This window comes from Triticum aestivum, chromosome 3A, assembly GCF_018294505.1.
Source record: "Triticum aestivum cultivar Chinese Spring chromosome 3A, IWGSC CS RefSeq v2.1, whole genome shotgun sequence".
In the NCBI taxonomy this organism is placed as follows: Eukaryota; Viridiplantae; Streptophyta; class Magnoliopsida; order Poales; family Poaceae; genus Triticum; species Triticum aestivum.
The window spans coordinates 501,565,837-501,637,925 of NC_057800.1; the positions used below are offsets into that span (position 1 = coordinate 501,565,837).

At 44.9% G+C, this 72,089-nt stretch overlaps 1 protein-coding gene and 1 non-coding gene across 2 annotated transcripts; one reads left to right on the forward strand and one right to left on the reverse strand.

Annotated features, from left to right (window-relative positions):
* The first annotated feature begins 35,818 nt into the window (after nt 1-35,818).
* TRNAD-GUC (transfer RNA aspartic acid (anticodon GUC)) lies at nt 35,819-35,890 on the forward strand. Its single transcript has one exon. It is a non-coding gene; the product is annotated as a tRNA-Asp (tRNA).
* A 414-nt stretch (nt 35,891-36,304) lies between these two features.
* LOC123061859 (katanin p60 ATPase-containing subunit A1) lies at nt 36,305-41,735 on the reverse strand. The gene is made up of 7 exons (XM_044485140.1): nt 41,402-41,735; nt 40,187-40,661; nt 39,210-39,407; nt 38,604-38,848; nt 38,143-38,301; nt 37,109-37,196; nt 36,305-36,940 (listed from the first exon to the last, which is right to left on the reverse strand). Exons 1-7 carry the CDS (start codon nt 41,518-41,520, stop codon nt 36,659-36,661), a joined length of 1,566 nt encoding a protein of 521 aa, XP_044341075.1. The 5' UTR covers nt 41,521-41,735; the 3' UTR covers nt 36,305-36,658.
* Nucleotides 41,736-72,089: the final 30,354 nt, after the last annotated feature.

The following is a 72,089-nucleotide window of genomic DNA, read 5'->3' on the forward strand; positions in this document are numbered from 1 at the left end:
GTTTTGAGATATGGAAATGGTGATATTAGAGTCATGCTAGTTGACTAGTTGTGAATTTGAGAAATAATTGTGTTGAAGTTTGTGATTCCCGTAGCATGCACGTATGGTGAACTGTTATGTGATGAAGTCGGAGCATGATTTATTTATTGATTGTCTTCTTTATGAGTGGTGGTCGGGGACGAGCGATGGTCTTTTCCTACCAATCTATCCCCCTAGGAGCATGCGTGTAATACTTTGTTTCGATAACTAATAGATTTTTGCAACAAGTATGTGAGTTCTTTATGACTAATGTTGAGTACATGGATTATACGCACTCTCACCCTTCCACCATTGCTAGCCTCTCTAGTATCCCGCAACTTTCGCCGGTACCATAAACCCACCATATACCTTCCTCAAAACAGCCACCATACCTACCTATTATGGCATTTCCATAGCCATTCCGAGATATATTGCCATGCAACTTTCCACTGTTCTGTTATTATGACATGCTTCATCATTGCCATATTGCTTGCATGATCATGTAGTTCACATCGTATTTGTGGCAAGGCCACCATTCATAATTCTTCATACATGTCACTCATGCATCATTGCACATCCCGGTACACCGCCGGAGGCATTCACATAGAGTCATATTTTGTTCTAAGTATTGAGTTGTAAATAAATAAAGTGTGATGATCATCATTATTAGAGCATTGTCCCAAGTGAGGAAAGGATGATGGAGACCATGATTCCCCCACAAGTCGGGATGAGACTCCGGATGAAAAAAAAAGAGAAAGGCCATAAAAAAGAAGAAATAAGGCCCAAAAAATGAGAGAAAAAAAGAGAAGGGACAATGCTACTATCTTTTTTCCACACTTGTGCTTCAAAGTAGCACCATGTTCTTCATATAGAGAGTCTCCTATGATATCACTTTCATATACTAGTGGGAATTTTTCATTATAGAACTTGCCTTGTATATTCCAATGATGGGCTTCCTCAAAATGCCCTAGGTCTTCATGAGCAAGCAAGTTGGATGCACACCCACTTAGTTTATTTTCTTGAGCTTTCATATACTTATAGCTCTAGTGCATCCGTTGCATGGCAATCCCTACTCACTCACATTGATATCTATTGATGGGCATCTCCATAACCCGTTGATACGCCTAGTTGATGTGAGACTATCTTCTCCTTTTTGTCTTCTCCACAACCACCATTCTATTCCACCATAGTGCTATATCCATGGCTCACGCTCATATATTGCGTGAAGATTGAAAAAGTTTGAGAACATCAAAAGTATGAAACAATTGCTTGGCTTGTCATCGGGGTTGTGCATGATTTAAATATTCTGTGTGGTGAAGATAGAGCATAGCTAGACTATATGATTTTGTAGGGATAACTTTCTTTGGCCATGTTATTTTGAGAAGACATGATTGCTTAGTTAGTATGCTTGAAGTATTATTATTGTTATGTCAATATTAAACTTTTATCTTGAATCTTTCGGATATGAACATTCATGCCACAATAAAGAAAAATTACATTGAGAAATATATTAGAAAGCATTCCACATCAAATATTCTTCTTTTATCATTTACCTACTTGAGGACGAGCAGGAATTAAGCTTGGGGATGCTTGATACGTCTCCAACGTATCTATAATTTTTTATTGCTCCATGCTATTATATTACCTATTTTGGATGTCAATGGACTTTATTTTACACTTTTATATCATTTTGGGACTAACGTACTAACCGGAGGCCCAACCCAAATTGCTGTTTTTTTTGTCTATTTTAGGGTTTCGCCAAAAAAGGAATATCAAACGGAGTCCAAAGGAAATGAAACCTTCGGGAACGTGATTTTCTCAACAAACGTGATCCAGGAGACTTGGAGTGGGCATCAAGAAACGATCGAGGAGGGCACGAGGCAGGGGGCGCGCCTACCCCCTAGGCGTGCCCTCCACCCTCGTGGGCCCCTCGTTGCTCCACCGACGAACTTCTTCCTCCTATATATATCCACGTACCCCCAAACATCCAGGAGCACCACGAAAACCTAATTCCACCGCCGCAACCTTCTGTACCTGAGAGATCCCATCTCGAGGCCTTTTCCGGAGCTCCGCTGGAGGGGGCATTGATCACGGAGGGCCTCTACATCAACTCCATGGCCTCTTCGGTGATGTGTGAGTAGTTTACTTCAGACCTACGGGTCCATAGTTCTTAGCTAGATGGCTTCTTCTCTCTCTTTGGATCTCAATACAAAGTTCTCCTCGATCTTCTTCGAGATCTATTTGATGTAATCTTCTTTTGCGGTGTGTTTGTCGAGATCGAATGAATTGTGGGTTTATGATCAAGTTTATCTATGAATAATATTTGAATCTCCTCTGAAATCTTTTATGTATGATTGGTTTATCTTTGCAAGTCTCTTCGAATTATCAGTTTGGTTTGCCCTACTAGATTGATATTTCTTGCAATGAGAGAAGTGCTTAGCTTTGGGTTCAATCTTGCGGTGCTCGATCCCAGTGACAGAAAGGGAAACGACACGTATTGTATTGTTGCCATCGAGGATAAAAAGATGGGGTTTATATCATATTGCATGAGTTTATCCCTCTACATCATGTCATCTTCCTTAAAGCATTACTCTGTTCTTATGAACTTAATACTCTAGATGCATGTTGGATAGCGGTCGATGTGTGGAGTAATAGTAGTAGATGCAGAATCATTTCGGTCTATTTGTCGCGGACGTGATGCCTATATACATGATCATACCTAGATATTCTCATAACTATGCTCAATTCTATCAATTGCTCGACAGTAATTTGTTTACCCACCGTAATACTTATGCTCTTGAGAGAAGCCACTAGTGAAACCTATGGCCCCCGGGTCTATCTTCCATCATATTAATCTTCCAACACTTAGTTATTTCTATTGTCATTTATTTTACTTTGCATCTTTATTTCTCTTTATCATAAAAATACCAAAAATATTATCTTATCATATCTATCAGATCTCACTCTCGTAAGTGACCGTGAAGGGCTAGACAACCCCTTTATCGCGTTGGTTGTGAGGTTCTTATTTGTTTGTGTAGCTGTGTGGGACTTGAGCGCGATCTCCTACTGGATTGATACCTTGGTTCTCAAAAACTGAGGGAAATACTTACGCTACTTTGCTGCATCACCCTTTCCTCTTCAAGGGAAAACCAACGCAGTTCTCAAGAGGTAGCATATCGCCAACACTTATCTGACACGAAGTCTTCAAGGCTAGCATTTTGTACGTACGCATCAAATTCCTCCTTGAAACTGGCATGAACCATGAATTGATCCAGCAGCCATTTGCAAGGCCATAACGGAGCTTCCCTTGGTGTTTCAAGGTCCGACTCACGTATCGCAAGCCTTGGGGCTTGCTTCCTCGAGTAACCACCTTGGTATATCTTCCTAAACATTTTTTTTCTCTAAAAAATTTCCGAAATTTTTAATGACTCAAAATAAAAGTGAAGAGAACTCAATAAAACTGATATCAACTACTCCCACAAGTGTCTAGAGGCTATATCATGCAACAAAACTACTTTGGAGCATATAAATTTGACATGCAAGCTCAAGAACAAGGTCACCATAGCAACAAAAATTTGCAATATATAAAGTACTAGAACAAAAACTAACTGGCCCATTGGAGGAGTCACATACCGATGAACAATTCCCCAATACAGTTTTGCAAATGGAGCTATGCACGAGGAGATAGAAAATGGCAGGAAGATGAGCTAGAATACGGGTTTGAGCTACGGGATGATTTTTTTTGGAGGAAGACAAAGTGGATGGGTGCTGGAATAAGTAAGGGGGGCCCACATGGGACCCACTAGCCACCCACACACGCCCAGGGGGTGGGCACGCCCTGTGGGCCTATGGCCCACTGGTGTTGCCCCCTGGTGTGTTCTCAGTGCCAAAAATTCTAAAATATTCCATAAAAAATTCATACTAAATTTTCACGGCATTTGGAGAACTTTTGTTTTTGGGTCATTTTTTATTGCACGGATAATTCAGAAAACAGAAAAATAATAGTATTTTTTCTTTACTTATTCTAAGTAACAAAAAGTAAAAAGTAGGTACAAAAAGTTGTGCTTTCTAAATTCATCCATCTCATGCCCATCAAAAGGAATCCATTAACAAGGTTGATCAAGTCTTATTAACAAACTTCTTTCGAATGACATGAAACCGGAGAATTTTTGAATAACACTAGGTTACCTCAACGGGAATATGCATGTCCCCAACAATAAGAATGTCATATTTCTTCTTTATAGTAGGAAGATGGAATTTAAAACCTCCAATAGCAATTGTTGGAATTTCTCCAATAGAGTTGACACTATTCACTTGAGGTTGTTTCTTTAGAAAGTGTACCATATGATCATTATCGTTAACATGAAAAGTGGCATTGCCCTTGTTGCAATCAATAACAGCTCCTGCGGTATTCAAGAAGGGTCTACCAAGGATGATCGACATATTGTCGTCCTCAGGTATATCAAGAATAACAAGGTCCGTCAGAATAGTAACATTTGCAACTACGGCAGGTACATCCTCACAAATGCCGATGGGTATAGCAGTTGATTTATCAGCCATTTGCAAAGAGATTTCAATAGGTGTCAACTTATTCAAATCAAGTCTATGATATAAAGATAAAGGCATAACACTAACACCGGCTCCCAAATCACATAAATCAGTTTTAACATAGTTTCTTTTAATGGAGCATGGTATAGTTGCTATTCTTGGATCTCCTAGTTTCTTTGGTATTCCACTGTTAAATGTGTAATTAGCAAGCATGGTGGGAATTTCAGCTTCCGGTATCTTTCTTTTATTTGTCACAATATCTTTCATATACTTAGCATAAGGAGACATTTTCAGAATATCTGTCAAACGCATACGCAAAAAGACAGCTCTAAGCATTTCAACAAAGCGCTCAGAATCCTCATCATCCTTTTTCTTGGATGGTTTAGGAGGGACGGGAATGGGTTTATGAACCCATAGTTTTCTTTCTTTACCATGCTTCCTGGCAACGAAGTATCTCTTATCATATCTTTTATTCTTAGGTTCTGGGTTATCAAGATCAACAGCAGGTTCAATCTCCATATCATTATCATTACTAGGTTGAGCATCAACTTGAACATCATCATTATCATTATCACTAGGTTCATGTTCATCACCAGATTGTATTTCAGCATCAGAAATAGAAATATCATTTGGATTCTCAGGTGTGTCTATAGTAGGTTCACTAGAAGCATGCAAAGTCCTATCAGTTTTCTTTTTCTTTTTATTACTAGATGGTCTAGTAGGTGCATTAGTGTTAATTCTCTGAGAATCTTGCTCAACTCTCTTAGGATGACCCTCAGGATACAAAGGTTCATGAGTCATTTTACCATCTCTAGTCATAACTCTAACAGCATGATCATTGTTTTTATTGTTCATCTCGTTGAGCAAATCATTTTGTGCCTTAAGTACTTGTTCTACTTGATTTTTTACCATAGAAGCATGTTTACTAATAAGCTTAAGATCATTAATAGTTCACATATAATCACCCAAGCGTTCAAGCATATAAGCATTACGTTTCAACCGTCTACTAACATATGCATTGAAGTTTTCTCGTTTAACAATAAAGTAATTGTCTACTAACATTATGTTTCATCCAAGCATTGACTAGCAGACTTATTGACGGTGTCCTGGACTAGGGGGTACTCACCACGTCATCTCCCGATCTATTAGATTGGGCCGAGGCCCCCATGGCCGTATACTCATGGGCCAGTTTGGACAGCTGCTGCATACAAGGAAGATTTCATAAAGACTTGGCGATCAAGACAAGGACTTCTCCCACCGGTGTATTCGGCTAGGACTCTTGTTAACCTAGGCCTCTGGTGCATTATATAAACCAGGGCCAGGCTAGTCGATAGAATATACAACATACACATCAACAATCATACCATAGGCTAGCTTCTAGGGTTTAGCCTCTCTGATCTCATGGTATATCTACTCTTGTACTACCCATATCATCAATATTAATCAAGCAGGACGTAGGGTTTTACCTCCATCAAGAGGGCCTGAACCTGGGTAAAACATCGTGTTCCTTGCCTCCTGTTACCATCCGGCCTAGACGCACAGTTCGGGACCCCCTACCCGAGATCCGACGGTTTTGACACCGACATTGGTGCTTTCATTGAGAGTTCCGCTGTGTGATCGACAAAAGGATCGATGGCTCGCCTGCAGATCAACTGCGACTTCGGCGTCTTCGTCACCAGTTCGACTGGTCACTTTGGTTCGACCAAGAATTGCGCCCCGTGTTCGGATCACCATGTTCGGACGTGGGCCTTCATCAAACATCAAATCCGATCTCTATCAAGATCACGGAGGAATTATCTATGGAGCTCGGGGGCTCAACGTCAACATTGCGATCGAGCGACCGTGCTGATTTTTTGGACAGCGAACTCGTATCTGCCTCCACCACCTCCTCGAGTATCGCTTTGACGATCGCTTTGGTCGAATTATGCGGAATTGGGTTTATAACAACCCTGGAAAATTTCGTCGAGTTCCGATGGAGGAATCTCTGGCAATCCACGATATACCGAAGCCCTGTCAAATCTGGATGGGAATTTGGATGAGTTTAGGGCATGGTGTCCAGCTTCTAGCTCTAACGTCCTTTGGAAGATCCAACCGTTGATCGGCTGCGGAATTCCTATATCTACCACCTCTCAGAATTTCAGCTTGATCCGACCGTCCAAACTCCGGGAACCTTCCGATTAGTGCATCACTTTTTGGATCTATTTTCTGCGCGAAAACGAATCCGACTCGAGTTCATCTTTTTTATGAACGGGATTTCGGACATCCCTTTTGAAGGAAGTTTTGTATGGGGTATTGTGTTTTGTTCCCGAACACACTCCACTAACTTTAAGATCTTTTGAACATGATCTTCAACATCATGCTAGTGTCAAACCAGTCCGGCAATATTACTCCACGGCTGTCGACCTGCGCTAGACACATCGTCACTTTAGCCGAGCTCAACTTCTTCGGATCATCATCTCAGCAAGCCGAACAAGAGTCCGGCATCGCGAAGGATAAATCATCATCAACATCGCCGCCCTATGGATTACACGGAGCGGGCATACCGGCATCGCCGCACGGTCGCTTCATCAAGTCGGCATCGACCACGTCATGACCTGCATCGACAGGGCCGCACTATTGCTTCTTCAAGCTAGTGTTCATCACGCCGACCTACTTCGACTCATCGGCTGACATCGAGGCTTCGACATCTCGGCTGGACCGGGGGCTTCGCCATCTCTTCATCAACCTACTCCAGACGCTTCGGCATCACTAGCCGACCAGCTCCGTCACGTTAGCTGGGCCGAGGGCTTTGCCTCGGTGAGTCAACCTTTACCAGCATTGCCATGCCGTCGTTTTATCGCCCATCAGGCAATGGATGTGCGGAGTGAGTCCCAATTTTGGGAATCATCTTCCTTCGGATTGCTACAACAAATAATCCAGATGCTATTAATCCCAGTATTTTTTGCTTGTTTGGGTTCATTTTTCCCAAGGAATTATTACTCTGGTTTGTCCATGATATGTACACAGGTCTATCAAATGGTGACCGCATTAACGATGGTCGCGTGGTGGTTCGATCAGTTTCCGTACATAGTCCGGCGAACGCCGCATCCGGAGCTCGGACTGACCTGTGAATTCAGGCTTTGCCACGCCTTTACTACATCACGCCGACGCCCTGCATCGACATTGACTTCGGCGCCAGGCCATATTTCTTTTATTCCTCACTTTGCATAAATTTTTTATTATGCAACATTTTTTTTAATTATCATTATTACTATTATCTCCGGTTTGCACTATTTTTTGTGCACAGGAAAATGATCTGGGGACTTCGGCGTCACTCTGCCGGTCTGCATTGACCGTGTTATGTCACCACTCCGGCGTGTCGAGCTCTCCGCTCCGCCACCTCGGGACCGGCTTGGGGGATGGAACCTTGCCCCGCATCAAGCTCGGACCGCGTCATCAGTACCGAACACATTAACTAGCTAAGTCGCTTTCATGCTCAAAGCTTTAATTTCTAACTTGTGTTCGGTTCGACCAAGAATTATACTTTTTTGGAAAAAAGTTGCTTGTAACAAATTTCCTTGTCCAAACTTTGCTTGTGACGCATAAATTCAAATACCCCGTTTACTTGGGGGGCTTCCTTTATGAAGCTTTTCCTCTTGCATATGATTATACTTGTACGGCTTCGTTCCTTGTTCGTGTATTACGCCACAATATGCACCATATTGACTTAAGCGATTTGCAAGCTGGGTTGCCTCGCTCCTGTGTTTACCCCTACGTTCCCGATTGTTCGGCTAGGGAGTAAAGGGAGCACCTCTGCGATTGTCACGATCGGGTCACCCGAGCCGAACCTCAGACTGGGTGAAGTCGAAAGCTAGCGCTCTTATTGTTTTCAATGATGGTCGGCACACAACGGAACTCATGAGTACAAAAAATCTATTGCACAAGTCTCATAATAATAATGAGCGCCGAAGAAAGGTATCGGTGGGGGTACTATTTTCTTCGAAGATGCTTCTTACACTTTGCAGTAATATAGCATAAGTTCCTTGAGCGCGCTTTGTCTGTTACAGCCTTATGGCCTGATTGCCTGGTTATTGGAAACACCGTCGATATTCTCGACAGATGGAGTACATAACACTTTTCGGTCCTTGACCGAAGAGGGAGAAGTCGACGGTCGGTTAAGACGCGTTTAAAGTTCGGTTGAACATAGATATGATATAAGTACTTCGGCACATGGAATCATTCTTTTACTCAAGTCACTTGGGGGCTCTTAAGTTTATTTGAGCCGTTTTATAATAAGTGTTCTTCTTCTTAGTCGTTGCAAAGTTTTATTATTATTATTTATCACTCCTTTTTTCGACGCGAGTGTGCGGTCACTAGCCGGGGAGCCTAATTTCTCTCTCAAAGCCGCTAGAGTTTAGTTTGCTAAACTGGCCTAATGAGAAGTACTCCACCCTCGGGATAGGAGGTTGAAGCCGTAGGCTGACCCGCTCGAAGTCTTGAGATAGGATGTATCATGTTAAAGCACGACAGAAGCACTTCTTTTTTCTAAGACCAATTTTCGGATTGGCACCGAACACTTGATCTTGTTCGGACGTCATGTTTTTACTGGCGTTTCTTGGTTTTCCAAGCTTTTTGGCACTTTTAAACTATTTGTGCTTTCCAGCATTAGTCTCGTAGTGCAACGCCGGACACCTTTAGGGATTCAGCAAAAACATTCTCAGATATTGGTATATATGCATCGGTTTCGAATTGTGTCTTCGGTCAATAGTTGGGTTGCCCGGCTCCTGCACTTGCTTCCTACGTTCGGTTTTGTTCGGCTAGGCGTGCAAAGGGAGAACCACTGCGATTGTGCTTCCAGCTCACATGGTTAAGCACCTCAGTGGAGAAAGCCGAAAACTGACTGTCACAATAAGCGTAAACTGGTCAGCGATCCGATGACTATGTTAAATGACGGGTCGTTCATAACATTGGCCGAAGTGTTTATGGCTTGACCCCGACTGTCGCCAAACACTACCGGGGGCTATTAACTGGCCTCCCAAACTAAATCCTCGATATTTTGCTCTTACATTAGAGCTGAGGTTTAATGATCATGCTTAGCATGACAACCCAAAGAAAGGAACTGATAGCGGGACTATTTTCTTTGGAAGACATTTCTTCTGTTAAACAGTAATATAACTCTCTGCGTACCTTTGTTTATAAAACCATATGGCCATATTGCCTTGTTTGTTGTAAATCTTTGCCCTCATAAAGGCTTTATAAAGTAGGACAAACACTCCTCGGCTACTGGCCGAGGAGGTGGAAGCCGATGGTCGGTCAACAAAGTTTTGTACAATGCGGATCCGAGCATTAATGACGTAAAGTACTTGGATACATAGAGTCATTACACATAATTTGTGATTTTACTATGGATATTGATCCTTAATTCGGCCACCCGTGCCCGCATTAAGGCTCGGGGGCTACTGGGCTTCGGGCTTATTATTTACAAATATTAAAGGGGCACATCGATCCCCTGATCTGGTGTTGCCACCCGACCAGTGTCTCGGGGGCTACTGCATTGCTTGTCCAATGTAGAAAATTTTATGTGCAATATAGTTTCCGAGGAGATTTTGATCCTCAGGTTGGTTGGCCGCACCCAACCTGAGTCTCGAGGACTGAGCACGCCGCTTTTAGTGTCCCGAAGTATTATGCCGAGCTTGGACTTGATCCTCAGGCCGATTTTGCAAATCAACCTGAGTCTCAGCGACTACTGGGATCAGCGGTCTTACGTCATCCTTCAGGTGCATCTCGGGTTTTAGACCGATACACACCTTGAGGGCTACTGGCTATATATCTCGGCAGAGAATAAATTGCACCAACAAAAAATATTCACAAAAATCGGCCCACATTCGGGGTGGTGCACCACCTCGGAAGCAGTCCGGCATAAAGCTCGGGAGCTAGTGGCTGGCTCCGTAGAGGGCATTTCCGGCGTTAAGCTCGGCTAAACTCCTTCAAACTTTTTTGAACCATGGTGATATGACACCTCGGATATAGTCCGGCGTTGGAGCTCGGATACATTCCGGCGTTAGAGCTGGGAAGCGGTCCGGCATTGGTGCTCGGCTGCAAAAGATACCTCGAATACAGTCCGGCGTTAGAGCTCGGACGCAAGAGGACACTACCTCTCGGGAACAACTTCAAACCTGAGGTGTGGCATAAAAATAATAAGGCATTGATAAAGGCCAAAAACTTAAAGGGGCTCCTTGGATACCCGGCGTATAAACTCGTCGAATGCATTTCGGCGATCCTCAAGATCGAAGATGAGAAGATTTATTGAACCAGTTTTCAAGACCGACGACCGAAGATGAAGAACAGTTCGGAAGAATCGAGGAGCGTCCCTAACTTGAAGACCGGTTTAGGGGGCTACTGACGGTGTCCTGGACTAGGGGGTACTCACCATGTCGTCTCCCGATCTATTAGATTGGGCCGAGGCCCTCATGGCCGTATACTCATGGGCCAGTTCGGACAGCTACCGCATACAAGGAAGATTCCACAAAGACTTGGCGATCAAGACAAGGACTTCTCCCACCGGCGTATTCGGCTAGGACTCTTGTTAACCTAGGCCTCTGGTGCATTATATAAACCAGGGCCAGGCTAGTCAATAGAATATACAACATACACATCAACAATCATACCATAGGCTAGCTTCTAGGGTTTAGCCTCTCTGATCTCGTGGTAGATCTACTCTTGTACTACCCATATCATCAATATTAATCAAGCAGGACGTAGGGTTTTACCTCCATCAAGAGGGCCCGAACCTGGGTAAAACATCGTGTACTTGCCTCCTGTTACCATCCGGCCTAGACGCACAGTTCGGGACCCCCTATCCGAGATCCGCCGGTTTTGACACCGACACTTATTATGAGGAATATCACCTTCATCAAATCTATAGAGAGAATTTACCTCTACTACCTGTGATGGAGTATTAAGACCATGTATTTATTCAATAGGTGGTAAATTCTTAACATCTTCAGCTTGAATACCTTTTTCTTTCATAGATTTCTTTGCCACTTGCATATATTCAGGACTAAGAAATAGAATACCTCTTTTCTTTGGAGTTGGCTTAGGAGGTGGTTCGGGAAGAGTCCAATCATTATCATTACTCAATATATTATTCAATAACACTTCAGCTTGTTCAACGGTTCTTTCCTTGAAAACACAACCAGCACAACTATCTAGGTGGTCCCTAGAAGCATCGATTAGTCCATTATAAAAGATATCAAGTATTTCATTTTTCTTGAGAGGATGATCAGGCAAAGCATTAAGTAATTGGAGAAGCCTCCCCTGAGCTTGTGGGAGACTCTCTTCTTCAATTTGCACAAAGTTAAATATTTCTTGTAAGCAGCTTGTTTCTTATGAGCAGGGAAATATTTTTCAGATAAGTAATAGATCATATCCTAGGGACTACACACACAACTAGGAGTAAGAGAATTAAACCATATCTTAGCATCGCCCTTTAACGAGAAAGGAAACAATTTAAGAATATAGTAATAGCGATTTTTTTCCTCATGAGAAAATAGGGTGGCTATGTCATTCAATTTACACCACAACAGTTTCAGTTTCATAACCATGAAAAGGACCAGATTCAACCAAGGTAATTAACTCAGGATCGACAGAGAATTCATAATACTTATCAATAACAAAGATAGGTGAAGTAGCAAACTTAGGGTCATATTGCATTCTAGCATTCAAAGATTTTCTTTCAGCTTAGCTATCAGTTTCTTAAGATCATCTCTATTATTGCAAGCAAAAAAGTCTATAGTAGTTTCTTCATCCATAATATAACCCTCAGGTACCTGAGGAAATTCATATCTAGGGGGAGAATCATAATCTCCAGTTTCAATAATTTCATCAGTTTTAGTAATTTCATTCTTTCTAACCCTAGCAAGTTCTTCATCAAGAAAATCACCTAGTGGCACGTTATTATCAAGCAAAGTAGTAGTATCATCATAAGCATCATGCATAGCAGAAGTAGCATCATTAGTTACTTGCGACATATAAGAATTACTAGCAGGTGGTGGTGTTGCAAGCTTACTCAAAACAGAAGTTGAATCAAGTGCAGAGCTAGATGGCAGTTCCTTACCTCCCCTCGTAGTAGAGGGATAAATCTTGGTTTTGGTATCTTTCAAATTCTTCATAGTGATCAACAGATATAAATCCCAAGTGACTCATAGAATAGATCTATGCTCCTCGACAATGGCGCCAGAAAAAGGTTTTGATAACCCACAAGTATAGGGGATCGCAACAGTTTTTGAGGGTAGAGTATTCAACCCAATTTATTGATTCGACACAAGGGGAGTCAAAGAATATTCCCAAGTATTAGCAGCTGAGTTGTCAATTCAACCACACCTGAAAGACTTAATATCTGCAGCAAAGTTTTTAGTAGCAAAGTAGTATGGAAGTAACGGTAACGGGGGAAAAAGTAACAGTAGCAGTTTTGTAGTGATTGTAATAGGGGCAACGCGGAAGTAACTAAGCAAAGATCAATATGTCAAAAGCTCGTAGGCAATAGATCAGTGATGGTGATGGCATTCATCATGCAACATTTATAACCTAGGGTGACACAGAACTAGCTCCAATTCATCAATATAATGTAGGCATGTATTCTGTATATAGTCATACGTGCTGATGGAAAAGAACTTGCATGACATCTTTTGTCCTACCCTCCCGTGGCAGCGGGGTCCTAATGGAAACTAAGGGATATTAAGGCCTCCTTTTAATAGAGAACTAGAACAAAGCATCAGCACTTAGTGAATACATAAAGTCCTCAAACTATGGTAATCACCGGAAAGAATCCCAATTATTGTCACCTTGGGGTATGCGGATCATAACTCGTAATAGGTGTCTACAACTTGCAAGATAGGATCAAGAACACAAATATATTCATGAAAAGATAATAGGTTCAGATCTGAAATCATTGCACTTGGGCCCTAGTGATAAGCATTATGCATAGCAAAGTCATAGCAACATCAATCTCAGAACATAGTGGATACTTGGGATCAAACGCTAACAAAACTAACTCGATTACATGATAAATCTCATCCAACCCATCACCGTCCAGCAAGCCTACGATGGAATTACTCACGCGCGGCGATGAGCATCATGAAATTGGTGATGGAGGAAGGTTGGTGATGATGATGGCAATGAATCCCCTTATCCGGAGCCCCGAACAAACTCTAGATCAGCCCTGCCGATGAAGAACAGGAGGCGACAACAACTTTGTATCGTAAAACACGATGAATCCTTCTCTCTGATTTTTTTTCTCTCCGGATGTGAATATATAGCATTGGAATTAGGGTCGGAGGAGGTCCAGGGGGCCCACAAGCCACCTAGGCGCGCCCTAGGGGTGGCCCCCACGCTTGTGGCCAATGGGTGGACCCCCTCTGGTTGATTCTTTCACCAATATTTTTATATATTCCAAAAATATTTTCTGTAAATTTTCAGGTTAATCTGAGAACCTTTATTTCTGCACAAAAATAACATCATGGCAATTATGCTAAAAACAGCGTCAGTCCGTGTTAGTTTCATTCAAATCATGCAAGTTAGAGTCCAAAATAAGGGCAGAAGAGTTTGGAAAAGTAGATACGATGGAGACGTATCATTATATTATCATTCTTGGATGTTTTATATTGATTTTTTAGCAACTTTATATCATTTGTGGGGACTAACCTATTGACATGGTGCCTAGTGCGAGTTGCTGTTTTTTGCTTGTTTTTTACTTTGCAGAATATCAGTACCAAACGGAGTCCAAACATAGCAAAAAGTTTTGGAGATTTTTTTGGGACCAGAAGACACCCAGTGGGCCAAGAAAGTACTAAAGGGGAGGACGGTGAGGAGCACAACCCACCAGGGCGCGCCCAGGGGGGTTGTGCCCCCCACGGAGCCCCCTGCACCGCCTCTTTACCCTATAAATTCCCAAATATTCCAGAAACCCTGGGGAGTCGATGAAACATAATTCCAGCCGCCGCAAGTTCTAGAACCACGATTGGTGCCTCTCTGATGATGCGTGAGTAGTCCACCATAGACCTAAGGGTCCGTAGGTGATGACCCACAAGTATAGGGGATCTATCATAGTCCTTTCGATAATTAAGAGTGTCGAACCCAACGAAGAGCAGAAGGAAATGACAAGAGGTTTTCAGCAAGGTATTCTCTGCAAGCACTGAAATTATCAGTAACAGATAGTTGTGTGATAAGATAATTTGTAACAGGTAACAAGTAACAAAAGTAACTAAGGTGCAACAAGGTGGCCCAATCTTGTTTGTAGCAAAGGACAAGCCTGGGTGAACTCTTATATAAAGCAAAGTGCTCCTGAGGACACATGGGAATTACTGTCAAGCTAGTTTTCATCATGCTCATATGATTCGCGTTCGTTACTTTGATAATTTGATATGTGGATGGACCGGTGCTTGGGTGTCGCTCTTCCCTGGACAAGCCTCCCACTTATGATTAATCCCTCTCGCAAGCATCCGCAACTACGAAAGAAGAATTAGGATAAATCTAACCATAGCATGAAACATATGGATCCAAATCAGCCCCTTACAAAGTAGCGCATAAACTAGGGTTTAAGCTTATGTCACTCTAGCAACCCATCATCTACTTATTACCTCCCAATGTCTTGCCCCGGGCCCAAGCAATGGTGAAGTGTCATGTAGTCGACATTCACATTACACCACTAGAGGAAAGACAACATACATATCATCAAAATATCGAACGAGTACATAATTCACATGATTACTTATAACAAGACTTCTCCCATGTCCTCAGGAACAAATGTAAATACTCACAAAGCATATTCATGTTCATAATCAAAGGAGTATTAATTATCATTAAGGATCTAAACATATGATCTTCCACCGAATAAACCAACTAGCATCAACTACAAGGAGTAATCAACACTACTAGCAACCCACATGTACCAATCTGAGGTTTTGAGACAAAGATCGGATACAAGAGATGAACTAGGGTTTGAGAGGAGATGGTGCTGGTGAATATGTTGATAGAGATTGACCCCCTCTCGATGAAAGGATCGTTGGTAGTGACGATGGCTTCGATTTCCCCCTCCCAGAGGGAAGTTTCCCCGGCAGAACAGCTCCGTCGGAGCCCTATATTGGTTCTGCCCAGGTTCCGCCTTGAGACGGTGGCGCTTCGTCCCGAAAGCTTCCTTCTGATTTTTTTCCAGGTCAAAACACACCATTTAGTAGAAGATGGGCATCGGGGGCCTGCCAGGTGTCCCACAAGGCAGGGGGCGCACCCCCACCCTTGTGGATGGTAGGTGGCCCCACTCTGATTCTTTCTTCACCCAGTATTTTTTATATATTCCAAAACAATTCTCCGTGAAGTTCCAGGACTTTTGGAGTAGTGCAGAATAGGTCTCTAATATTTGCTCCTTTTCGGTCCAGAATTCCAGCTGCCGGCATTCTCCCTTTTTCATGTAAGCCTTATAAAATAAGAGAGAAAAGGCATAAGTATTGTGACATAATGTGTAATAACAGCCCATAATGCAATAAATATAGATATAAAAGCATGATGCAAAATGGATGTATATCAGTAAGCAGTAGCTAGATGGCTTCCTCTCTCTCTCTCTCTTTTGATTCTCAATACAACGGTCTCTTGGAGATCTATTTGATGTAACTCTTTTTGTTGTGTGTTTGTTGGGATCCGATGAACTTTGAGTTTATGATCATATCTATATCCATGAATATTATTTGAGTCTTCTTTGATCTCTGGTATGCATGATTATTTATAGCCTCGTATTTCTTCTTTGAATCTTTCATTTGGTTAGGCCAACTAGATCGATTTTTCTGGTCATGGGAAGAGGTGCTTTGTGATGGGTTCGATCTTGCGGTGTTCTTTCCCAGTGACAGAAGGGGCAGCAAGACACACATGTATCGTTGCTATTAAGGATAACAAGATGGGGGCTATTCCTACATGAATAGATCTCGTCTACATCATGTCATCGTTCTTGTTACTTTACTTCGTTTCTCCATGAACTTAATACACTAGATGCATGCTGGATAGCGATTGATGTGTGGAGTAATAGTAGTAGATGCAGGCAGGAGTCGATCTACTAATCATGGACGTGATGCCTATATAATGATCATTACCTTGGATATCGTCATAATTATTCGGTCTTCTATCAATTGCCCAACAGTCATTTGTTTACCCATCGTGTGCTATTTCTTGAGAGAAGTCACTAGTGAAATCTACGGCCCCCGAGTACATTCTTTATCATATTTGCTTTGAGATCTATTTTTATTCGCTTTTATTTTCAGATCTATTATTCCAAAAACCCAAAAATACCTTGCTGCACTTTTCTATTATTTATTTTATTTTGTGTTATTGCGAGATCTATTTATCCAAAATCATACAAACCAATCTATCTTTTGCCCGAGGAGGGATTGACAACCCCGCTTACGCGTCGGGTTGTAAGAATTTGTTCTTTGTGTGCAGGTACCGTTTACATAGTGTTGCTTGGTTCTCCAACTGGATTGATAACCTTGGTTTCATAACTAAGGGAAATACCTACCGTTGTTGTACTACATCATCTCGTCCTCTTTGGGGAAATACCGATGCAGTCTCAAGTGACATCAAAAGGAATTTTTGGCGCTGTTGCCAGGGAGACATCATCAACATCTATCAGGTTCCTAATAAAAAATCTCATCTCCTTGCAATTTACATTATTTGCCATTTTTCTCTCGTTTTTATCTCCCCCACTTCACAAAAATTTGCCACTTTATTCGCTCTCTTTATCGTTCGCCTTTTTCTCATCAGATATATCTTGTTGTTTGCAAACTTGCTTGCCTACTTTGTCGTTATGGCTAGTTCTTCCTCTGTTGCGTGTACCCCCGAGAATGAAGTTCTTAATTTTAAACAAAGGGGGAGGAGAATCTACAAGATGCTTGGTATAGAATTCGCAATGCTCATAATAGATCTGTTTGTAAGCAATCTACCGTTATTCTCCTTCGCAGTTTTTATGTGGGCATCACCACTTGGTATAGATTTGTCCTTGATACGATTATCGGTGGTAATTTCTTGATGTGTCCATCTTTGGATGCTTTTAGTGCCATGAGAGATCTATTGGGTGCACCACCTATCATTATTAATGAAACGATCCTAACTCTTGAGCATGTTATGCAAATATTAGATGCTATTGAAAAAAAGATGGTCACCTTAGAGAAAATTTAAAACTTGGATACAAAGATGCAGAATTTTGCTAATAAATTTGGGTCAGAAGCGGGCGATGTTTTCAGACTACTAAGGGAAAGGGAAACCATAATTAACGAAAGAACTAGAGAGAGTCCTTCTCGGATTGATAAGCTGGAAGAATTTTTTAGTAATTTAAGCTCGCCTTTTTCTTCTGCTAAAACTATTGAATAAACTCCCGTAAAAATTGGCAAGACTATCCGTACTACACTTGTATCACCATCTCTTCGCCGAACCAGTGCACCTATACAATTTACGATTGTATTGGGTGTGTTGGGGACACAAGAGATTTCTTGTATTTAATTGTAGGGGTGTTTGAGATAGACCATATTCATCCTACGCCTCCCATGGATTGGTAAACCTTAGGTCATCCACTTGAGGGAAATTGTTGTTGTCCTACAAAACTCTGTGCTTGGAGGCCCAACAAAGTGTACAAGAATAAAAGTTGCATAGTAGACATCAAGAGTGTCCACCATATACGGTCGGAATATCAGTGAGGGAGAATTCCGATTGTTGTCATGGGGTCGCTTCTCCTTCTTTCCTGTGTGCTAAACCTTTTGGTAATGCACTCGGGAAAGAAGCGAGGAGCGACTATCGAGGGAGTGCCCACCATATACAACACCAGAGATGAGAGTTTTTCAAGGGAGACTCGACAGACCGAAAGTCAACACGTGCTGACTAGTGATCTGTGTGTTGAGTTCATGGTGTTTGTCGTCGATTTTTAATATTTGAATTATGAACACATGAAATGTCTGACAACGACAGGATCCACGAGCACCTTGACTGCACCGACGATGGGGGTATGCGTGATAGGCCTCACTTGGAAAACGATAGATGCTTCTCCCTCACGCTCTTATGTATGTAACTTCAACGACACATTTATCTTCTTAATTAAACAAGGATTAAGATTTTTTTTGCTTTAACGTATAATTTGCGGTTTTTATAATTCAACTAGTGCATACCCTGCAATGCAAGACCTTATGTCCTAGAGAAGCTCTCTTTCGAAGAGATGTACAAGGTGGACACGAAGAAAGCTCACCTTAAAATGAAGTAGGTCATACACATTTTGGATGTTCAAATGGGAAGGATTATGCAAGGCCTACAAATTTAGGAGGATATGGAAATAACCTTCAATATTGGCATTCCACAAGATAAAGGCATTTGGGTGGATCTGGACATGATGCTGATTCTACCTCTGTGTGAGTTTGTTAAAGAAATTTGTTAAATAATCTATGTTGCTTATCTAAAAATAGTTGTTATTCATCCCTACTAAACTTTTTTTAATAATTGACAACTTATTTCCTTTCTTCCAAAGATACATGACAGATTATAGACGAGACCTACTACAGTTATGGCTCAGAGCTAACTTGGGAGGAGAAGAATTCTCTTGTCTCCTTTGTTAATGATGTTCTGGAATTTAAGATCATTTATGGAGTTGGCCAAAATTATAGTGGATACATGCCACTAGTCCACGAGTTGACCGATGGTAACATTCGTGCAAATATCATGTTAATATCTTTTTACTATTGTGTTACTAGTCCATCATTTTCATAGGTTCTTTTGAAGTAAACCACATTGCTAACTACTTTGCTATTATGTTCTCCAACAGAAGCTTCGAACGATGTTGTGCCTATGTTGATGTATGTCGAATGTGAGATGAGAATTGTTAGCGTACATCCATGGACAGAGACTGTCAAATGTGCATACTCGGCTACTAAAATAGATGAAGGTCTCACAATCAAAGGATGGAGAAAAATAGTGAACGAGCGCAGCCCACAAATAGAAGATCGGTGGATCTCCATGCTTCACAACGGAGAAGGAGGTTTTTTCTGTTTTATTATATTTTACCTAAGAGAGAGGAGTAGGTCCTGCTAGTACCTGTCATGTGCTAGGAAGTTATTTACCTAGGATGATAACACTTAGCTAGTAGTGATTAACTTGCGATGATCATAATCATGAGGTTGTTATATGACTACGATGATGATGAGTTTCTATATGACCACGATGATGATTACTTGTTATATGACCACGATGATGATGTGTTGTTATATCGTTGCTACTATGTAAAAAAATTATATAAGGGTGTATAAATACAGTATAAATATAATGAATGAAATATACAGTAATAGTAATGACGCGGGGTAACAATCAGTGTTGCTGCTATTTATCAGTAGGGCGGGTCCTACCCCACGCTACTACTAATACTAGCAGTTGTAGCGTTGGGTCAGGCCCACACTACTACTAAAAGTTAGCAGTAGCGCGCTAGCAGTAGCGCGGCCCCCGTGCTACTGCTAGTCCATTACCCCGCCCTACTACTAGGATTTTCTCTAGTAGTGTTTGACTTTGCACAGTAGCTTCGGAGCCTTTAAATTTTAGAACACAATGTAAAAATAGTTTTAAGAGCCCTCTTTAGGAGAATCTGCTAGAGTTGCTTGAACTAAATAGGTGACCTGATCGGCCTATTTTTATCAACATGCAAATGCTGTCACCTTTAATATGCAATCATGAATAGGAAAAGGTCGACCCAACATGCAACCATTCATAAGAAAATGTTCACTCAACATGCAACCATGCATAAAATATTGTACTATGGTACTTATATTTAATAAACTTCTTACAACTATGCAATAATCAACTATAATGAATCATATGAATTTTTTGTTTCAATTTTCATAATATTAGTTCCAAATAATTAAGTTCATACAACTAAATTTCATTCAAAAACCCAATTAATAGAAGAATGTGAAGCGTATTGTCCATATTTAATAAAATAAATTGACAGCAATTTATCACGCTACAAATTTCAAATACAAGGTATACCTAGACATTGCGAGGTATATTTACATGTTAAAAATCGCTTTTATCCAGGTCGCTAAATGTATAAAAGAAAACATTACAGTACCTCAACTGATTAGTACTACTACTAGTAAGACTAGCCATAGTGGGGGTAACTTAGGTAGTAACTTAACACATGCCAAAACAATTTTGCTTATGTGGCAAGTATTTAATGAGAAGAGAGGTGCTTGGAGTAACATAATATGTTACTGTAACATAGCGCTTCCCGAGATAAAATGAGTCTATATGGCAATAAATGAAACAAACTATGACACTACTACTAAGATACTTTGCACTACGGGGTAGTAACTTAGACTAATGTCATGCATATGATACTAGTCACTATGACCAGCCTAAGCCACCAAAAGAATTGCACAAGTTAGGCAACACATGCATAATGAAACTTTTTAGTTTTTTTTTTTGCTGAGCCCAATGTGCACCGTAGTCCGTGTAGGTGCGGTTCCGCGTTTTCCCAGGAACATGCCTCACATCTCCCTTTGTTTAATGCGAAGCCAATCACTATTCGTCCCTGGGCAAACTCAGAGCAACATTCCAAAACGTTGCTCGATTACCATGAATGCATGACCGAGCAATGCAAAGCTTAACCAAGCAAAATATTCTGCCTTAACCAAAACATTCCAAAACGTTGCTCGATTACCATGAATTCATGACCGAGCAATGCAAAGCTTAACCGAGTAAGCATTTTACTGAACTTACCGCTCCTACATTACCAGCGGCGTACAGCTCATGTGAGGAAGATGTCCCTGCCCTCTGGCACTGCGTATGGACCAAGACAAGACCATAATGGACATAGCCTGAGCATGTAGGCATGTACTGTGCCATGGTACCGGTGGTACAATGCCACAATGAATGAATTTTGCAATGGCCCGTAAAGGTGTGGACTTTGTCAGCCTCTCCCTCCCTCTCCCACTCTTCTAGCAATGTGTGTATATATAAACACCACTAATCCTTTTTTCTCTAGCATCTTCTTCTCGCCCTCACACTTGAATAGTAATCTCCTCCTCTCAAGAAAATGCCCCATCTTCCTCCTACCCCAGCAATGGAGCTCCTCGGTGCCTCTGCAGCAGCAGCAGCAGCCGGTGCGACCTGGCCAGCATTTGGAGACCCGAGAGCGGAGGAGTCCGACGGCGGCAAGCCTTGCGGATAGGAGATGGCGGGCGGGCGCGCGAGCTAGCGGCTCGCATTGAGCTCTCACTGCGTCGTCCTCCTCTGCTCCACGACTAGGAGCATGCATGAGGCGTCCGGTGCGAGCGTGCGGTGGGGAATTGAGGCGTTATGGTCCGAGATATATGTATATCTCTCTTTCTCTCTCTCTCTCTCTCTTTTCTAGGCATCTTTTAACTAGTTACTGTTCCTCCTCCGAGAATATCCTCCCTTCCTCTTGTTTCGTCTGTGGTTCTTCCTTCTTCTTCCGTTTGTATCCAGAGGCTGTAAGCGACGCATTCTTGGCGTGGAGGAGCTCGTTTGTGATGTTAGGCACCTCAATGTGCTTGGTGAATGTCTTGTTGAGCCTGGAATGCATCGGTTACACTTTGTAATGCTTGTAATCTGTCTGTTTTTAGTACTAATGTTTTTGCTCTTGTTCCTGTCTGTGTTTCTTGTTACTAGACCGTCATTTTCGTGCGCCATTGTGTGCACTGCAACCAAGGTGTCTGAGACTGAAAATCACTCTCTTTTTCTGCGGGTAACTGAAAATTACTCACACTGGTAGTAGCACAATGTTGCAATGCATATGTCCAGGCAATTGATGTTTCTTGTGTCGCTCCTTAATTCCCAAACACCAGGTGAACACATCTTCCAAATTTGACACACTGCCCTTAATAGAAGAAACAATCTTTCAAATTAGTAAGTTCAGTACTACCTCCGCCCGGGTTTATTAGGTCCCTTTGTATTTTGAGTCCAAGTTTGATTGTGTATATAATTAAAAAAAATATAAAGTATATTCTACCCAAATTACATTGTTGGATTTGTATTTGAAAGAGGTTTTTCTATACTATAGTTTTTGTGACATATAATTTACATTTTATTAGTTAAATTCATGGTTAAATTTGGACTCAAAATGAAAGCGGGTCTAATAAACCGGGACGGAGGTGTACCTGCCAAATTCCCCATCCCCACAAGCGCATGCACATCCGGAGTGTAGGCTCTGGTCAGGTGTGCACACTGCACGCTCGTGTTTAATGCTTCTGTTTGCATATCAATCAATTAGCATTAGGGACATTCTCCACTTCTAGGTCAGCACGGCAGGAATAAGATAGAGAGGAGGACGCGGTGGTGGTGGTACCACCAGGGCATGAGTGCCAAACAAACAAGATGTACTAGCATGAGACGATCGGATTGCATCTATGACATCTCCGCTAGCTGCAAGTGGATGGATGAGACGAGCTGTGTGCCACCTCTCTCTCTCTCTCTCTCTCTCTCTCTCTCTCTCTCTCTCTCTCTCTCTCTCTGGGCTGATTGGTCATACTTGGTGCTGCAGTAGTGCTAGGGCCTTGTGGTGTGTGGTCTTTGTTACTAGTCGCGTGGCAGCAGAATGGGGGTGGCTGGCTGCACAGGCGCATCACAGTGTTGCCGAGATGAGATGCAGCACCATTCAAACTCTGGGCGCTGCTGTTAATGCTTGGGGGCCGGGGCAGGGGAATATTCAGCGGCTGTGCAGGGGTCTAATGCATGCAAGCACTGTGCCTGTGCACCCTTTATACCTTTGCTTTTAATTGGCGTGGCAGCGCTCACTGTGCTCTACTATAGTACTGCTGGGCCATGGAAACAAGAGGTGCATACGCATGGCAATGGCATAGCAATGCATACTACTACTGCCACTGCTACCATGTCCACGTGGTTGTGAATGTGATATCTCCCCTCCCATCTTTGTAAACATGTTTTGCCTAGCTCGTTTGGACTCGTGCCGTGCTGCTCAGATCATTTGAGCGTGGGAGGGAACGTGGCCCTGACAGAGAGCCATTTGTAAGGGAAAGAAGGGGTTATGGCAAGAAAAGGCTTTGAAGATGTTATGCGCACGACCTGTAGTGTTGCTCTTGACAGTACTGGATTGTAGATCTCTCTTAAAAGCCATTCCTGCCAGCCAGTAGAGCAGTAGTAATTAGGCATGTGGTGTAAGCGAGTCCACGGCCCTTTTGTTGTTTGTGCATTGTCCATTTCTTCGTCGACCAGTGAGTAGTAGGCTGTGATGCCCACAGGAGCCACACTGTAAATTTAAAAAGGCATCTTCCACATTAGAAAATGGCTAGGCGCCGGTCGGCCGGGGCTAGCTTTGGGCTGGTCACGTGTTAGCCCCACGATTCTATTACGCACAACCTCTTCTAATGTAGCACCAAAATCTGTCAACGGGGGAAGCAAAAACCAGCGGTTGCAACAAAAAAGCCACTCACCATCTTGTATCTAGCAAAAAAGTCGCCTGTTCCACCACAAAGCGTTGCCGGTTCCAGGAAAAAAAAAGAATCACCGCTTGTAGCATTGGTTACGCCCCTGGACGCAAAAAAAGCAACGGCAACTCCTCTACCACAGCCAACGATCATGAACACACCCGCTCGCAGCTGGTTTTAGCTTCTCCGTGGCCGTTTGCAACTCCGTATGATGACGGTTGTAGCAGAAATAGCTGCTGGCTCCCAGCTCTGCTCTCGGTTGCAACAAAACGAGATGCTGGTTTCAGCTCCTGCTTCGCCAGTTGCAGCAAAACTAGTTGCTGGTTCCAGCATCGCCGTCCGCTCATCGGGTTGCAGCCGCAGTCATGGTCACCCCCCATCGCCGTCCGTCACAGCACGGGCACGCAGTCTCAGCACCTCTGTCGCGGGGGTACACTCAGGGTCCTCTTCGCAGCGCAAGGGATGGTTGCAATTTGATTGGGGGTCATTGTTGGAAATATGCCCTAGAGGCATTAATAAATTGGTTGTTATCATATTTTCTTGTTCATGATAATCGTTTATTATCCGTGCTAGAATTGTATCGATCGAAAACTCAAATACATGTGTGGATACATAGACAACAAGATGTCCCTGGTCAGCCTCTACTGGACTAGCTCGTTGATCAAAGATGGCTATGGTTTTCTAGCCATGGACATGAGTAGTTATTTGATAACAAGGTCACATCATTAGCAGAATGATATGATGGACAAGACCCAAGCTATAAACGTAGCATATGATCGTGTCAAGTTTATTGCTATCGTTTTACGCATGTCAAGTATACGTTCCTATGACCATGAGATCATGCAACTCACTAACATCGGAGGAGTACCTTGTGTGTAACAAACATCGCAACGTAAATGGGTGACTATAAAGGTGCTCTACGGGTATCTTTGAGGGTGTCTGTTGAGTTGGCATGGATCAAGACTGGGATTTGTCACTCCGTATGACGGAGAGGTATCTCAGGGCCCACTCCATAATACAGTATCACCATGAGCTTGCAAACAATGTGACTAATGAGTTAGCCACGGGATTTTGTATTACGGAACAAGTAAAGAGACTAGCCGATAATGAGATTGAACTAGGTATGGAGATACGGACGATCGAATCTCGGGCAAGTAACATACCCATAGACAAAGGGAACTGCATACGGGATTAGCTGAATCCTTGACATCGAGGTTCAATCGATAAGATCTTCATACAATATGTATGAACCAATATGGGCATCCAGGTCCCGTTATTGGTTATTGACCATAGAGGTTTCTCGGTCATGTCTGCATAGTGCTCGAACCCGCATGGTCTACACACTTAACATTTGGTGACGATATAAGTATAGTTCAGTCATTATGGTGGTTACCGAAGGTTGTTCGAAGTCCCGAATAAGATCCCGGACGTGACGAAGAACTCCGGAATGGTATTGGAGTCGAAATTATTCCGAGGATACCGGGTGATGATCAGTGTCACCGAAAGGGTTTCGGGGGGCCCCGGCAAGTGTTGGGGGGGGGGCTCATGGGCTAAGGGGAGGGGGCAAACCAGCCCACTAAGGGGCTGAGCGTCCCCCTCACCCCATCTCACGTAACTAGGAGGGGTGGGGGCACCCCCCCTAGGGCTTCCCACCTCCTGGATTGGGGGCAAGTCACCCTAGGGGAGATCCCATCTGCCCTGGCCGCCCCTCCCCCCCTAGGGGGAAACCCTAGGGGCGCCACCCCCTCCTCCCTTCCACTATATAGAGAGAGGTAGAGAGAGGGCAGTCGCACCCTTGAGCACATCTCTACGCCACGGCGCTGCCTCTCCTCTCCCTCGCATCCCTCTTCCTCTTTGTAGTGCTTAGTGAAGCTCTGCTGAGATTTCTTACCACCACCGCCACCACGCCGTCATGCTGCCGGAGGACTCGATCTACTACTTCACCATCGCTCGCTGAATTGAGGAGGTGAAGGCGTCATCAAGCCTTACGTGTGTTGAATGCGGAGGTGCCGTCCGTTCGACACTTGGATCGGGAGTTCGCGGGACGAATCGTGATTGGATTGCGAAGACATTCGCGGGACAGATCATGATTGGATCGCGAAGATGTTTGACTACATCAACCGCATTTCTTAACGCTTCTGCTTAGCGATCTACAAGGGTGTGTAGATCCAATTTCTCCTCTCATAGATGGTCATCTCCTAGATTGGATCTTGGGTTTTCGTAGGAAATTTTTTGTTTCCCATGCAATGTTTCCCAACAGTCATAGCACCACAGGCGTGTGGATTGATGGGAGACCGGAGACGGCTTGTTTTCATGGGAAGAGAAGATGCCCAGGAAAAAGGGGATCTGGAGGTAGGAGACGAAGAATAAGTGGTCCAAGTCGTTTTCGGGTTAGAGATAAAGTAGAGGAGATAAACCGGTGGTGGGGCCGACGTGTGCGTGTGAGGCGGACGGCCCAAATCTTAGCCGGCCAGCCGGCACCAAACATTTATACCTTGGAAGATGCAATACAAATTGATCTATTAACCGGTGCCCTTTTCAGCTTGATTTCTACATTTTAAAAACATCAGGAAAAGATCAGATTTGTTATGAAAGTTCACCGGAAGCACAAAGCATCTCAAACATAAGAAAAATTACATCGACATTCCAGGATAACCGAACGACAAGTACTGCCACTAGAATGCGCCGTTGTCACCGCTCCCCTGCCAGAGCCAATCTAACCTTGTCAATGATAACTGGAAAGTCTTCATGCATGTGCCCCTACGGACCGGCGCCATGAAGTTGTAGCCGTAGCCGTTTTACAAGTCAATATAAAATTTAATGCATGCTTTACAAGTCAATTTTTCTTCTAGTCTGCTGAGATCATTAATACTTCGCATGCATGCAAAAAAACTGAGTGGAGGAAGTAGCTGACTGTCATTATGACTGCATGCATGCAAGTATTAGACAAATTCTTAGTACGAGAAAATATTATTAATTTTGCTTCGGTTATTGTTTGTGGCGTTGTATAGATGCAAAATGTATATATTCCATAGTAGCCTTGTATATAAAAATGAAGGAAGTAGTAATAGTGGTGGTATTTTCGGTTCAGCCGTAACTAGCATCACTTTCTTAGTAGTACAGGAGCTTAGCAACATTTTTCGTCTTGATTTAACAGGGGAACATGAAGGGTAAAAACTACCTGGAGAAGGAACAAGCGTCACGGGATTGACACTGGGCATCACTAACTCCAGCGAGGGACGTAGTACGACGAGCAGGAGCATGTGTGCATCGCGTACTTCGCGCTCTCCCGTCCAACGCTTGTCCTGCGGATCTACGCTCGATCGGTGCACGCGCAACACGACGCCACGGCCTCATCAATGACAACAATGCTGGGGGCCATCCGGTCAGACGTCGCTGCTCCACATATCTCTCTCTCTGTATGTTTTGATTTTCGTGGTCTTCCCCAAGTTTACTGATCCTTTGCGGTATATCACGATGCCGCGCACCCTGTCCACCCTCTACCTCCGCCGTTGAACCGAGAGTGCAACTCTACAATATTAGAGGAAACCAGGCAGTTACGAGAACATCCGTATACGCCGACAAGCCAATTCTCGTATCTTCTTCTAATAATAAATGAAAATCCTACAAATCTAAGGTTGGGTTTTTAAGCATGGCAAATCTGACATCTGAGATGGCAAAACATGTTGTCCCTGGCATGGCGATTTTTCTCACCAAGCATGGCAAATTCTGACCAAAAAACAAGAATGGCAGTGCGGGGACCAACCACTTCGCGAAACTTTCGCGTGTGTGTTTGCAATTGCCGACAACAAAGAAACCAGGGTGGCTGATGTGTCGACCCCCAATTGGTGGGCGCCAAGATTTAGGATCACGTTTGGGGTGAGCGAAACAACCGAGTGGCAAAACCCTTTAATTCTACTCCGCGACACAAGACCCTCATCAGAGAGCGATGAGGTGACTCGGAGGCCGGACCCCTCCGGCCAATTCCCCACAGAATCAACCTGTCCGGTATCACGCTTAGGGGCGAGGGGAACGACCCGTGTTACCCTGCCAGGCAAGAGGAAGGGAGAGCCCCGCCGCCTCTAGCTCCCATCGAGCTTTGCCCGGCCACGCCCTGCGACGACAAGGTAGGAGGAGGGCTGGCGGCGGGGATCGACTAGGTCGCCTCACGGGAGGCGCGCGGGGGAGGGGACAGGGTTCGGGAGGTGAGGGTTGAGAATCTGAATGAAAACTCGCTTCAAGTCAAGTCCTAGGATGCGTTTGGTTGAAGATGTGGTGCAAATGGGTTGGGACCGTCCATTTTTTAGGATTAAATCATTCAATTCATGTGTTTGGCTCAATATAAGAAATGAGCTAATTATTTAGGGCAGGACCACCAGCCATGCTCATATGATCATGCATATAAAGGGTGGTCATTTGATTCAACCAATTTCTTTGGGTGGAACGGTTCAGCATCTTCGAGGCTTTTTTTTGACTCGAACCATTCAAATGCTTTATATCTCCCTCCGTCCCAAAATTCTTGTCTTAAATTTGTCTAAACAAGAAATTTGGGACGAAGAGAGTATATTTTTTGTACGATCTCAACTCATCCTTGCAACCAAACGCACCCGTGATTCAAAACGGTGAAACACATACAGCTGGACGGGCATTGAATGGGCCTAGTTAAGGGCTAGGCCATGGCTGAGAGAGGGGTCAGGAGCCTAGCACAATCTCCCTGCACGCTGCCATGCATTCTGGCCGGCGATCTAAACGAAGCATAGGCCCTACACGGCCCGATCTCTCGTCAGGAGACAAATCGCGAACTGACTGACAAGGAGGGGCGGGGTAGGCGGCTATAGCCACCTAAGGCTGGGCTGAGCTCAAAACGAACAAGCATGAAGCTAGAGATCCAGACGCCAGTAGTAGGAGCGCTGCATGCGCGCATGCAGGCAGGCAGGCAGGCCCCTGAATTAAGCAAAGGGTCGACGCCATTGCACGGCGTGCTCTCTTGTGCCGCGGGATTTCGCGAGCGGCCGGTGCATCGGGTACACGCGTGGCGTGCTTCTGGATGGAGCAGTAGTACGCGTCTTGGCTCACGGCGCATCCATCAACCCGGCTACGTACGCCGTCCGTCCGCCCCGTACGGCGCGCGTGCCGCCGTGATGTGTCCTGTCACGCTCTGTAGCACGGTACAATGTTGTCGTGTGATATACACTGTCACTGGCTACCAGGCTTTGATTCCCCTCTGTTGACGGACGCACAAAACGGCCCCGCGCCGCATGCAGCCCGCCCGATTGGGCCCGGGCGCCCGGCCTTGGCAAGCCGTGCCGGCGACGCTGTACCGGCGCACGCCTGCACAGCCCAGAGGAATAAAGGGAAAGGAGGAGGAGTACCAGCAACCGGGGCCGGCCGGGCAGGCTGCCCCGCCGCGAGCTAGCTTAACTAGCTAGCTTGGTGGCGAGGATCGAGGCGCCAGCGGCAGGACGACGGACAAGACAAGAGAGATCGCGAGATGCCGGCCGCTGCGGGCGTGCATGCATGCATGCGCAGCTAGCGCGACGCTCGCTTCCAACTCCACCGCACAACCCCAAACGAACGTCCGAATTGGCCGGATTTTGTCCCTTCGGGGCGCCGATGGGTTCGCACGTGTCCGGCTTTGTCAGATGGATCATGCGTGCGCGCACCGCGCGGCCGCACCCCAAATCGTGTCCGGAGTGGATATAAATAAAAAATATAAAAATAACTTTTTTTTGAGGCAATCCCACGAAGCTTTATTAAGACGTCACAACGTTTACAGGGACGAACGAAAGGTTTCCCGGGTGGCCTAACCAAACATGACGGCCCACCCCTAATGTAAGAGCATGCTTCGCTAGATTGTGAGCCTCGAAATTCGAGCTCCTAAATTCGTGGACAAAATTACAAATAGAAAAAGCCCTCCTTGCCTCTAATATTTCATGTATAATAGCACCGTAGCTCGCCAGGCACTGTGTCTTGATATCCTCCACCACCACCTTGCAATCAGTAGCTACATGAATCTTCAGTTCATTGAGATCCTGAGCTAAGGCAAGAGACTCCCTGACTGCCATCGCCTCCAATGTTGTAGGGTCATCAACCCCCTTAAAACTGATCGCCGAGGCTCCCAGGAACAGTCCATTCTCATCCCTGCATACCGCGGCTACCGTTCCTCTCTTCTGATTTCTTTTTGTCGTTGCATCAACATTTACCTTTGCCAAGCTCATCGGTGGAGGAAGCCAACATTTAGGTCTAGGGTTGGGGTGAACGCCCGTCACCCGTCCCGGTCTATCAATATCCTTGAGATCGTTCAGATAAGATTCGATGAACTGTGATGTTGACATTGGGCTTGAGAAAATACCTTCATAGATCGCCTTTCTCCTCGCTCTCCACACCGCCCAGAGGGATATGACCAGTCTAACAAATTCTGTTGAATTTAGAGCCTCATGCAGAGTGAAAAGCCAATTCTTCGCGTTGACATCATTGTTTAGACTAATCTGTTCAACTATGCGCTCTTCCGACAAAGCCCAAATGCACCTTGACATGGTGCAATCCAGCAGAGCATGTCTCCACGAATCCTGAGCTCCACAGAGAGCACAATGGGGGGTTTGTGACATGTTACGACGGTGTAAAACATCACCAGTCGGCATTGAGTGCTGGGCTAGCCGCCATGCAAATATCTTCTGCTTCGAAGGTACCTTGATGTGCCATAGCGAGTTCCATGCATTTCCTTCAGAAGACATATCTGAGATCCCCGCATTCTCATCTATCCAGTCCTCCCTCTGAAACTTTTTATTGAGCACCATTCGATAAGCCGATCTCACTGAAAAGAAACCTCGGCGTTCCCCACTCCAAGCCCAAAAATCATCAATATTGCGTGTACACAATGGAATAGCCAAGATAACATCTGCGTCAAAGGGTATGAACACCGACCGGACAAGATCCTCTCTCCAAGAAGCAGTGGTGGTGTCAATCAACTCCGAAACAAACCTGGGGGGTTGGCTACTAGCGCTGTGATGGGCCGCATTGGACCCGTTCGCGGGAGCCAGTTGCTTTCCCATATTTCTGTGGTCTCACCATTGCCAATCCTTCGTATTAAACCTTGCTTCAGAACATCCCTCCCATCAATGATAGCCCGCCATATTTGTGAGGGGTGGCTGCCTAACTCCGCTTCAAGAATGGAAACTTGAGGGTAGTAAACAGATTTAAGAATGCGTGCGCTTAGCGAAGATGGATCGTGCAAAATCCTCCACGATTGTCTGGCCAACAATGCCAGATTAAAGATCTTCATGTCTCGGAAGCCCAAGCCTCCCAAATATTTAGGGTGTATCATCACGTCCCAAGACACCCAAGCTGGTTTCCGCTTGCCTTGCTTGCTCCCCCACCAGAATTGTCGAATGATCGACGTTATATTATCACACAGTCCCCTCGGCAACCGGAAGCATGCCATGGAGTAAACCGGTATAGCTTGGGCTACTGATTTAATTAGGACTTCCTTTCCTGCAGCTGACAAGAGCTTCTCCATCCAACCTCTCACCTTCTCCCATATCCGGTCTCTGAGATACTTAAATTTTCCCATCTTTGATTGACCCACATCTGTTGGCATCCCCAAATATCTATCGCTTAACGACTCATTGTGGACCTGCAGAATGTTCTTGACACTGTCTCGTCTCTGTTGTGGGCATCCCTTGCTGAAAAAGATAGACGATTTGTCATGATTGATCCTCTGGCCAGAAGCATTACAGTATGTCTCCAACAGGTTTGATACCGCAGTCGCGCCCTCAGAGCTTGACTTAAAAAGCAACAGGCTGTCATCAGCAAAAAGGAGATGGTTCACAACCGGAGCTGTAGGAGCCACCTTGATTCCCTCAAGACCCAACGACTCAGAACTGGATTTTAAAAGGCACGAAAGGCCCTCATTGAACATGACTGAAAAAGAGACGGACCGGACCATGCTCATAACTGTGTCAACCCAAGGTTGTGCAAACCCCAGCTTCTCCATCATAGCCTGCAAGTAGTCCCACTCGAGCCTATCGTAGGCTTTCATCATATCCAGCTTCAAAGCGCAATAACTGTTAGATTTGGATTTATTCCGTTTCATGAAGTGGAGACACTCGTAAGCACATATAATGTTGTCAGTTATTAGCCGGCCTGGAACAAAAGCTGATTGCTCATGAGATATGATATCAGGTAGTATCTGTTTGAGTCTATTGGCAACTACTTTCGAGGCAATTTTGTAAATGACATTGCAAAGACTTATTGGACGAAACTGTGCAAGATGAGTTGGGTTCAAAACCTTCGGGATGAGCACCAGAACCGTGTCATTCACACATTCGGCACTTTCCTCACCTCTAACTATAGTGAGCACGGCACGGGTGACCTCCTCACCACAGATATCCTAGTGACGCTGATAAAAGTGAGCCAGGAATCCATCGGGCCCCGGTGCCTTCGTCGGGAACATCTGGAAAAGAGCAATCTTCACCTCCTCATTAGTGTATGGGGCCAACAGAATTTCATTCATTTGCTGCGTTACCTTTGAGGACACCTTAGAGATGACTTGATCCAAGCCATTTACACCTTCGGATGTATATAGGCTCTTGTAGAAATCTGAAACCATCATTCTCAATGCTCCCGGATCATCAACGATTACACCCAAAGAGTTCGCAAGAGCTTTAATCATGTTCTTCTTGCGCCTCTGGCTTGCACGAAGGTGAAAGAAACGAGTGTTTTTATCTCCCGCCGATAACCATTCCAGCCTGGACCGTTGTCTCCACATTAGTTCCTCCCTGTGGTAGAGTTCGATCAGCCTCTCATTGATTTTCAGCTCGATGTGAGTTGGTCGCTTTCTTGCTGGATCAGCCCTCAGCCGTTCAAGCTCGGTCTTAAGGCTTTTGATTTCCTTTCGTACTGAGCCAAACGTATTCCTGTTCCATCGCCCAAGATCCGCTGCAACCGCGCCGAGCTTGTCCCGAAGCTCTTGCACTCTTGTTGTTGCTCCACCTGCCGTCCAGCTCTGCAACAAGGTGTCGCGCAGGTTTTCATGCGCCTCCCACATAACCTCATACTTAAAAGTTCTCTTAATTTTCATGGTGGCCGTGGACCACGTATGTTGAGCAAAATAGGGCAATGGTCAGAGGATGAAGCTATTAAATGTTTCAAAAAGGCCGCCGGGAACCTCTCGTAAAAATAAATAAACACATTTTAAAAATACATAAAACATATATAGGGGTCGGCCACAAAACGGCCCAGTTTCCACGGCCACTTAAAAAGGCTCAGTTTCATAATTAATATATAAAAACAAAATAAAAAAACTCCTCCCACGCGCTCCTGCCGCGCCCGTAAGTGCCGTGGCCGTCGCCGTCTTCACTGGCCGCCGGTGTCGTCGTCGTCGCTGACGAGGTCGACGTAGGCCGGCGGCGTCCACAGGTGGGCCGGAGGTGCGTGGTGGACGGGGGCGGGCTGGACGGCCGGACGTGCCTGCACCACCTCCTCCCGTGGCGACGCCTCCCGCTCCGGTGAGCAAGGCGGAGTGGGGCACCAGTTCACGCCCATGCCGGCAACCATCTCCGGAGCAGTGCAGGACCAGCCCCACCCCTGGCCTAGCAGCTGCTGGAACGCGGCCGCCGGCGGGTCCTCCTCCATCGCCTCCTCCGTGACGGCCGCCATCTGCAGCTCCGGGAAGGCGACGTCCCCGGCAGCAGAGAGCGCCATGGCCTCCTCCAGGCCGTTCCACTGCCGCTCATCGTGCGTGTTCATGGAGTCGTCCATGACACGCTGCAGGAGACGGGCCTCCTCCTCCGCTGTCATGCGAGGAGGTGGAGGGGGCGACGGAGACGGCGAAGGCGACGGCGTGGGCGTCAGGCCGCGCACCCACGTACGCCCGCGCGCCTCTGCACGTGGCCTCCGCGGCCTCGACACGGTGCCGGCGAAGTAGGACGCGCGCCGCGTGTCGTGCTCGTCTTGGAGCCATGTGTCCCACGGCGGGGAGTCGGGGGTATACCTGTGGTCGTAGTACAGGTCGACGGGGAGGAGGCGGCGGCGGCGCGCGATCTCATCACGCCGGGCACGGCCGGTCGGCGGCACTGGCGGGATGGGGACCCGGTCCGCGGAAAGGTGCCATCCGTTGGGGAGGTTGGCGTCGCTCCACGGGACCGGCGTCCTCGTCTCCCAGTACCTCCGACACACGTCCGCGCAGATGTACTGCCGGTCGCGGTAGCCGGCGGACCTAGGGGCAATGGTGAAGGGGGCCGTCACGGGGGCTCGACGGGAGGAGCGCGGCGGTGACGCGGGGGGTCGACGGAAGGAGCGCGGCGGTGACGCGTTCTGCTCCTCCTTCACGGATCTGCGGCGGCGGCCCGAGGAGGAGCCGGCCTCGCGGTCGTGCTTCCCCTTGCGGCCGTAGTTCCAAAGGCCCATGGCTGTGGCCGGCCGGCGAGTTCGAGGACAGGGAGTGGCTAGGGTTTCTAGGGTGTCGGCTTTCGAGGGGGCAGAGAGGGGCCGGAGTGGGAAGTGAGGACGACGACCGGTCCACGGGTCCCATTTAAGAAGAACGGCGACCTTCCACTGGGCCGATGACAGGTGGGGCCGGCCGCCCATGCGCATTGATGTTGGCGGGTGGGAGGTAGGTGGCCGTCCCGCCACGCGGCCAGACGCGGACGAGCGGCGCGTCCGTTCTGTGTCCGCGACGACCTAAACCCGGCGCAAGTTCGCGCTCGAAATGGGTCGGCCCGGACACAAAATGGACCAGATGGGTCCGGGTCGTCGCGCGCTGGGCCGTCTCGTTTGTTCCTTTTACCTCAAACGGACAGGGATGGACAGGATAAGGTCGCACGATAGAATTGGCGTTAGGGCCAGGGCAGCACCGCTGCCGCGGCGCCGCGCCAGGCTCGGTTTCCCTCAACGGCATCGGCGACGCACGGACGGACGGACGTACGTGTGCCCCAGTGCGCTATGGCACTGCACGTACACGACGCAGAGACGTACGGTGGCATGGACGGGTCGGCGTCGAGCTATATATCGAGCGTGTTGTGCAGCGTGCGGGTGGTCGCTGCTGCATGCTGCGCCCATGTGGGTGCCGGGCGTACGAGCTATCTCCAGCCCGAGCAGTGGCGCACCGGCACGGCGCCGTGTAGCGCGCGGTGCGCACAGGCGGCAGCAGTGGCCGCCGCTTGCTTGCCTTCTGTTGCGGGTTTACCCGGCTGCTCCCCCGCCAGTCCGTGACTGTTCCGTTTCAACTCGGCGCACAGTGGCGCGGCCACGTTCCGGGTGCAGTCCGCGCACTGTGCACGCTCGCATTCGTTCCTTTTGTTCCTGCGCTGCACTCCTAGCGACCTAGCGGCTTTTCTGACACTCCTACTACTACTATACGGTCGCTGCGTGGGTACGTGTTGTCACTGCGTGCCGGTGCATGCCGTAGGAGGGAGGAGGGGATCGGAGAAGGGAGCAGAGAGGGGTAAATGCGGTGCCTGCGCGCTTTCTGAAGCATTGTTTCCTGGGGCGCGTAGGAGCCATAAATTGCTCATGTGTGCAGTAGTACAAAGCATGGTGGTGTTGCTTGGCCCGGTAACTGTAGAGGTATTCCTCGGTTTGGCATTTCTGGGGCTGGTACAACGGGTTGCGACAAATTTATACACTTGTGGGTATGCAGTACATGTACAACGCCAAACATTCAGAGATGATCTATCTTGCAAGACCCATTGGGTATTCTCGGTTCCTATGGTCCTATAGCTGGCGAGTTCGACATGTTAAAACATGAGATGATCTTTCTTCACGATTAATAGACTAAGACTCTGACGATCATCACCAAAGTCGTTGTAGTATAGTGGTAAGTATTCCCGCCTGTCACGCGGGTGACCCGGGTTCGATCCCCGGCAACGGCGTTTTTTCATCACACCGCCGTTAATTGCATTTTGTAGGTACCTATGAACAGCATTTTTTTTTTACTTGAGCCATGAAGAGCATTGATCGTAGGTAGAGCTATCAGAGGTCGCATGAAAGCAAGTCAAGGACACGACTTCCATGTCTTCATCTAGATCCCCTAGTATTTTCCTGAGGATAGGAGAAGTAGGTTATGATATTGGTACCAGAGCAATTCCAGGTCTCGGTGCCAGGCCGCCCCTGCCTCACATCTGAGACCAGCAAAAAATTGCTTCACACACGATCGGTTCTCTTCTATCTGCGTGTGCTCGGAGGCGCCTTCAGGGATGCACAACCGTAGCCACTAGAGACGCAACTCCTTCAACACAAAGCGCCGTACATGAAACATTGACGATGTAAAAGGCGGACATCAAAGCTTCAAAATTATTCCGTGGAGTAATTAGAAAATGGATGGGAGATGGAAATACAGTGATGGTCATGTCCATACATAGCATTTCGAGAATAAACACAAAGAATTTCACTTCCACAGTTCCAGACTTCCAGTACCACTGAAAATCAATCAACAAACACTCACCGAATAATAATTCGCTTCCGGTCTGCCTCTTGTGATAAACTACCGGCTCAGGAAACATAGTTGAACATACATACATACTGCCGCCATTGAAACAACATACGGGAAGGTGGAAATATGGCAAATGCCAGGAATAAAACACAAACAAACAAAAAGTTGTGGACAAGATCCAGCAATCTCCTTCAATGGGAACCAAGGTTTAAGCAGATCCAAACTCGGCCATCCACTTCTCGTGCCGTTCGATATCAGAGGGCGACACACTCTTCTGGACCTTGACCAAAGCTTCTTCAAAGTCACACATGGCTACCGGGTCCTTTGAGATATCATCCTTTGACATGTTCTTGATCTCATCACGGGTCTTGCCTGCAATCTTTCGCCTCATACCATTCATCGAAGCATCACGGCAAACATTTGTCAGGTCATCCCCACTATACCCTTCTGTCCTTCGTGCGACTTCGTCGATGTTAACGTCAGTAGCTACCTGTTGATACAAAAGTGGGGCGTTAGTAAGCAACACGAGATATTAAACAGTGACTTATCATCAACGTAGATGATGCAGTATGATTAGTGAACAGTATCCCTGAATGAAATAAAACCATAACGACCAAATGACGAAAAGATGAGTAACAAATGCTTTAGTACATCATACCTCAACCGTTCTAAGATTTATGCTGATGAGTGATTTTCTGCTTTCAAAACTTGGAAGTGGAATGTAGATACGCTTTTCCAGCCTCCGCCTGAGCCAATCAAGATTCAGTGAGTTAAAAAACCATATGTGCCAGAGGAACGGTAACATAAATATAGTTACAGTAGTAGAGCATGTAGCTAGCACGCTGACTGACAAACAAAATGGCAGGAAAAATAAATAGCAAAAGCTGTAGTTTCACTGCAGAAAAGAACTGTTTATTGCGGTAGACAGTACAAATAGGGAAAACGGGACATTAACCAATGTAGAGGCATGAGAGCAGTTAAAATTCAGAACACCCAGATACCACTCTAGCCCGCAAAGGTAGCGAATAGAAACACAACTCAAGTTACAGATGCTCAAGGCTCTGATCTTACCCCATAAAACGGCGACATGACAAATGTGGCAGGAACTAAACAAAATAATCATTTGCCTTATTTGAAGGAAACTAGTATATTCGTACGTGCGATACACATTAATATTAAGGTAAAAATTAATTGCAAACTGATATTAGGTAGGATATCAATTAAGCGTTAACTACATGGATAGTGTAGCCGTCGATATTTGGTATGATATTAATTGCATGTTAAACACGTTGAGTGATTGCCGTTGGAGCAATATAGGTCGTTGGATTAACATGATTTGATGGTCGAGATTTGTTTGGATCTGTCCCTTTGGGTCTTTTTATATTGGTATAGATATAGATATATGTACTACACTTCACCTCTGGTGATCTCTAACTACAATAGTAACACAACAAAAGAAATCAATCCGGTCTCTAACTCTAATAACAGCAACACAACTCTAGAAACCAATCCGGTCTCTAACTCCAATAGCAACACAACACTAGAAACCAATACGGTCTCTAACTCCAATAGTAACATAACTCAAGAAATCAATCATCTCGTACAAATTCAGATATTATGCAAAGAGTTTTGATACTACCAGTAGCACCTCTAAATTAATAAATGCAAATATGAGTGAAAGAGTTCACCAACCTGAGTGCTTCATCAATATCCCATGGAAAGTTGGTAGCTGCCAGAACCATAACAATTTTCGGCTGACCATCTTCATTGGTAGAGCTATTGTTAACACCATCTATTTGCACTAGAAGTTCAGACTTTACCCTCCTCGATGATTCATGCTCACCAGAAGCTCTGAATAAATACATAAATTGATAAATCAGGGCACGGTATTTTCTAAATGAAGATAAATAGTAAAATATAAGAACTGGCAGTTTCATATTTTCATTACATTTGCCTGTCAAGCTTAATTAAAAAGAGGTATAAAAAGCACGAGAGTGTTCTCTTCTGCGACATGTAACTTATTTACCAGGCAAAACAATTAAGAATGTCTTCAAGTTTAAGGTACAAAGCTATTGGGAAAATTGTCATTATCTTGGCCGGCATTAATAGAACTTGAACTTGCATGGCGAACAGCAAAATGTATGGTCACATACCCACGAGATGTGCATAGGGAGTCTATTTCATCAATGAAGATTGTACTTGGAGCATAGGCCCTTGCAAGTTCAAATAAACAACGGACCATGCGCTCACTCTCCCCCCGCCATTTCGAAGCCAATGTTGCAGACGAAACATTAAAGAATGTTGTTCCACATTCTGTAGCTACTGCCTTAGCTAGAAGGGTCTTCCCGGTACCTGGTGGGCCAAACATAAGAACCCCTTTCCAAGGTCGACGAATACCCTGAACAGAAATAGAACCCGAAGGAGTATGATGAGGGCGCATGTAACTTTAGACTGAATGGAACAGGGCACAGAAAAAGAGAAAACATACGACATTAATATCATGAGTAACTAATTTTAGAAACTCAAATTGCGGTTAGCGTGATTGGGTATGCATAATATTAAATGACATATTATAAACCAGCCATATTAAAGAAAAATTAAAAAGTGTGGATGTCCAGATGACTCATGTGCACCATACTACGAAAGAAAGGCAGCAACTTTGTCCATGGTCATGATGTTAGATAGCAACAAGAATGAATGAACAGATAAAATAACAGACACTTCATTGAATAGCATAGTTCGAAATTCCAAATCATTACCTGAAAATATTCAGGCATCCAGAGAGGAAGCACAACTGCTTCCTCAAGGAGTCTTTTGGCCTCACTAAGTCCTGCAACATCATCCCATCTCACTCCTGGGGTAGAGTCTAGAACATCTCTTTCAAGCATGGCAGCTAAGTCCCCATCCGGTCCTTCATACTGTGCCTTCTTGGACTTACCTTCTTCAGCATCGCTGCTCTGAAAGGAAAGGATAAGAAAAAATAGAAAATTTTAGAAACGCAATTTGCATATAGCAGTAATCTGTAGTTCCATATCATCAAGTTGATCAAAAAGCTAAACCCAACAAGAGGCACGCACAAAAAAAAACATGCATATATGCGGATTCCAGTTCCCTAATTTAGAAGGTAACAATAGATGCTCTCCTATTTCAGTATGTGATTGCTTTTGAAATGCTTGGTGATTTCAGCATCATTCTTGTTGTGTGCGCCGTCATACTTCGCGCCTATGGAATATGCACAACGAGGAGCTAGAAATAGATGATGATAGAGTATTCCTTCAGTACAGAGTTAGAAAAAAGTGTCTTCAATAACTATAAGAAGGTATGTTTCTCGGTATGACAAACTAAATGATTTTAGGAACAAATTGATAATCCAAATCGACATATTTAAGGCTATCTTCTAAAAAAAAGGCTGAGGTTAACTCCACTTTGCATACACCAACATATGTTGGAAATAACAGCTGTAGCCACATTTTGAAACCATACAATACAAAAACTAATATATAAGAAGTATGTATCCTGGATGATATTCAAAAGCTCCCTTTTCTTCTTCTTTTGGCACCAGGCAGACAGGCAGGTAAACATTGCCAGCAGAAAAAGAAGCACTAAAAGTCTAATTCTTAAACATATATTGTTTTCATTCATGGGTGCAGACAGAGGTAACTAACAACATCAACAAAATATATTTGATCAAATAAAGATTTCAGAGTGTAACGAATATTTGCTTGAAGGAAATTACCGCTGAATCAGCCTTGCTCGAACTTGATTTTCCTTTCCTCCCGCCAGTGCTTGAAGCAGTTGATGATCTTACCGCAGAGTTTGCTTTACTTCCGCTGGGTTTTGCACCACGGCTAGGTGTTCCAGTCTTTGATGGACCCCGTGCCCAAGCTCCATCTTGGGAGGATTTTCTTGCACTAGATTGGCCTCTTGCTGACCTTCGGTTTGGTGTATTTGTATCTCTTGGAGGTGCCCACACATCAGGGTCGTCAAAGGTTGATGGCGATGATGTTGGATACTCGTCCAATGGTTGGAACAGAAATGATTTATTATTAGAGCGAATAGGAGGCGACGAGGACCGCATTGTCCCAGGGGCTTCTTTAAATGACTTCAATTGGGTATCGAGCTGCCTAACAATCTCTACCTCTTCACTTATAGCTTTCTTACAGTTCATCCATTTTGTGCGGATAAAGGTGTCATCTAAATTAGCTAGATGCCTGCATAAATATTCACGATCAACTATCACATCATGAAGGACAACAAATTAAAAACATCTGTTAAGGTTTTACTCCTAAGTACTAAAGATAACAAAGCAACGGGGAAATGCATTATCTTAGTTTTAAATATCAACAGCATTCGCCACATCAAACATTTTACCTTCAAACCTGCAATCGAGTAACACATCAACAAGAACAGGGCCTCTCGCACAATGCGACTCAAAGCAGATCCGCAAAAGGCTGGTTCTGACGTGAATGCAATGTTTTAGTGAAAACATACGACTACTGTTTTGAAAGTTTCAAGATGAAATGAAGCATTGGCGTTCATTAGGTGCAATCTGGGTGCAACCGTACAGAGCTCAGTATCATTTCTACAATAACCAAGGTGCCTCGTGACTTCAAATCCAGGCAGACTTTACATACATGACCTGATATTCTGGAGCACCCAAATCATGAACATGAGCTACTACTGGGACGCTTTTTGACGGCAGATCAGCGCAAATAGACGATTGTTTTCTCGACCCTAATTAATGATAAGCATCACAACATACTACCAACCGCAAGACTTCTCGCTTACAGCAAAATGACTAGAACCCACTATACCAGAACAATCAAATGGATCCTCACGGGCCAAATCCGAGGCCGTGAGGTCGACTGCACAGATCCACACGGGTACGACGTCGCGAATTACACAGCGCCTAACCGCCGGCGAATCCGGGAGGGTGGGCTAGGGAGCTCACTTGTTGATCTGCGCGATGGCGCCGTCGAAGAAGATGATGGATGTGTCGTAGAGGCCCTCGAGCGCGTAGTCGCGCGCGTGCTTGAGGTGGTCCTGCAGCCCGGCTAGGGGGTTCGCCATTGCCGCCGCCCCCGCCGAGATACGGGGCTACAGATTCGCCAGAGCACGCGCGGGGTAGGAAGAGGCGCGCGGGGGGGATGGATTGAGAAGAAGCAGCGAGCTACATGTATCGTCTGATTCGAATTTGGGGATTCAGACGAGAGGGTTACGGTGGCTGTCTGTTGGCGTCCGAGACCTGGGTGGGAGGATGGAGACTCGCTCGCTCAGCTTGCCGACGCGTCTGTGGCCCACTGTCAGCGAGGTACTAATCGGCTGCTGTTCTATCCTTCTTTCTCTTTTGACCGGAATCGGCTCCAGTTCTCAAAACACTAGTTCATAATCATATTTCCCTCAAAAAAAAAAGTTTATAATCATATTAACGAGGGAGAAAAAATGCGAACGTGTTCCTTGCTGGAGCCAACCCATCAAAGTTTAAAGTTGAGGTAATATCACCGGGAGCCATAGAACTTGCTTTGGACGTTCAGTTTGGTGCTAAAACTTTTAAAATTCGGGTTTTTGGTCACCTAACTTGCAATCTCGTGCAAATACGGTCATAAAGCATGTACGCCGGCATATCCGTTGCGTGCATGGCGTGGCACGTGTGCATCTTCCCACTGTCAGGGTCAGTTAGTGGCGGAGGCGCTAGGTATGATGTTCTTTTTTTGCAGAAACACCCTCAATTTGTTCAAATGATTCACACGTAATAAGTACTGTAATTGCCTCTGTCTTCTTCAGTTCCCGCCGCGCGTGCTAACCACCACAATGAACGTCCTTTGATGTCTAATACAAAGATGCATATGCTATTATATTGGTCAACTGACAAATAAATTCCTTATTTCGGCCGGGACAACCGTATACAAAGACGCCACCGATGTCAGCAATAAGCTTGCTCTAATATCGAGTTATATAAATGAATTCAGAGGGTGAGCGAATTTATTTCCATTCCTCTCAAAAGATTTCGGTTGGTTTGAATTCCTATTTCAAAGTGGACTTGGATCACTTAAAATTAAAATCCAATTTTGTACTGTAGCTGTAGGTCAGTTTTCTTCACACATCTAGGCCTAGAGTTCAAATCATGAGGCAATTAGCCAATTTTGTATATCGCAAAAAAAGGCAATTTTATACTGCTGTGGTAGGTCATTTTGATTATTTTTGTATCGAATAGGTGTTTTGGCAAAAATATAACCTGCACAAGATTCGAACCTGGTCCAGTTACATTATAAATTATTTGAATTTAAAATGTAAAAATCTAGATAAAAAATATAGCTAGCAAATGGCCCATATTTTTTATCTAGATTTTTACATTTCAAATTATTTGAAAATTCAAACAAGGAAATGACAACTACTCGAGGGTGAGCAGTTTTTGTTCGCTCAAATTTATTCAAACGGAATTTGAAATTGCACTAAAAATCTGTATAATTGGTAGGTACTGCGCTGTAAATATCAGCTAAAATTGCAAAAGTTTAGTGGTGGAGACCATCGGAATCGACATGAAGAACCCTGCTTTCTCTATAAAATAAAAGATGATGTATCTCTTCATAGACATGAAAATGTGCTCGGTGCAGTGGTTGGCACAGGGCATGTTTGTACATGACGACGTGAAATTAGACGAATTAGACTACAAGGAAAAACAAAACGCAGCGGCAGCGACAGTCCGTTGGCCTTTATTCATCTAACAGACTGTCAAGTGGAACCCACACGTGCTGCTGCACAACTAAATATAGAGCAGAGGTGTTTCTAAAAAAACATGCGCACACTTGCTCCTGTCACTAACAGTGGGCCATAGTCATGTTGGCATGCCACTTAAATGCCAGATACGGGCGAAGTGACCGTATTTACACGAGAACGCAAGTTGGGTGACCACAAACCCGTATTTTGAAAGTTCTAGCACCAAACTGAACATCGAGAGCAAGTTCTGTGACTTCTAGTGATATTACCTCTTTAAAGTTCAAGTCCTATGTTGGGTACGAGTTTTTTCTTTTTTGAGAATCACCGGGGGGCTCCCCCACCTGAATATATTACTCAAAGGACTGTCGAGGCAGTAAGTACAACATTATATAGGCACGGTGCAATGTGTAGAGAGGTAGGAGCGCCACGAGAAGACGTCCTCCTTGTCATGTGGGAGCACAAGACGATGAGACCGGAGATCCAGAGTGGAAATAAGGTTTCTAAGGGTTATTACGGAACTTTGGTCAATCGTCCTAAATACCATGTCATTGCGAGCAGACCAAATCATCCATAGCAAGGCCAGGAGGACCGAAGGCCATGTGGAGGTGGGGAGGTGAGGAGGGGTAGCGACATCCCAGAGGTCTGTGATATCATCGGATTGGGGCAGAAGGCCAAAACGTTGCCAGATCCTATTGGCAAGAGGACATGTGATGAACAGGTGGCTGGAGTCTTCTGGCAGCCTTGCACACCGAGGGCATATATCTGAGGCGAGTATATGTTTGCGTGCAAGGTTGATCCTGGTGTTGAGGTGGTCTTTGAAAAGCAGCCAAGCGAAGACTTTGAGCTTTCGAGGAATCTTTGCGGTATGAGTTTAAAGTTCAAGTCCTAGTATTTTCTAGGTTTATTTCAGATCTTCCGACAGCGTGCGTTCATATGCATGAGTGTGTGTTTGTATGTATGTCTACCAAGATGAGTGTCCTGGTCTTTCGATGAGATGGTGATGGAACCGATTTTGACGATCTGACTACAAACATGCATGGCGTTGCGTCTTAGCAATCACTAAATCAATCTCCTTAAATTATTGACGATGTCAGAAGCACGATCAGTCTGACCATGAAGGTCTATTCATGCAAACAATCAAATAACGAGCAAAAATATGATAAAGGCAGTCTGAATATTGAGAATATAAATCATGTACTAGCAAAAGGGCATGTGTGTTGCAATGAGGTAAAAGAAAGTCTTTGTCACCACAATTAAATGCATTGCCCATTTAGAAAAAGGAATTTAATGCATTAGCATCCGCAACACAAGAAGTAAATAATTTGCTACAACCTATAAGAAGCAACATTATATGTGTTATATTATATGTGCAAATGTGCAAACAATCAACAACCACAAAAATGAAAAAAAAATCTACATCAAATGTTCATTATGATAATCATATATTTAGTGCTTCTACGGCGTCAGCCTGATTTTGTCCTTCCTAGTTTGTCGTCAGAGCGAGTTGCACTGTCTAGTCGCAGGTGACTAGGTTTGGCATGAATCTTCATATATCTTCACTCGGCCTCTGCTGTGTGGGTTGAGTCGACTATCGCCTACGGCAAAGTCGGAGTCGTTTGGTCAGGGTTTTAGGGATGGTGATGATGCCTTTAAAGGATAACTAGATGATGCCCCACGCGTTGTTGCGGGAATATTTTGCAGTATTTTAATGAGATTTTGGTTATATGAAACATGAATATTTGAAATAATAGTTTTTAAAATTATATATGAATTAAATTTAATATCATAATAGAATGGAATTTTACATGCATGCATATTTTGCATGTTGAAGTGGATTTTTAATATGCATAGTTGCATGTTGGGGTGGGCCTTTTCTATGCATGTTGAATGATGAGGTGGCATGCTTGCATGTTGAGAAAAATATGTTAGTGGGGGGCTAGCTATTTAGATATAGAAGATTAGGAGGTACAACAATAGAAATAAGACCAATAATCATATCTTTATTATGTAGATCTTTAATGCGATGTTGTTTGGTGAACTTAGAACAATTAAATTCATGCGGTTCATCATCAAACTTAACTTTAACTTTCTGATTAACACAATCAATTTCAACATTAACACTATATATTCATGAAGGGTCTACCAAATATAATGGACAAAAATTATCTTATTCAGATCCAAGCACTAAGGAGTCAGTAGGATATTTGATCTTAGCACACAAGACTTCAGCATCCCTTACAATCCCAATAGGTGAGATTGTATACTATTTGCAAGCTTAATAGTAACGTCAATTTCTTCTATCTCAAGAAATGAAATATTAAGCATGACTCGAGAGAGAGAGAAATATCACTTATACTATCACATAAACCATGATAATAATGATTATTTTTATCTTTCTTATCATGTTTATTTCTAACGGGTCTAGGCATTCTAGCAGCATCATCACATAAATAAATAAAATGTCGGTCAATATTTTCAACCAAATGATCTTTAACCATGGCAATAAAAGGTTTTACTTTAATTTCTTCAAAATTTTGAAGTGCTTTAATATAACTTAACTTTTATAAACCACAATCATAACCTTAGAGTGCTTCTTAATTCTAATAAGAAAATGTGACTTTTCAATATAAGTAGTAGGTACAACAAGATTAGCAGAATAAGCTTGTATTTCAGTATTAGCAATAATAGGTTCTTCACATACTCCCTTCGTCCCAAAATTCTTGTCTTAGATTTGTCTAAATACGGATGTATCAAGTCACGTTTTAGATATATCTAGACAGATTTAAGACAAGAATTTTGGGATGGAGGGATTATATTTTTAATGGGTTAATGATATTTAAATCATTTCTCCTTAGGGAGATCAATATAAGTAGCAAAAGATTTACAAAAATAACAACTATATCAGAATCAAATCCATATTTTGCACTAAGCTCAAGAAAAATCTCGGTTTCTACAAAAAAGACTTAACACAATCGTATTCAAGGTTTATACTCGACTCTTACCTTTGTTGACTCCAATCTTCAGCATTCCGTTTAATTCTTTCGACAAGATCCCATTTGAATTTAGTTTGTTTACTTGAGAAAGAACTAGTGGAAGAAGAATCGAGCATTTCTTTATTGCGAAGAGAAACCCTGGCATAAAAGGTTTGAACAATAATATCACTCCATAGCTCATGATTGAGGCATTTGAGCATTAAGTTTTTATGACACCCCCCTAAGTTTGAGAGATATTTTCTTCTTCATGAGGCCAAAAAATGTAAATATAATTCCAATCACGGTGAACCGGGTGAATAGGATAAAATTTATTGTGGATTCCAGCTTCAGTCGGTTCCAGTCCCATGAGTGAGAATCATTCAATATCCTATATATACCATGCCGATGTTTTTTCCTCCAAAGAGAAAGGGGATAACTTCCTTTTGACTCCATCCCTCGAAATACTGCAAGCTTAAATAATCACATAGTTCATCTATAAGAAGTAAGTGCATATAAGGATGAACTATTCCATCTCCTAGATAGCGGTCTTGTGGTGGAGTATTAGTTGTAGACACAATTGGATAACGGTCTACATATCACAGACATAATACCTATATGACATTATACCATGAACGATCATAGTCATAAATATAAATATTGCAATTTAAGCGTTGTCCTACTGTAATTTGTTCACCACGCCCCACTTGTATGTTTGGAGAGATGCCACTAGTGAACCTATGGCCCCGAGGATCTACTTTGCTTTACTAAAAACCTCATCAAAAATAATTTCCCTTGTTGTACAACTTCTTTTATTTTATTTATCTATCAATTCCTATCATACCATGCAATTTAATCTTGTAACTAGCAAGACAAGAAGTTTGACAACCTTCTTGACGTGTTGGGATTAGTTTGTCTTCTGTTTTGTGTGCAGGTACCAGTGGCTTTGTTTACTAGAAGAACTCTCTTTGATTCGATAAACCTTGATTCTCTACTGAGGAAATTACTTATTGCTAGGATACTTCACCCTTATACATGGGGGTGATGTATAAGAGTGTCGAACTCAACAAGGAGCAGAAGAAATTGATAGGCAGTTTTCAGCAAGGATTTCACTGCAACTGTTGTAAGATAGTTTTGATATATAATGTGATAGCAAGATAATTGGTAATAAGTAGAAAGTAGCAAGGTGCAGCAAGTGGCCCAATCCTTAATTGTGCTAAGGACAAGCCGGTGATACTTCTTATAGTGACTAAAATGCTCTTGAGGACACACCAGAATACGACCAAAGTTACTTTCACCATGATTCATCGACCTAATGTTCATTGGTTTGATATGTGTTATGTTGGTGTTCTGGAGCTAAGGTATTGTTCTTACTTGAACACATACCTACTTATGATTGTACCCTCCATGCAGCATCCACAAATACAAGAGAAGTAATTAAGGTAAATCTAACCATAACATTAAACATGTGGATCCAAAACAGTCCCTCACGGAACAATTCATAAACTGGGGTTTATGTTTCTATCACTCCCGCCACCCATCATGTACAAACTAATTCCATGATGCCTCCCCCTAAGCCCAATGATAATGAAGCTTCATGTACTTGATGTTCCCATAACACCACTAGAGAAAAAATAACAAAACATAATATTGTAACATTGAACGGTGATCAACTTCACATGATTACTAGTAACGAGACTTCTCCCATGTTCTCAAGAACAAGTAGAACTACTCACAACTCATCATATGGATCATGATCAGTGGGTATAAATATATGATTGATAATCTGAACATAATAATCTTCCACCAATTAATCCAACAAGCATCAACTATAAGATGTAATTAACACTACTAGCACTCCCTGGTACCAATATTGAACACAAGAGATGACTAGGGTTTGGAGATAAGATGGTGCTGGTGAATATGATGATCACCACGATGATTGGAATGTTGACGATGATGAACACTTCAATTTCTCCCTCCCTGAAGGAAGTATCCCCGACAGAATCGCTCCGCTGGAGAGCAAAAGTGCTCCTACCCTGATTTCATGGCAACGAAAAGTCCCGAAACTCCTATTTTGATTTTTTTCTAGGGAAAATTGGAATTTATGGAAAATGGACATCGGGAGGAGACCCATCAGGGACACAAAAGCTCAGGTCGTGCGACTAGTGGGGTGGTTGTGCCACCTGCCCTTGTGGTTGGCTGGTGGACCCTCTCTGGTCTATTTTTGCTCCATAATTTATTATATATTCCGGAATAATTCTTTGTATATCTACACTTCATTTTGAGCTTTGGAGAATTGTTATCTCTGCTGTAACTTTTTTAGGTCAGAATTCCCGCTGTCAGCAATCCACCTCTCTTGATGTAACTTGCATTTAAGGAGAGAAAAGGCATTAGAAATGCGTAATAATATGAAGTATAACATTGAAATATGGTAAATTACAGTAGGAAATAATGATGCAAATGAATGTATGAGGGGATTACCCCAATCACTCTTACGAGAGAACAAGCAACTCATCGTGGGTGGTGGAAGGCCCTTGTGTTGCGACGCTGCCACAAAATCACTATGGACACATGGAGTGTCGGTGTGCGGCTGACATTATGATGGGAGAGCCTCTGAGCTCTCTGAAGGAGGAGAGCTCAGACGAGGAGGACGCGACGATGGAGGAGGAGCATCAGCCCGCGGCGGTTGCCGGGTTTACCCTACAGCAGACGAAAAGAAGAGCCACAACACCGTCATGGCGGAGGCATGGCTGGAAGAGTAGGCGCCGCCGGTCTCCGTGTTCTAGGTGCTATAGGAGAAGCAGCAGTACAACCTGCTATTCCTCGAGCACCACTACCTAGCGGAGGACCAGGTTGCTAGCGAGCAGTCGAACTAGTAGGCCATCGCAGCCATGCTTGCAGAGAATTTCGCTTTCGTGGATGAGCAGCGGGCGTTATACGAGTCTGTACGTAGCGCTCGCATAGTTCACCATGCGCAGTGGCTGACGGAAATATGCCCTAGAGGCAATAATAAAGTTGTTATTTATATTTCCTTATATCATGATAAATGTTTATTATTCATGCTAGAATTGCATTAACCGAAAACATAGTACATGTGTGAATACATAGACAAACAGAGTGTCACTAGTATGCCTCTACTTGACTAGCTCGTTGAATCAAAGATGGTTAAGTTTCCTAGCCATAGACATGAGTTGTCATTTGATTAACGGGATCACATCATTAGAGAATGATGTAACTGACTTGACCCATTCCGTTAGCTTAGCATTTGATCGTTTAGTATATTGCTATTGCTTTCTTCATGACTTATACATGTTCCTATGACTATGAGATTATGCAACTCCCGAATACCGGAGGAACACTTTGTGTTCTACCAAACGTCACAACGTAACTGGGTGATTATAAAGGTGATCTACAGGTGTCTCCGATGGTACTTGTTGAGTTGGCATAGATCGATATTAGGATTTGTCACTCCAATAGTTGGAGAGGTATCTCTGGGCCCTCTCGGTAATACACATCACTATAAGCCTTACAAGCAATGCAACTTATGAGTTAGTTGCAGGATGATGTATTACAGGGTAAAGAGACTTGCCGGTAACGAGATTGAACTAGGTATTGAGATACCGACGATCGAATCTCGGGCAAGTAACATACCGATGACAAAGGGAACAACGTATGTTGTTATGCGGTTTGACCGATAAAGATCTTCGTAGAATATGTAGGAACCAATATGAGCATCTAGGTTCTGCTATTGGTTATTGACCGGAGATGAATCTCAGTCATGTCTACATAGTTCTCGAACCCGTAGGGTCCGCACGCTTAACGTTCGGTGATGATCGGTATTATGAGTTTATTTGTTTTGATGTACCGAAGGTAGTTCGGAGTCCCGGATGTGATCACGGACATGACGAGGAGTCTCGAAATGGTTGGGGCATAAAGATTGATATATTGGATGGCTACATTCGGACAACGGAAGGGTTTTGGGTGATCCTGAAGAAAACCGGAGTGTCAGAGGGGTTACCGGTACCCCCCGGGGACTAATGGGCCTTAATGGGCCCTAGTGGAGAGAGAGAGGGGCCGGCCAGGGCAGGCCGCGCCCCCTCCCGTTGACTACGAATAGGACAAGGAAGGGGGGCGCCCCCTTGCCTTTCCCCTGTCCCACTCCTTCCTCCCCCTCCTAGTGGGACTAGGAAAGGGGAGTCCTACTCCCACTAGGAGGAGGACTCCTCCTCTTGGCACGCCCTCCTAGGGCCGACCGGCCTCCCCCCTTGCTCCTTTATATACGGGGGCAAGGGGCACCCCATGACACACAAGTTGATCATTGATCTTTTAGCCTTGTGCGGTGCCCCCCTCCACCATAATCCATCTCGGTCATATCGTAGCGGTGCTTAGGCGAAGCCCTGCGTCGGTAGCTTCATCAACACCGTCATCACGCCATCGTGCTGACGGAACTCTCCCTCGAAGCACTACTAGATCGTGAGTTCATGGGACGTCACCGAGCTGAACGTGTGCAGATCGCGGAGGTGTCATACGTTCGGTACTAGGATCGGTTGATCGTGAAGACATACGACTACATCAACCGCGTTGTCATAACGCTTCTACTTACGGTCTACGAGGGTACGTGGATGACACTCTCACCTCTCGTTGCCATGCATCACCATGATCTTGCGTGTGCGTAGGAATTTTTTTGAAATCACCGCGTTCCCCAACAGTGGTATCAGAGCCACGTTTATGCCTAGATGCCATATGCACGAGTTGTAACAGCCTGGATTTTGGTCCTTTTCTTTTTTCTTTTGATTTATTTAGTTTTTGCTCTGTTTTTCTTTTTGGAGTGGTTCCGTGGCCTTGCCACCTGGGAAATCATCCTTATTTCCCCTCCCAAGTGGCTCATCATCCTCAAACCTTGCCAAGATCATGTCACTTCACTCCTTGACCAAACCCTAATTTCTTTTTCTCAGGAATATTCCTTTTTCTATAAAAAGAATAACCCTATCCGCCCTAGGTTGTGAAGCAACCTATAATTTTGTCCATCCAAAAATTCCCAAATAATTCTCATAATTTCTTCAGGTCATATGTTTCTCAAATATGCCCAAACTTTCATATCCTAGCCCAAGAATAATTCCCCCATAATTATTCTTCATTTCTGACCAGAGGGGCACTTTGTGAAGGAAGTGCCACCTATCCTTTCTTGATTGCTCCCAAATATTTTGAGAATTCTCTTATGTCCAAATAATTGCCTCATGCCAAAATTCGACTTTATTTGCCTAGTCAATCTTCCTCAGCAATTTTTTAAACTTTCTGTCAAACAGAAGGCATTGTGAAGGAAGTACTTGCTAGGAGTTTCAGAATGAGTTGAAAATTTTCACACTCCTTCATGTTCCCATATTATCACACTCATACAAATTTCAGACTCATCCAATTATCTATGTGAGCACAGGATCAAATATTTTCTTTTGGCAAAATTTTCAGGTTGTGAAGCAAGTGCATTTTATATTGCTTCAAAAATCCTGATAAATTACCAGATCATTATTCTACCTATACAAATTCTCTCCACCAAATTTGGCACCATTTAACCCAGCCAATATTTCTCCAAAATTCTTGCAAGAGTCTGGTCAGTGAAGATAGCTGTGAAGGAAGTACCATTTTGGTGAATCCAATTGGTATGAAATTGTTACAGCTTCTTACTATGACCAAATGGCTAAGCCTTGCCAAATTTGAGCTCAATTTGATGCTACATGTGAGTGCATCATCCAAATCTTATTTCTGGACCTAAAATGCAGTTATGAAGCAACTATATTCATTACAGGTCCAAATCCTATCCAAGTTACCAGGGTGAAAGTCCTTCTTTACCTAAACCTCGCAGACAACTCCTTTGCTCTCAATCACTTTCCTGTTGATCACTAGTGCTCAACCAAGTTTACTGCAGTAAACTTCAGAGGGTGATTACCATTTAACCAGAGTAGTTTTTATCGATCTACCACCGTAGTTGCGACCTACCCTGGATTAACTTACCCGTAGACAACAATTTCCAGCCCATCTCCCCCGCTACATGTCAGTGCATGCGGTGACCGTATTAATGGCATCACTGTGCACGCGCTCTGTGTGCAGTGGCCGCGTCCAGTGGTCGTTTGTGCTTCGGCACCGCCTCCTCTCGTCGGCTTCGCGCGTGTGAGCGTGTCCCTTGGCTGTGACTCATCGTCGCCATTTCCCTGGACCCCTCTCCCCCTCCGGCAGCTTCCTCACCGACGCTCGTCCATGGGCGAACAGTGGCGGTTTGGCTCTATTCGTCGCCGTCTTCTTCCTCCATGCGCTCCTTTGGCCTTCTCCTCCCCGTGAGCTCTCCCCTGTGCCTCCCTCGTCGCCTGCCTCTGAGCTCATGCGCGTGCACATGCATCCACGGCGCCGGCCACGCGTCCGTGGCGACGACAGCACGGCACGCCCCTCCCCTTGGCTATTTAAGCAGCCCCGGACGCCCTTGACCTCAACAAGCCACTCCTCGACCTCCCAGGAGCCCGCCCCACTACTCTCCCGAGCTCAAAGAGCTCTCCGCTTCCCTCCATGGCCGCCATGGCTGCCTCGGGTCTCCTCCTAAATTGGCTTGAAGTCGAGCCCCACTCCATTCCCTCCCTCCACCAGAGCAACTCCCGCAGTCCACCCAAGCCTCTCCACCCTTCTCCTACTCCTCCGGTGGCTTCTGGCCGCGAGCCCCCGCCGGCGCCCGACGCCTCTGTCCGCCACCGCGCAAACCCTACCCGATCCCATCCTCTTCGGCGTGCGCCACTGGCTCAGGACGACGCAACTCTCCGCGCTGAGCTCGTCGGTAGGCGGAGCGTCGTCGGAGGCCCTCTGTGGTGCCGGCAATTGCCGCCCGACGCCGGCGGCCTCCCTCTTCCTCGCGGGCGAGCACGATGGAGAAGAAGACGACTGAGTCGCCTTGCCAGCTGGCCGTCGGTCCCGCGGACCCCACCTGTCGGCCGCACGTCCGTTGAGCTCACGCAGATGACGTGGATAAGTAGAGACGTACTCCTTGTGAATACGCTTTCCCGTGCCGAAAGTGTCTTCCGCTCCCTCTTCGGGCCGGAGTATGTTTTCATCTCCGGAAAACGTATTACCATAAACTGCGCTTTCTGTTTTTCTGTCCAGGCCCAGTTTGTAAAGATTTTTCTTGGAGATGGGTCCCTGGCAGAAAACACTTCATATCTTTTTACTCCCAACTCCAAATGAGGTGAATCAAAAGCCCACTTCTTCGTCTCGCCGAGCCCGTGCTGTTGGTCACACTTTCAACATGTTTTAACATTCTGGAACTGACCATTTTGCCCCTGCCCTTATTCAGCCCCCTCTGAGAGAGAACGTTTTCCGGCGATTCATTCCGCGAGCTTCTCGCACTTTCTCCCGGTGATTTCTTCCACCCTAGGCAAGCCACACCCTCCATTTGCATGATTGCAATGCAGTGACATGGTTTATTTATTTGAACTTGTTTAAAATATTGCATTAGCTATGTATGATTTGTTCATGGCATTTCTCAAAGTATTGTTTTGATCTTGATATTGCCATGATATTGTTGGAGTTCTAGGACTTATGTTTGATGATTATGTGGATGACATGTGCCTTTGGATTCTTAGTGGCTATTATGATTATTTTCATGATGGTATCTGGTATTATTTTAGAGTATTACTTTGGATATCATGTTGCCTTTGGATTATTAGTGGCTAGTGTTATTTTCATCATGATGCTAGATAATATTATGTTTTGGAGTATGTGTTGGAGATGATGCTTGCATGTGGATCATAGTTGGATAGTTAGTTCTTGATATTTGAGTAGTAGTTTTATCGTTCTTGGATTCATTAGGACAGTAGTGTTATGCTGTCCTCGGAGTATTTTGGTAAGATGATACTAAGCTTTGGATTATTTGTTGGATATTGCTATGACCGGGATTATAGTTTGATAGTTGATATCGGAGTATCAGTTATCACGGTTATATTTTTGGGGATAAATTCCGTCATTAAGTTGGTCAGGTGCCACCGAACCGGGCTTTATCCAGTGCAACCACATTTGCCTTTATGGGAAGGCCCTAATGCGATGCTATTGTCATGCCTCTCGCCGGTGCCTCCAACGAGGGAAGGTTATGGGCGCGCGCTACCCTGATCAGGTAGGCGAACATAAGCCTTGTGTGCCCATTGTTGTTGTTATGTGCACATGTCCTCGTTTGGGACGGTTTATTGTTTTCGCCACAACGGTGGCCGTTGGTGTCTTTGGTAGACACTGGCCACCCAGGACTACCCAGTGGGGAGTGAGTCGGAGTGGCCGGGAGAGTGTCATGGCAGTAGATCAGTTTTGTTGGAACGCCGTTGGTCCACCCGAATGGGAGTGCGAGGCCATGGGTTCCGTGGTGTGGGTACAGTGCGCTACCTCTGCAGAGTGTGTTTCTTTAAACCATCGATAGCCGCGTCCTCGGTCATGGTCATGGGTTCGTACTAGGTCACACCGTTCGATCAACACTCACATGACGGAATGACTTATATGTTGATATTTTGAGCAGTACAGATTGGCAGGATGTTGATGATGATGTTGGAGACCAAGTGTTGGTCATGGTAGTGATCGCCGGAAAGATCACCGTTTGAGACCAAGTTTTGGTCATGGTAGTGATCGTCGGAAAGATCACTGTTTGAGACCAAGTGTTGGTCATGGTTGTGATCGCCGGAAAGATCACCGTTTGGTTTTGATCACGAGGTGATCGAGATGGTATATTGCTTGGCCGGTTTGCCAAGAGAGATATGGTTATGGAGGTCTGAGATGGTGATTTATCAATATTGTATCAGTTTCATACCATGCTTGGTATTTGCTTCATCATGGTAGTTGTTAATTAATTAACCTGCTAATGTTATGTTATTGTTTTGCCTTGATGTTTATGGTTGTTGTGAGCTTGCAAGTACATTCAATGTACTGACCTGGCGTGTCATGCCAGATTGCAGGTGATGCCATGATTGCTTGATTGCTTGTCGAGGTTGCCGTGCATGCGAGCTAGATCATGTCCCAGCCAGAGTCCCTGCGGAGTGGAGTTCACCACCTTCGTCGTTGTTCCGCTGCTACGAGTTGTTTTGCTGCTAGCATAGAGCAAGTGTAGTATCGCATGCGTAGTGTCACCGTGCTGATGTGCTTCTTTGTAACATTAGACCCTTGTATTATTATTCTTGTAATAAGAGCTGATTTGTTCTATATCAAGCAGTGTCGTATTCCAGAGACTTCTCCTCGATCTCTGGGCTGGAATACGGGGCGTTCCGGTTTCTCTGAGCTGGGGTGCCACAGCGCTTGGTATCAGAGCAAATTTGGCTATAGGACGCCCTAGTCAGCGTGAGCGGTAGAAACCGGTAGTAATCGGTAGTTTAAAGTCCGGCTTGTTTATTGCATTTGGTTGCTGCATTTGTTTGTTGCATACCATGCATATAGCCTTATTATTTGTTACTAACGGTTTATCTGGTGAGTGTAGCTGGTATCAGCTCGGATCCACTATAGCTCAGCCTTTGCATTTCTCCAGTTTTCTTTTCTTGCTTGTTCTTCGGTGTTGGTGTCATTTCTGTCCCAGCAGAGTGATGCCAAGTGATCTCGACACTGTTTGCAAAGATGGTGCTCATGTATCGCGCCAAATTCCTTCCTTCAACCCCATTTTGTTTCGGTGGTAGACATGCTTCTACCCCGGATCGTTCTTTTTCTTGTCGTGTTGGCAACCCTTAATGGTCTTAGTCATCAAGAAAGGGCAATGCTAGCAGACTCAGTTTCCCCGCTATCCTTATTTCTTGGACGAGTACGGATATTTTCCGTTCGTTGATGATAATGTGGTCGCGACATTCGTGTCCTGCTACATGGTTACCATGTACGTCCTCGCCTCCGAGCTAGTCCAGGTTGCTACCTGGCTAAGCTAGCACTTGGTGTAGCGTTGTTTACACCAATTCTTCCACACATTTTTTTGTCCTCGTGCACATCGTCAGAACATGCTAGATCGTAGTACCGGAGATCCCGTGAGATTTGTGTGCTTAAGTAGGCATGCATATTGTGTGACTAGCAGTAATATGCGACCTTGTTTGTGTGTGAATTGATTGTTGTGTGCTTTTGTTTAGTTGAGTTTTCTTTTGATTCTTTCTTTTGGGCCCCGGTGTTACATTATTTTCTTCCCCTATAACGAGTTGCTCATCAACCAACACCAAACTCGAAGAAGCAACAAGGAGTTTTATTTGGAAACTCAGCTAAACAGAATGGAATTCTCAGCCGACTGCAGTGAAATGTGAAAAAAATCTGATCTTAAGGTTGATAATCAGTTTTGCATTAGTGGGCACTCCACCAGTATGGATAAACTCAAGTCTACATCAGTACAAACTCCACACAGCAGTAATGATCCAGCGAGCAGAAAGCCAAGTCAGATGCAAGACCAGCGGTATATTTTTCAGTCAAAGGTATGGGTCATATGCAAAGTTTTGGATCAGCAATAAATGATACTTTAAATATGTTATACTCCAAGAGAAAGTCAGGATGTGGTATGCTCAAGGAAGTCAGTCAAACAAATTTTCGTATGCAAATAATCAGCCATAGAAGATTATGGACGTGTGTGTAGATTGCAGTCTGCATATTAGTATGCAGCTTTGGATGTTAGAAACTCAGTCTTCTTCCACACGTTATCACAAGAAATTTATGATGCAAGGCTCCTCAATTTTCCTCAGCATAATATGTGAACAATGTCCAGTCCAAGATACCCGGTCTTTCTCAACAAGATACCTCGGTAAAAGCTTCTGACAGACGGAAATGAATTTTTCTCAACAAGCAAACCCGAGGAGAAGCTTCTCAAGTACATAACTCAAGCTTCTCCAGCACAATAATCAGACCAAGCTTCGTGTGTAAGCTATAGAGCCTTTTCCTGCATGATACCCAGACAAAAGATTTGAGCATAAGCTAACGAGTCCTCCTCAGCAAGCTACTCAGATGGCTTCTCTCGTAAGCCACTCAGTCCATGTTAGTACCACACTATTACACCGTCCTCAGAGATTATATGATGAGTTGCCAATATATGGCAGTATCGCTCAAGAATCAGACTCGCAACATTTTTGTCGGAAGCACAAATCAGTCAAGGCATAGGTCTTCTTCAGAAATCAAGTGTCCGATTACGGATCTTTTTGCATATATGGTGAACATGTATCCCCAGTCATATCATCACTCATATGAGATGCGACAAGGATCCAACAGATATACCTAAGGAAAGTAAGGATTCAACAACCTCATGACTCAAGTAAAGGAAAATAAGTAGAGATACATCTCATGAATTACAAGGATACAGATCTGGGGATGACATCACAGAATCCACGGTCTTGACAATGGTCATCAAGACTATTATTCCCGCACCAGAGAAGGTGATATCATGAAACCTTGTCACCTTGTTGTATGCTTGGACTCAGCAACGAGCTCCGTACAGCTACAAACCCCGGGTATATGTCATATGTGTGCGGACCCAGGTCAGAAAACAGGCACAAGGAATAATGTAAAAAATATTGCACTAATCACATCCATGGTCATACAAAGAATCAAGGACAGGTGTGGCCAAGTTATTTCAGTAAGATATCTTAACCAAGAAAATCATGACCGTTAAAGGGTGAGACTGACAGCAAAGGTATGATGATTTTTGCATGAACATCAGGGTCTGGATACCCAAATCAGTTGGAGGCCGTAATTCCATATGGAGCCACAAAGGCATACCTTCAGAGGATTGCTCTGTTCTACAAGGATTTCATATTCCGCTGACCCGCTTGAAATGGTTACTGCGGAATATCCTAGTCTGTTCTGTCAGATCCAAGATTTCTTTGCAACCTCAGCGGCAGTGCTAAAACATACCACAACGTATTACCAAAGATGGGTATACCGACAAAATGAGAAAGTCAAAAGCCGAATAATCAGCTCAGCCCCTGTATACTCGCCGACGGAATCAAGAATACGGTCAGTCTGTCAGGAAAGCATTTGTTCGTCAGCCCCGTGTCGGGCAAAGTCTCAAGATGTAAATATTTGAGGTATGACATAGCTATAACTCCATACACCGTTATATTGCTCCTGACAAGAGGCACTCAGATATTTGGTACATATCTCATGCTCGAGACAAAGAAATAAATCAAAATCAGTACCACCTATGAGCAGTCCGATCCCGTCAGAAGATGGCCATGATTAATTCTAAGCATTTATTGAACCCAGAAGGCATGCATTTATTTGAAGCAACCCCATGACAAAAGTAAAAAGGTTTTCATGACCAAAGGAAATTTATGCTCAGATTAATTGGATATCACCGCAGATATGACAGAATCAACGTCAGCAAAAGGAAATTGGTATATGAGCAAAAACCCATCAGAATTAGGGGAAAGGTGAAGCAAGCCACCCCAAAGCAAGGTAAGTTGATCATCTGAAATTCTTGGGGGGAACAATAAATAAAGGAAAAAGGATACCCTAGTTGGAAACGGTATCCTCAAGTCATACTTGTTCCCAGAGCAACTAAATCTCGAGGACGAGATTTCTTTAAGGGGGTAAGAAATGTAACAGCCTGGATTTTGGCCCTTTCCTTTTTCTTTTGATTTATTTAGTTTTTGCTCTGTTTTTCTTTTTGGAGTGGTTCCGTGGCCTTGCCACCTGGGAAATCATCCTCATTTCCCCTCCCAAGTGGATCATCATCCTCAAAACCTTGCCAAGATCATGTCACTTCACTCCTTGACCAAACCCTAATTTCTTTTTCTTAGGAATGTTCCTTTTTCTATAAAAGGAATAACCCTATCTGCCCTAGGTTGTGAAGCAACCTATATTTCTGTCCATCCAAAAATTCCCAAATAATTCTCATAATTTATTTGGATCATATGTTGCTCAAATATGCCCAAACTTTCCTATCCTAGCACAAGAATAATTCCCCAATAATTATTCTTCATTTCTGACCAGAGGGGCACTTTGTGAAGGAAGTGCCACCTATCCTTTCCTGATTGCTCCCAAATCTTTTGGTAATTCTCTTAAGTCCAAATAATTGCCTCATGCCAAAATTCAACTTTGTTTGCCTAGTCAATCTTCCTCAGCAATTTTTCAAACTTTCTGTCAAACAGAAGGCATTGTGAAGGAATTACTAGCTAGGTGTTTCCAAATGAGTTGAAACTTTGCACACTCCTTCATCTTCCCATATTATCACACTCATCCTAATTTCAGCCCCATCCAATCATCTATATGAGCACATGATCAAATCTTTGCTTCAGGCAAAATTTTCAGGTTGTGAAGCAAGTGCATTTATATTGCTTCAAAAATCCTGATAAATTACCAGATCATTCTCCTACCTATATAAATTCTCCCCACCAAATTTAGCACCATTTCACCTAGCCAATATTTCTCCAAAATTCTTGCAAGATTTTGGTCAGTGAAGATAGCTGTGAAGGAAGTGCCATTTTGGTGAATCCAATTGGTATGAAATTGTTACAGCTTCTTACTATGACCAAATGGCTAAGCCTTGCCAAATTTGAGCTCAATTTGATGCTCCATGTGAGTGCATCATCCAAATCTTATTTGTGGACCTAAAATGCAGTTATGAAGCAACTATATTCATTAATGGTCCTAATCCTCTCCAAGTTACCAGGGTGAAATTCCTTCTTTACCTAAACCTCGCACACAACTCCTTTGCTCTCAATCACTTTCATGTTGATCACCAGTGCTCACCCAAATTTACTGCAGTAAACTTCAGAGGGTGATTACCATTTAACCAGAGCAGTTTTTATCGATCTACCACCGTAGTTGCAACCTACCCTGGATGAACTTACCCGTAGACAACAATTTCCAGCCCATCTCCCCCGCTACATGCCAGTGCACGCGGTGACCGCGTTAATGGCATCACTATGCACGCGCTCTGTGTGCAGTGGCCGCGTGCAGTGGTCGTTTGTGCTTCGGCACCGCCTCCTCTCGTCGTCTTCGCGCGCGTGACCATGTCCCTTGGCTGCGCCTCATCGTCGCCATTTCCCTGGACCCCTCTCCCCCTCCGGCAGCTTCCTCACCGACGCTCGTCCATGGGCGAACAGTGGCGGTTTGGCTTCGTTCGTCGCCGTCTTCTTCCTCCATGCGCTCCTTTGGCCTTCTCCTCCCCGTGAGCTCTCCCCTGTGCCTCCCTCGTTGCCTGCCTCTGAGCTCATGCACGTGCACATGCGTCCACGCGTCCGCGGCGACGACAGCACGACACACCCCTCCCCTTGGCTATTTAAGCATCACCGCGCGCCCTCGACCTCACCAAGCCACTCCTCGACCTTCCAGGACCCCGCCCCACTACTCTCCCGAGCTCAAAGAGCTCTCCGCTTCCCTCCATGGCCGCCATGACCACCTCGGGTCTCCTCCTAAATTGGCTCGAAGCCGAACCCCACTCCACTCCCTCCCTCCACCAGAGCAACTCCCGCAGTCCACCCAAGCCCCTCCGCCCTTCTCCTACTCCTCCGGTGGCTTCTGGCCGCGACCCCACCGGTGCCCAATGCTTCTGTCCGCCACCGTGCAAACCCTGCCCGACCCCATCCTCTTCGGCGTGCGCCACTGGTTCAGACCGACGCAGCTCTCCGCGCTGAGCTCGTCGGTAGGCGGAGCGTCGCCGGAGGCCCTCTGTGGCGCCGGCAATTGCCGCCCGACGCCGGCGGCCTCCCTCTTCCTCGCGGGCGAGCATGATGGAGAAGAAGACGACCGAGTCACCTTGCCAGCTGGCCGTAGGCCCCGCGGACCCCACCTATCAGCCGCACGTCCGTTGACCCCGCGCAGATGATGTGGATAAGTGGAGACGTACTCCTTGTGAGTATGCTTTCCCTTGTTGAAAGTGTCTTCTGCTTCCTCTTCGGGCCGGAGTACGTTTTCATCTCTGGAAAACGTATTACCATAAACTGCGCTTTCTGTTTTTTTGTCCAGGCCCAGTTTGTAAAGATTTTTCTTGCAGATGGGTCCCTGGCAGAAAACACTTCATATCTTTTTATTCCTAACTCCAAATGAGGTGAATCCAAAGCCCACTTCTTCGTATCGTCGAGCCCGTGCTGTTGGTCACAGTTCAACATGTTTTGACATTTTGAAAATGACCATTTTTCCCCTGCCCTTATCCAGCCCCCTCCGAGAGAGAACGTTTTTCGGTGATTCGTTCTGCGAGCTTCTCGCACTTTCTCTCGGTGATTTCTTCCACCCCAGGAAAGCCACACCCTCCATTTGCATGATTGCAATGCAGTGACATGGTTTATTTATTTGAACTTGTTTAAAATATTGCATTAGCTATGTATGATTTGTTCATGGCATTTCTAGGAGTATTGTTTTGATCTTGATATTGCCATGATATTGCCTGGAGTTCTAGGACTTATGTGGATGACATGTGCCTTGGATTCTTAGTGGCTATTATGATTATTTTCATGATGGTATCTGGTATTATTTTGGAGTATTATTTTGGATATCATGTTGCCTTTGGATTATTAGTGGCTAGTGTTATTTTCATCATGATGCTAGATAATATTATGTTTTGGAGTATGATGTTGGAGATGATGCTTGCATGTGTATCATATTTGGATAGTTAGTTCTTGATATTTGAGTAGTAGTTTTATCGTTCTTGGATTCATTAGGACAGTAGTGTTATGTTGTCCTCGGAGTATTTTGGTAAGATGATACTAAGCTTTGGATTATTTGTTGGATATTGCTATGACTGGGATTATAGTTTGATAGTTGATATCGGAGTATGAGTTATCACAGTTATATTTTTGGGAATAAATTCCGTCGTTAAGTTGGTCAGGTGCCACAAAACCGGACTTTCTCCAGTGCAACCACATTTGCCTTTATGGGAAGGGCCTAATGCGATGTTATTGTCACGCCTCTTGCTGGTGCCTCCAATGAGGGATGGTTATGGGCACGCGCTACCCTGATCAGGTAGGCGGGCATAAGCCTTGTGTGCCCATTGTTGTTGTTATGTGCACATGTTCCCGTTTGGGACGGTTTATTGTTTTGGCCACGATGGTGGCCGTTGGTGTCTTTGGTAGACACGGGGCCACCCAGGACTAGCCCAGTGGGGAGTGAGTCGGAGTGGCCGGGAGAGTGTCATGGCAGTAGATCGGTTTTGTCGGAACGCCGTTGGTCCACCCGAATGGGAGTGCAAGGCCATGGGTTCCGTGGTGTGGGTATAGTGCACTACCTCTACAGAGTGTGTTTGTTTAAAGTATCGATAGCCGCGTCCTTGGTCATGGGCATGGGTTCGTACTAGGTCACACCGTTCGATCAACACTCATATGACAGAATGACTTATATGTTGATATTTTGAGCAGTACAGATTGGCAGGATGTTGATGATGATGTTGGAGACCAAGTGTTGGTCATGGTAGTGATCGCCGGAAATATCACTATTTGAGACCAAGTGTTGGTCATGGTAGTGATCACCGGAAAGATCACCATTTAAGACCAAGTGTTGGTCATGGTTGTGATCGCCGGAAATATCACCGTTTGGTTTTGATCACGAGGTGATCGAGATGGTATATTGCTTGGCCGGTTTGCCAAGAGAGATATGGTTATGGAGGTCTGAGATGGTGATTTATCAATATTGTATCAGTTTCATACCATGCTTAGTAGTTGCTTCATCATGGTAGTTGTTAATTAATTTACCTGCTAATGCTATGTTATTGTTTTGCCTTGATGTTTATGGTTGTTGTGAGCTTGCAAGTACATTCAATGTACTGACCTGGCATGTCATGCCAGATTGCAGGTGATGCCATGATTGCTTGATTGCTTGTCGAGGTTGCCGTGCGTGCGAGCTACACCGTGTCCCAGCCAGAGTCCCTGCGGAGTGGAGTTCACCACCTTCGTTGTCGTTCCACTGCTAGAAGTATTCCGCTGCTAGCATAGAGCAAGTGTAGTATCGCAAGCGTAGTATCGCCGTGCTGATGTGCTTCTTTGTAACATCAGAACCTTGTATTATTATTCTTGTAATAAGAGCTGATTTGTTCTATGTCAAGCAGTGCCGTATTCCAGAGACTTCTCCTTGATCTCTGGGCTAGAATACACGGCGTTCCGGTTTCTCTGAGCCGGGGTGCCACACGAGTAGAACACAAAGGAATTGTGGGCGTGGGTATATACATATTGCTTGCCGTCACTAGTTGACTCTTGATTCAACGACATTGTTGGATGAAGCGGCTCAGACCGACATTACGCGTACGCTTACGCGAGACTGGTTCTACCGACGTGCCTCGCACACAAGTGGCTAGTGGGTGTCTGTTTCTCCAACTTTAGTTGAATCGGATTCAATGAACATGTTTCTTTCTGAAGATCAAAAAGCAATCACTATACCGCATTGTGGTTTTTTGATGCGTAGTTTAGAACGGTTCTTGCTCAGCCCATAGCAGCCACGTAAAACTTGCAACAACAACAAAGTACATGACATCTAACTTGTTTTTGCAGGGCATGTTGTGATGTGATATGGTCAAGAAATGATGCTAAATTTTATTGTATGAGATGATCATATTTTGTAACACAGTTATCGGCAACTGGCAGGAGCCATATGGTTGTCTCTTTATTGTATGAAATGCAATCGCCATGTAATTGCTTTACTTTATCACTAAGCTGTAGCAATAGTCGTGGAGGCAATAGTTGGCGTGACGACAATGATCCTTCGATGGAGATCAAGGTGTCAAGCCGGTGACGATGGTGATCATGATGGTGCTTTGGAGATGGAGATCAAAGGCACAAGATGATGATGGCCATATCATATCACTTATATTGATTGCATGTGATGTTTATCTTTTATGCATCTTATTTTGCTTAGATTGGCGGTAGCAATATAAGATGATCTCTCACTAAATTTCAAGGTATAAGTGTTCTCCCTGAGTATGCACCATTACGAAAGTTCGTCGTGCCGAGACACCACATGATGATCGGGTGTGATAAGCTCTGCGTTCACATGCAACGGGTGCAAGCCAGTTTTGCACATGCAGAATACTCGGGTTAAACTTGACGAGCCTAGCATATGCAGATATGGCCTCAGAACACTGTGGACCGAAAGGTCGAGCGTGAATCATATAGTAGATATGATCAACATAGTGATGTTCACCATTGAAAACTACTGCATCTCACGTGATGATCGGACATGGTTTAGTTGATGTGGATCATGTTATCACTTAGATGATTAGAGGGATGTCTATCTAAGTGGGAGTTCTTAAAGCAATTTGATTAATTTAACTCTAATTTATCATGAACTTAGTACCTGATAGTATTTTGCATGTCTATGTTGTTGTAGATAGATGGCCCGTGATGTTGTTCCATTGAATTTTAATGTGTTCCTTGAGAAAGCAAAGTTGAAAGATGATGGTAGCAATTACACGGACTGGTTCCGTAACTTGAGGATTATCCTCATTGCTGCACAGAAGAATTACGTCCTGGAAGCACCGCTAGGTATACCACCCACGCCAGCAACTGCAGACATTGTGAATGCCTGGTAGTCACGTGTTGATGACTACTCAATAGTTCAGTGTGCCATGCTTTACGGCTTAGAACCGGGACTTCAACGATGTTTTGAATGTCACGGAGCATATGAGATGTTCCAGGAGTTGAAGTTAATATTTCAAGCAAATGCCCAGATTGAGAGATATGAGGTCTCCAATAAGTACTATATGCAAAATGGAGGAGAATAGTTCTGTCAGTGAACATATACTCAGAATGTCTGGGTACTGCAATCACTTGATTCAACTGGGAGTTAATCTTCCGGATGATAGTGTCATTGACATAATTCTTCAATCACTGCCACCAAGCTATAAGAGCTTCGTGATGAACTATAATATGCAAGGGATGGATAAGCCTATTCCCGAGCTCTTCGCAATGCTAAAAGTTGCGGAGGTAGAAATCAAGAAGGAGCATCAAGTGTTGATGGTCAACAAGACCGCCAATTTCAAGAAAAAGGTTAAAGGGAATAAGGGGAACTTCAAGAAGAATGACAAGCAAGTTGCTGCTCAAGTGAAGAAACCCAAGTCTGGACCTAAGCTTGAGACTGAGTGCTTCTATTGTAAAGGGACTGGTCACTGGAAACGGAACTGCCCCAAGTAGGCGGATAAGAAGGATGGTGATATGTCTCCAACGTATCTATAATTTTTTGATTGTTCCATGCTATTATATTATCTGGTTTGGATGTTAATGGGCTTATTTATACACTTTTATATTATTTTTGGGACTAACCTACTAACCCAAGGCCTAGTGCAACTTGCTGTTTTTTTGCCTATTTCAGTGTTTCGCAGAAAAGGAATACCAAACGGAATCCAAACGGAATGAAACCTTTGGGAGAGTTATTTTTGGAACAAACGTGATCCGGGGGACTTGGAGTGGACGTCAAGAAACAAACGAGGCGGCCACAAGGCAGGGGGCGCGCCCTCCACCCTCGTGGGCCCTTCGTAGCTCCACCGACCTACTTCTTCCTCCTATATATACCCATATACCCCGAAAACATCAAGGAGCACCACGAAACCCTATTTCCACCGCCGCAACCTTCTGTACCCAAGAGATCCCATCTTGGGGCGTTTTCCGGAGCTCCGCCGGAGGGGGAATCGATCACGGAGGGCTTCTACATAAACACCATAGCCTCTCCAATGATGTGTGAGTAGTTTACCTCAGACCTTCGGGTCCATAGTTATTAGCTAGATGGCTTCTTCTGTCTCTTTGGATCTCAATACAAAGTTCTCCTCGATATTCTTGGAGATCTATTTGATGTAACTCTTTTTGCGGTGTGTTTGTCGGCATCCGATGAATTGTGGGTTTATGATCAAGTTTATCTATGAACAATATTTGATTCTTCTTTGAAATCTTTTATGTATGATTAAGTTATCTTTGCAAGTCTCTTCGAATTATCAGTTTGGTTTGGCCTACTAGATTGATCTTTCTTGCAATGGGAGAAGTGTTTAGCTTTGGGTTCAATCTTGCGGTGTCCTTTCCAAGTGACAGCAGGGGCAGCAAGGCACGTATTGTATTGTTGCCATCGAGGATAAAAAGATGGGGTTTATATCATATTGCTTGATTTTATCCCTACATCATGTCATCTTGCCTAATGCGTTACTCTGTTCTTATGAACTTAATACTCTAGATGCATGCTAGATAGCGGTTGATGTGTGGAGTAATAGTAGTAGATGCAGAATCGTTTCGGTCTACTTGTCGCGGACATGATGCCTATATACATGATCATGCCTAGATATTCTCATAATTATGCACTCTTCTATCAATTGCTCGACAGTAATTTGTTCACCCATCGTAATACTTATGCTATCTTGAGAGAAGCCACTAGTGAAACCTATGGGCCCCGGGTCTATCTTTTATCATATAAGTTTCCAATCTATTTTATTTTGCAATCTTTACTTCAATCTATATCATAAAAATACCAAAAATATTTATCTTATTATTATTATCTCTATCAGATCTCACTCTCGTAAGTGACCGTGAAGGGATTGACAACCCCTTTATCGCGTTGGTTGCGAGGTTCTTATTTGTTTGTGTAGGTACGAGGGACTTGCGTGTAATCTCATACTGGATTGATACCTTGGTTCTGAAAAACTGAGGGAAATACTTACGCTACTTTGCTGCATCACCCTTTCCTCTTCAAGGGAAAACCAAAGCAGTGCTCAAGAGGTAGCAGATGGCAAGGTGAACAAAGTTATATGTGATATACATATTATTGATGTGTACCTTACTAATGCTCGCAGTAGCACCTGGGTATTTGATACTGGTTCTGTTGCTAATATCTACAACTCGAAACAGGGACTACGGATTAAGAGAAATTGGCTAAGGACGAGGTGACGATGCGCGTGGGAAATGGTTCCAAAGTCGATGTGATCGCGGTCGGCATGCTACCCCTACATCTACCTTAGGGATTAGTTTAGACCTAAATAATTGTTATTTGGTGCCAGCGTTGAGCATGAACATTATATCTGGATCTTGTTTGATGGGAGACGGTTATTCATTTAAATCTGAGAATAACGCTTGTTCTATTTATATGAGTAATATCTTTTATGGTCATGCACCCTTGAAGAGTGGTCTATTTTTGATGAATCTCGATAGTAGTGATACACATATTCATAATATTGAAGCCAAAAGATGCAGAGTTGATAATGATAGTGCAACTTATTTGTGACACTGCCGTTTAGGTCATATTGGTGTAAAGCGCATGAAGAAACTCCATTCTGATGGAATTTTGGAATCACTTGATTATGAATCACTTGGTACTTGCGAACCATGCCTCATGGGCAAGATGACTAAAACGCCGTTCTCCGAAATAATGGAGCGAGCAACAGATTTGTTGGAAATCATACATACTGATGTATGTGGTCCAATGAATATAGAGGCTCGCGGCGGGTATCGTTATTTTCTCACCTTCACAGATGATTTGAGCAGATATGGGCATATCTACTTGATGAAACATAAGTCTGAAAACATTTGAAAAGTTCAAAGAATATCAGAGTGGAGTGGAAAATCATCGTAACAAGAAAATAAAGTTTCTACGATCTGATCGTGGAGGAGAATATTTGAGTTACGAGTTTGGTCTTCATTTGAAACAATGCGGAATAGTTTGGCAACTCACGCCACCCGGAACACCACAACGTAATGGTGTGTCCGAACGTCGTAATCGTACTTTACTAGATATCACTACAAAAAAATACACTTCCGTGATGATACGTGTTTGTCACAGTAGGTCACGTTTTCTGTCATGCATGTACATCCATGACAATTTTATGACAGAATCAATATAGTCATACATGTGCTGTCGTAGAAGTGTTCCATGACATTACCAAAATTATCATCACGGAAGTGTCCACTTCCATGACGATAAATCGCGCTTCACAGAAGTGCTTTCGTCAAGGGTGGCCGACACGTGGCATCTACTGTAACGGAACGCCGTTAAGCTATCGGGTCCGGTTTTGGATCCGATAACCCATTAACAGCCCCAACCAATGGGGATTTTCCACGTGTAAAATCATCATTGGCTGGAGGAAACACGTGTCGGCTCACTGTTGGGACAGATGTCATCCACTCATTGGACCCAAAGCACCTATGATACGTCGACACGTGGCACGGCCCAACAGAGGCCCATTCCTGTGAAAAGGCCAGCTTGTTTGACTCGGTGAAAAGGTGGCGGGCCGACCCACGACAAGCCTGTTAACGGCCTGTTCGCATAAAGCCCATTTATAGCCCGCTAACCTAGGGCCCGTTTACGGCCTATCGGAATTAGGCCCAGTATCGTCATCTGGGCCGTCCAATATAATTCCAGCCTATTTTAACTTTCGGCCCATGTATGGCCCATGGCGTCTTTTGGCCCATATGAGGCCCTTAGTAACTCTCGACCCATTAACGGCCCGTGGTACAACTGGCCCGTAATGAACAGTGTATCACTTTATACCCATTAACGACATGTGGTGAAACTGGCCCGTAATGAACAGTGTATCACTTTATACCCAGTAACGACCCATTATTCCGTTGGGCCGTTTCCAGCCCATGTTATCTTTCGGCCTTCTCAGGGCCCATTTATTCTTGGGCTCATTTCCAGCATTCGTTTACTTACGGCTCGTTACTGTCATTTTCTACTTGTGGGCGAAATTCAACCCGTGGTTACAGTCGGCCCGTTTGTGGCCCGTTAATACGTTGGGCCATTTTCATAGCGTCATCAAATACGGTCGATTAACGACGGCCCATTATGGTTGGTGAGGGAGTCCTGGATTAGGGGGTCTCCGGACAACCGGACTATCTCCATTGGCCGGATTGTTAGACTATGAAGATACAAGATTGAAGACTTCGTCTTGTGTCCGGATGGGACTCTACTTGGCGTGGAAGGCAAGCTAGGCAATACAGATATGGATATCTCCTCCTTTGTAACCGACCTTGTGTAACCCTAACCCTCTCCGGTGTCTATATAAACCGAAGGGTTTTAGTCCGTAGGACAACAATCATAACATACAATCATACCATAGGCTAGCTTCTAGGGTTTAGCCTCTCTGATCTCGTGGTAGATCTACTCTTGTACTACCCATATCATCAATATTAATCAAGCAGGACGTAGGGTTTTACCTCCATCAAGAGGGCCCGAACCTGGGTAAAACATCGTGTCCCCTGCCTCCTGTTACCATCTGGCCTAGACGCACAGTTCGGGACCCCCTACCCGAGATCCGCCGGTTTTGACACCGACATTGGTGCTTTCGTTGAGAGTTCCTCTGTGTCGTCGCCGTTAGGCTTGATGGCTCCTACTATCATCGATAGCAATGCGGTCCAGGGCGAGACTTTTCTCCCCGGACAGATCTTCGTATTCGGCGGCTTTGCACTGCGGGGTAATTCGCTTGGCCATCTAGAGCAGATTGAAAGCTACGCCCCTGGCCATCAGGTCAGATTTGGAAGTTTGAACTACACGGACGACATCCGCGGAGACTTGATCTTCGACTGGTTCGAGCAACAGCCGGGCGCGCCGCACTGTCGCGATGGGTATGACCTAGCTCTGCCGCCGAATAGTACCCCAATGGCTGCGCCCGCATCAGCTCCGACCCTTAGCTCGGAGCCAACTGCGCCAGTCGAGGACGGGTGGTTAGACATCGCCTCAGGGGCTACAGTCTCAATGGTGATCGAGCCAAACACCAGCATAATCCTGTGCGCAGCCCGTGACTCCAAGGTGCCGGACTCTTCTTTTGACTCCGAACCATCCATGCCCCTGGCAATCGAATCCAATTGGGCGCCGATCATGGAATTCACCGCCGCGGATATCTTTCAACACTCGCCCTTCGGCGACATTCTGAATTCACTAAGGTCTCTCTCTTTGTCAGGAGAGCCCTGGCTGGATTATGGCCAAGAGGATTGGGATGCGGACAACGAAGAAATTTGACGCCCACCCACCACCCACTTCATAGCCACTGTCGATGATTTAATCGACATGCTCGACTTCGACTCCAAAGACATCGACAGTATGGACGACGATGTAGGATACGAACATGAATCAGCACCTATAGGGCACTGGAAGGCCACCTCGTCATATGCCATATACATGGTGGATACACCCAACGAAGGCAATGGCGACGAGATAGCGGAGGATGACCCCTCCAAGAAGCAACCCAAGCGCCAACGTCAGCGGCGCCGCTCTAAGTCCCGCCAAAGCAAAAGTGGTGATACCGACACAGGAGATAATAACACCCCGGATAGTGCCGAAGACAACAACAATCCCCTCCAGCAAGATTTAGAGCAGGAGGATGAAGGAGCCAGCTCTCCTGAGAGAGCGGCAGACGGAGAGGAGGAGGATGATCACATGCCCCCCTCTGAAGACGAGGCTAGCCTCGGCGACGATGAATTCGCCGTACCAGAGGATCCCGTCGAACAAGAGCGCTTCAAGCGCTGGCTTATGGCCACGGCAAATAGCCTGAAGAAAAAGCAGCAGCAGCTTCAAGCTGATCAAGATCTGCTAGCTGACAAATGGACTGAAGTCCTTGCGGCCGAGGAATATAAACTCGAGCGTCCCTCCAAGAGTTACCCAAGGCGCAGGTTACTACCCCGACTGGAGGAAGAAGCGTATGATACGGCTGATCGGCCACCTCGTGGCCGCGATAGAGAGGCATTCCAGCCAAAAGCTTAGCCTCCACCCCAACGCCATTCAAATAAAAAGGCATGGGGAGATACGCCAGACCCGCGAGACATATTGGAGGACAAGGCAAAGAATTCAAGATCGATCGACAGATCACGAGGGTGCACCACTCCGCGAGACGAAAAATGTCACGCCGGATACAGTAAAAGCAAATCTGGCCGGGCCGAACACAGCGGGCAAGACCCATTAGAGCTGCGTCGCGATATAGCCCAATACAGAGGCGCCGCACACCCCTTATGCTTCACAGACGAAGTAATGGAACATCAATTTCCAGAAGGTTTCAAACCTGTAAATATTGAATCATACGACGGCACAACAAATCCCGCAGTATGGATTGAGGATTTCCTCCTCCACATCCAACATGGCTCGCGGAGATGACTTACACGCCATCAAATACCTCCCACTAAAGCTCAAAGGACCAGTGCGGCATTGGCTTAACAGCTTGCCAGCGGATTCCATTAGCTGTTGGGAAGATCTGGAGGCCGCATTCCTCGACAACTTTCAGGGCACTTATGTGCGACCACCAGACGCCGATGATTTAAGCCACATAATTCAGCAGCCAGAAGAGTCGGCCAAGCAATTCTAGACTCGGTTCCTTACAAAGAAAAATCAAATCATCGACTGTCCGGATGCGGAGGCCTTAGCGGCTTTCAAGCACAACATCCGAGACAAGTGGCTAGCCCGGCACCTTGGTCAGGAAAAGCCGAAATCTATGGCAGCTCTCACGACGCTCATGACCCGCTTTTGTGCGCGAGAAGACAGCTGGCTGCTCACAGTAATAACATATCAAAGAACCATGGTACCTCAGATACCAAGGACGGCAATAGTAGGTCACGTCGCAACAAGCATAAGCGCCACATTAACAGCGAAAATACCGAGGATACGGTCAATGCCGGATTCAAAGGCTCTAAACCCGGTCAGCGGAAAAAGCCATTCAAACAAAGAACGCCGGGTCCGTCCAGCTTGGACCGTATACTCGATCGCTCGTGTCAAATACACGGCACCCCAGACAAGCCAGCCAATCACACCAACAGGTATTGTTGGGTGTTCAAGCAGGCCAGCAAGTTAATTGCCGAAAACAAGGACAAGGGGCCACATAGCGATGATGAGGAGGAGCCCCGGCAGCCGCACACTAGAGGACGGAAGAGGTTTCCCCCGCAAGTGTGGACGGTGAACATGATATACGCAACCCACATCCCCAAGAGGGAGCGGAAGCGTGCGCTCAGGGACGTATATGCGTTGGAGCCAGTCGCCCCAAAGTTCAACCCTTGGTCCTCCTGTCCGATCACCTTCGATCACAGGGACCACCCACTAGTATCCGTCATG

Bases quoted from the DNA above. Each gene is read 5' to 3' on its own strand.
- LOC123061859 (XM_044485140.1), bottom strand. From the start codon at position 41,520: ATGGCGAACCCCCTAGCCGGGCTGCAGGACCACCTCAAGCACGCGCGC. The intron at 37,197-38,142 runs GTTGGTGAACTC...TGATTGGCTCAG, and splicing joins GATATTGATGAAGCACTCAG to GCGGAGGCTGGAAAAGCGTA. The intron at 36,941-37,108 runs GTATGATGTACT...TTGTATCAACAG, and splicing joins TAAATCTTAGAACGGTTGAG to GTAGCTACTGACGTTAACAT.